Source organism: Lissotriton helveticus, chromosome 11, assembly GCF_964261635.1.
Source record: "Lissotriton helveticus chromosome 11, aLisHel1.1, whole genome shotgun sequence".
NCBI lineage: Eukaryota > Metazoa > Chordata > Amphibia > Caudata > Salamandridae > Lissotriton > Lissotriton helveticus.
The window spans coordinates 383,129,602-383,201,690 of NC_136072.1; positions in this window are offsets into that span (position 1 = coordinate 383,129,602).

Consider the following 72,089-nt stretch of genomic DNA (forward strand, 5'->3'; position numbering starts at 1 on the left):
GAGGTGGGAGCCTTCAGGGCTTTACTAAGCTCTAGGACGAGGGCCCATGCACCCCCTCCTATATTAAACATATGCCCCTAAGACCTGGCCCACCCGGGGGTTAATTTAAAGGAATAAAGGGAGGCTGCGCTTGCTGAAAAGAAAGGCAAGTATTTGCAAATATCGCAAATTCGTGGTAATTTTTGGGATTACGTTTGTCCCCAACTTGAGGGCCAGCCCCCTCCCATTTTGATGTTTTTCCTTTTTTTAATCAGGCTAGGCCCTGAGGGATGGGGTCCCCGGCGCCATAGTTGACCTCAGGAGGTGGGCCATGCGGCCCCTTCCCCAAAAAACAGGCTGACCAGATCCTGGGGGATGGGTTCCCCGGAGCCAGAAGTGGCCCGGAGTGGCACAAGGCCCTCTCCAGGAAAATAAATAAATAAAAACAAGGCCGGGCCCCGGGGGATGGGGTCCCCGGGACCAATAGTGGCCATGGGAAGGGGGGCCACACAGCCTCTTTCCTGTTTTTTCAAATAAAAAATGATCATGTCCTTGCTTATTTCTACACCTCTGTTGTTTCTTACAGCCATTTTCTTGGCTCTTTTTGTACATTCTGTACCCCTCTTTCCTCTTCCTGCACCTCTATGGGTTCTTTCTGAACTGCTATTGCTTCTTTCTGCACATCTGTTCCAAATTTTGCATACTTCTTGCCTTTTTCTGCATCGTCTTCCCTCTTTCTGCACCTCTCTTGCCTCGGTCTGCCGACCTGTTCCCTCTTTATGCACCCTTTTTGCCTGTTTCTGCAACTCTCTTGCCTCTTTCTGGGGTTCTCTTGTCTCCTTCTGCACCTCACTTGCCTCTTTTTGCACCTCTGTTGTTTCTTTTGCACTGCTCTTGCTTATTTCTGAACCTCTCTTGTAAATTGTTGTACCTCTCTTGCCTCTGTCTGCACCCCTGTTCCCTCTTTCTGTACTTTGTTGCCTGTTTCTGCAATTCTCTTGCATCTTTATGCAGTTCAATGACTCCTTCTGCACCACTGTTGCTTCTTTCTACACTTCTCTTGCCTCTTTCTGCACCCCTGTTGCTTCATTCTGCACCGCTTGTAAGACTTGAAAATCCCATCCCTGCAACGCACTTGTTTCATGCTATATTAGGTTAGCAGTGTGTGGCTAAATATATGCCATTTGTATTCACATTATGCAACCCACTGAGTTATACCTGTAAAGTGCAAAGCTTCAGTTAGCGAGTGTGACTCCATTTTGTATTTCGTAATCCCTATAAGACTGCCTAGGCTGTGCCTGAACTAGGCCTCATCTTTCAGTATTGCTTGCCTCAGCAGAACACTGTACTTCGTTATTATTTTCTCTCATGTTCAAGGCTGCTTCCTGACTCACCAATGAATAGGGCATTCTGCCCTCGCATAACTTATCGGAGTGTGTAGTTTCTGCTCCCACGTTAGGAGACGCTGAGACCCAGAGCCGTAGCCTTGAATTGCAGATATTATGTGCCCATCTGGCAGGTGGAAGCTCATCCTACTGTGCATCTTTGTTCATGTTCAGCCCAGGCCGGTAGTTCTCCATTATGGGTGTGGTTGGAGGCTTCTCGGGAGGAATGATTACTCACTGAAGACTGCTTGGGGGTCAGTCCCTCTACAGACATCTTAGGGTACAGGGCATATTAGACTCCTCTTCAGAGTATTACTAATCAATGATGTCTGTATTCTCTACTGCCTGACCGACTCTGCATTCTTGGGAAGGCATAGCAGATGGTTGTAAGTAACCTGAGTGGCCTCTAAGGGCCACTTCCTTCAGTTGGCACCCGAACAGGGACCCCGCAAGGTGATCCGACTCGCCTGTAATCAGGTTGCAGGGTTGGGGGTTGCGTCTGGTCAGTCGGGCGAATCGGGGTACCCCACATGACCAAGCTTGGTTTTTACAGCTGCCCAGCCTGGTTGATCAGGCGACTCCGCCTCTAGTGGTCACCAGCTAGGGTCCTGAGTAGGTGAAACTCAACTGTTACCTCCCTGTCTGAAATATAGCCATTACTTGCTCATAGGGGATTTCAACATTAATTTTGAGAAAACTAATAGCTCTGCTGCCCTCCATCTGGAGACTGATATGCAGATTCTCCAGCTAAAGCAGTGGGTCGAAGGGCCCACGCACATTGCAGGGCACACTTTGGATCTGCTTTTCACAAACTTTGACTCAGTCTGTATCCAGGACATTAAACCCCTGTCCTGGACAGACTACTCACGTATATCCTTTGCACTCACACTCCCAATGAATCCCACTAAGCCAGTGGTTCCCAAACTGTGCACCGCGGCACCTTGGTGCGCCGCCAGAACTCGCCTGGGGCGCCGCGCACTTCTTGAGAATGTAGGAAAGGTAGCAGGTTCTATCAGTGCGCCTCAGTTCTAAAACATAGTAGTTGCATGTTTGAAATGTGCCGTTGGGGGCCCCAGTAAAGGCATGTGCCGAGTGGGAATGTCTTCCGGGGGAGTTTTGAAAGCCGCACTTGTCAGTGCCTTGAATGGATCTGGACCAGTGTGTGAAGTGTTGCAGGGCCAGGCTCAAACAATCAGGACAGGAATGCCGAGCATTATTTCGGCCTCTTTTCTGCAGTGATTGTAGCAATTGCTTCTACCAGAAACATTGGGGAATCATTATAATGTGAAATTGGTTGATTAAATGTTTTGGTGCATTTCCAGAACAGCAAATGACTACTTCACCCCTTCACTCCCACAACGGGTCCTTCATGTGTATCTTAAAACATGCAGTGAATGAAGGTGACTCAAGTGTATAAATTATGAATGTCAGATGCGAATGAGAGATAGGCCTTGAAAGAGGGGCGCAGCTGCTTATTTTAATTAAACCTTCCTCTGAATACATATCACAATACTATCCTAATCCTGTATTGCGCTAATTTGTAAATCTCTGAGTGAGCTCCGTGCGGTTCACTCAGGTTTATGGCATGTAGTTCTAACCTTGAAACCGAGCATCGGACCTGCTAATTCCAATCCCTGAAAGAAGCACACAAATATTAATTCACTCCCTGCTCTGATAACAGCAGGAGGATAACGCCCATTTTCTATCGCCTTGTTACAATAATCAGTTCAACAATAATATAAACTAAAATGATGGTGGTGCTTAGCAAATGGGGAGGTACATCACGTGTGTGCTGTATATTCTTTTTTTATTTGCTCATGAAAACCATAATAATTCTAATAATTTGAGATATCTGGTTAACACTTCCAAGCCCCTGCAGCTACTTGTTTGTTGCAGAGTTTTATATAGCGCGAACTAGACCCAAACTGAATCAGGTGTCAGAGCGCTTTACATAGCACCAGTTACGTTACATGAGGACACACTTTCATTTTAGGCACGGGGAGATTAAGTGATTTCAGAAGCACGGGAGGTTTTTTGGCGTCGTTACCGAGACTCGAACCCAGATCCCCAGGTCCGAGGTCGAGCGCCTTAGCCGTTAGGCCAACCCCTCTCCCCCTACTTCTCTGTTGCACTCGGAAACTAAGAGCGCTCCTAGAAGCCTTCAGCTGGCATGACTGAGAAATGAGAGATATTTTTCTAACAAACTATTGGGATCATATCATGTTCAGCTGTGAGTGTTCGTGGAGGTTTGGAGGGTGTTTGAAATTACTGGAGAACTATGTTGCGTGATTGAAATCATTTCTACCAATACAAACAAAATACTACATTGTCAGTTGGCTTATCTTAAAAAATAAATTAAGACTGCTTATGCTCCCTCATTCTTTCAGATATTCACCACTCTGTAAAAATTTGGGAATGTGCTGGCACGCGTGTGTGCATAAACCCGACTCATCTATAATAAAATTGGATTACATGTGTGACTCATGAATCCGCATGAGTCCCTTCGAAGGTGAGCGCACAAGCGCTGATGGTTTGATTGTTCACACTGTGAATGTTCGTAAACAAGGCCTGCTCCTGTGTCAGCTGCAGGGCTCAACAGGCAGCAGCACTGCATGATGGTGCTTACTTCAGTTATTAGTCATAGATCATTAACACAGCTCTAGAATACATTTAAAAGTGATCTCAATTTATATATGGCGTTTGAAGTATATACAGATCATACCAGCTATACAAAATGTATTTTTGGACCAGCTGGGACATCAAAAAACTGGTGGTGCTAGTAGAAAACTGGTCAGGTGGCTACTCTTATTGGCTCATTTATTTATTTACTGTTTGGGTTTTTGTGTACCTGGCACTTTAGCACAGTCCGTCTGTGATGCGGAATGTCCCTGTGGTTTTTGAACATTCATTGGATTTCTTGGTAAGCCACCAGCCAAAAGAGAAGAAAATGGGAGTACTCCAGAGGTTGGGCTTACATCCTCCTCACCCGAAAAAAAAAAGTAACATGATTGGGAGCCGTGGACAACAGTCGATAGATAATGGGAGCCATGGGTCGAAAAAGTTGGGGAACCACTGCAATAAGCCTATGAGGTGCTCACAGGGGACAAGGCGAACTTGGAGGTTAGTCACCGAAGATTCCTTTCGGACCCACTTTAGCCCCAAGAACCCAGAGGCCTTAAGTATGCTTCAAGCCAATTGGGAAACAATGAATCTCGAAAAAGGAATCATTAACAACCTAGATTTACTTGCACCAAAGCTGCCTTTAAAGATGGCGAACAAATCCCAACAAGGAAAGTGGTACACGCACGAACTCAAGGCACTGAAAAGAAAGTGCCAAACCTCAGAGCATCACTGGAGGCCATCTAAACTACAATCAGATAGACAGGCATACAAAACTGAGCTGAGGAACTACAATAATGCCATTAAGAAAGCCCAAAAGTCCTATTTTGCCAGTAGAATTAATGAGAACTGTTACTCCAGTAATGAGCTGTATAAAATAGTAAGGGAGTTATGCAACCCAGTAAGCCTATCCCAAACCTTGCCACCCTCAGAGGAAGGCTGCGAAGAATTCAGCGAATTATTTTCAGATAAAATTAATCAAATATATTCCACATTTAATATCTGCACTTCGCTGCTAGCAACCAACCACGAAACCCTTCCCTCTGATGCATCTGCTCGCATGAGCAACTTCTCCCCATTTTCAGAGGCTGAAGTTGCAAAAACAATGGGGGAAATTAAGTCAGGGTCTCCCCTTGACCCCTGCCCTCACTTTGTTTTCACCCATATCATACCTATAATCTGTCCATATGTCACCGAGCTACTCAATAACTCGCTGGATACCGCTGTATTCCCAGATTCTTGGAAACAGGCCATAGTAATCCCCCTTCTAAAGAAAGCAGGGACAGACATGCATAATCCGGCAAATTACCGACCTATCTCCCAACAGCCGTACCTCTCCAAAGTTATGGAAAAACTGGGTAATAAACAGCTATCTAATTATCTCGAGTCAAACAATCTATTAGACCCTTCCCCAACCGGCTTTAGATCCACCAATAGCACTGAAGCTACTTTCCTATCCATGTCCGACAATATAAGATCCCTGGTTGATCAAGGTGTGGAAAAGTAAATTTTGCCATGTTCTGTGTCCCTACGTGTCATCCATCATATGTTATGTGTGCATGATTAAATATGCATATGTACTCCCCATGTCCGATTAATGACGCAATTACAGTTGTGTCCACCTCTAGTATGCCAGTTTCCAGTCCTCGTGAATAATACGAATATCAGGCCTATGTAAAGCTACGTTGCCACGTTTCTCAGTGTGCACGTTATTCCATTATAAAGTCCCCGTTTTTAGGCCTCAAAAGGGCCCGGACACCAGATTCAGCTCCTGTCTCCTAAAGCCTCACTGAGGAGCGATACAGCCCCCACCTGTATCCTCGACCCTTCACTTACTTCCTGCCTCGCAGTGCCCGGTTCAGCTGGCTCTGCCTCTGAGTCTGCCAAGAGTATGTTATGAGTCCAGTTATCAGTTCAGTCCTCCTTCTCTGCATTCCTAAGCTACTGAACTGCATCAATAGTTTCCGTCATTGTCTAGCCTTCACGTCTCCACGTTAGAGAAATACTGCATTTAATGGTCATTTAGTATTCTTCAACACGCACTACATGTAGAATAATGCATGGTCCAGTCTTAGAATCAAGTTAGCCTTTCCCCTCCTAACTTCTAGTTTATATCAACATGTTCTCTAAACATCAGATACTAGATACTGTTTAGGTACATGTCGCCCTGACTCTCCAGACTTCAGTCTCTGCTCCTAGCACAGAGTTCATAACCCCCAGCTTCTCCTAGTGATACGTCATTGCTAGTTTGCGCGCACCATCAGGTTAGAGGTCCCGGCTCCTCAGGTAGCCCCCTCCATGGTTTCCGCCCCATTCATGACATATCCTGTTACGTCTGCACCACATGTCTATGTATACGCCCAGTTACACCTACTTTCGCCCTTATCTTTCGCGACTGCTACGCGTCACACCTTCTGCTCCACCCACTGCTACGCCTACTGCAATGTAATGCTATGTGTTTGCGTTATGTATATATGCTCATGTATTGTTATTAAAAGTCAGCGCGCTCATCCTAGATCGAGCCCCAGCAGCTGCTGGGCCCTGTCATCCTATTCCAATGCAGGTTGTCCTGTTCCTGTCCTTATGCTGTATTAAACCTGCAAAACTCCTACTACCTCGAATCTTGACTCTTATTTATTGAGCTATCTGTTATGATATATGTCTAGTCAAAAGAGAGGTATTATTTATTTATTTACCACATAATGGCGCCCGAATAGGGACTTGCCCTTTCCCCACGCGTCGGTGAAGCCACGCCGACCCCCTGACCCTCTGCAGTCGTGACGGAACTCTTCTGTGCACCGGCAGATATTTCTGCTTCAAGTATCCCTCAGGCCCACGGAGGAGACGGAGGAGGCGGTCCTGCATCCAAACGAGACGGTGGAGGAACGCGGCGAGTCCCGACCAGAGCCCAAGCCAAGAGTCCAAGGTCCGAGGTATCCGGAGGTCCACCCGTAACTGAAGTCCGAAGTTCGTCGTCCGTCGTCGTAGCAGTCCAGTCCAGTCTGAGGCTTTCCGTTCTTGCTGCCCGGTGAGTACCGTTACTGGGGTGGTATCTAGACAGGGTCAATTTAAATTGACTCTGGTCTGTGGGTTGGTGGTACACAGTCCCACAAACGAAGTGCCCACTTCGGTGGATGCGGGTCCTGACGTGTCTCTTTATGAGACCGGTAAGTTTCGTACTGTTTCGGCAGTGCATCTAGTTTCTGTTCTAGTCAGTTTCTGTTCTCGAGAAAATTTATGTGTTCTGTTCTCAGTATTTCCAGGTAGTATTCTGTTCGAACTGTTATTTTTAAATGTTTTTCATGTATTTTAATGTCGTGGTATGAATGGGGAATAAGTATCGTGTTCATTGTGTATTGTATTGTGTCTAGATTACAGTTCAGTCATGCCCATATTTTCCAAGTTACGTCAGTTAAAAACTAGAAAGGGTCTGCTGGAAGCAGCAGTTCCCGTCCCGCCCAGGGACAGTCCAGGTCACTTTATGTATCAGAAACATGGCATAAGTGCCATATTGTATCTAGATTTATGGGTAGAGTATACCAAACAGTTAGAAGAAAAGTATAGATGGCCCGTATCGGGTACATGGGATGCCGAATGCATCATGCGAGTAGAAGAAGCATTATGGAAAAAGAAAGCCAGACAGTCACAGAAAGATGCCATCGAGTTATGGCGCAAAGAAGCTCATAAAAGAACTGAAAAAGAAATCAGAAAGTCAGAATTAAGTAGAGAATCCTTAGAGCGAGCCCAAGAAAAAGAATTAATCGAGATAGGTGAACAAGTCAAAACTGAACAGAGAGAGAGACAGAGGAATGCCCTTATTAAGGGTATGTATCCTCTTCTTGCCGAGGGCTTGCCAAAAGCGACCCCGGAGGCATCCAGTAATTTCCCGCCACCATTAGTTCCGACCAAGCTACGTCACAAACAGACCGCAGCTGATATTTTTATTTCGTCCTATTTGGACGACACAGTCCCAGAATATGCAAATCCTGTTCGCGCTCCGCCAGTCCCTGTAAATCAGGCACATCCTGCTCCTCCAGACACCGGGGCACCCCATGCAGTACCTGCTACGGTACCCCCGGTCCAGCCAGCATTTCAATTTCCCGCTCCGCCACGAAGAATATCAGTCGACGATTCTAGTCTAGGGGCCGCAGGAGGAGGTCCTCCTCAAACCCCGCCGCCACGCAAGCGTTTATCAGCACTCGAATTACATGCTCAAGCATCACAGCGTACTCCCAAGAGTAATAAGTCGGTTGCAGAAATCAGGCAAGCCCTTGGCGAATGTGCCTATGACCCAGTCCCAGGCGAGAATAATATGGTTTTATATTCAGTACGCGTAAGGAGGGTGACCGAGTATCTAGTCACCCTACCCAATATGAAAGAAGATCTAGACAGAATATATCGTTTCATCCGTACAGGGGATGATCCAGAAAGTATTAGTGATGCCATGTCTCAAAGGAAAGCTGAGATCCAGCGTATGATATTAAAGTTTTTAATTAACTGTCTAATAAGAGAACAAGATTACCCGTCTAAAGATCCGGCCGAAATGAAAACCCTGACAAAGTGGAGTGATAATATAGCCGAGGGTAAGCACAATACCATTAGTGCCATGGAGAGTATGTACAAGAAAATCCGTAGAGAAATAATAAAGATACACGAGCAACGTAAAGCAGCACAAGTAAGCGAGAAAGAAAGTAACTCTGATACTGAAGAGGTAGAGGACGAGAATCCTGCCAGAATAGCGTATGTAGGAAAATCTAGATTTCCAGATCGCCATTTACGCCTAGAACACAAGTCAATTTTCCATCATTCGGCACCAGAACAAGGTTCCCTAGAACAAGTGTTCCAAGCTACCGATCACATTCTGAAATCAAGAATCGGTTACAGTGAGTTAAGTACCATGCATGAACAGGAACTAGCCCGATCAGCAGTCCGATGGATTACTGATTCTACCACTTTTCCAGACGAAATAGTGGCACAAATGTTTCTGAAATTGCCCCCAGCCGAGCAGCGACTGGTGGGTATGTATATGACCCAGTACCTCATTACTCTGTATGAGGGTCAACACTCTGATTCAGGTCCGTTACACGATATCCTGAACGAGTTACTCCAGTATAGATGGAGAGGTCTAGGTACCGATTTAATTAGTGTCATTCTAGAACAGCGTCACAAATATAGAACGTTTCTGAACCCGCATTTTGTTCATGTCTCACCCCCAGAAAGTAAACCATTTTACATGGAAAGACAGAACCCGTTACGAGAAGTGCATCCAGTTAAGACAGAGGACGGTGAAATGCAACGAGTGTTTGTTTACACCCCGATTACAAAGATGGAACTCCTCGAGATGAAGAAATTAATTCCCTGTCATGACAAAGATCCGGCAGGGTTCCATAGAGAATTAAAAGACATGCTCCGTATGGGAGAATACACTTACCCAGATATCATTAAAATGTTAAAGGTCCTGTTGCCCGCAGGGGTGTATGAAAAGCTCAAGGAAAAAGAATGGGAGGTGGGAGCGAAAAAGATAGATTGGGCAGTTCTAGAAGCTGAAGATAAGTCACGTGTACCAGGTACTGGTCTTGGAGATAAATGTAAAGAATTACCAGAATTATTGATTCAAGTTTTACCCAGATTATTGACAACTAGAAAAGAAGACTGGGATGCAATCTCAGCCTGTAAACAGAAACAAGAGGAAGATATTAGTTATTTTTATTCTAGGTTTGAAAAATGTTTTAGCATCAATAGTGGTCTCAAGACAAGTAGTGAGTCATACCCTCACCTTTTTGTTACTAAATTAGTCGAGAATTCAAGCCCACAAATTAAAAATCGAGTTCTGAAAGTCGAAAGTACCTGGCAAGCTAATACCCCGTCCCAGATGCTCCAGATGCTCCAGTACCACCAGAATAGAATCAGGGAAGAGCAAGAACACGAGAGAAAACGTATGAAAGACACGAAAATGAAAGTACTAGTTGCACAATCTGTTCCTCAAGACAGTCAGAAGAGGGGTCCGAATCAAGCCAGTCATCCTGCAGCTCCCGTTAAAGGGAACTGCAATTATTGTAAACAGCCAGGTCATTTTATAAATGAGTGTGCAGTTCTGAAACACAACATAGCTACTGGTAAGACTAAAGAAAGACCACGTCCGCCTAGACAAGAGCAAGTTTCACAGACTCCTCAGCCACAGAATGCGCAACAGACAGTTACAGCACCGCAGCCTATTGCTGCAACACAGCATGTTACATCGCAGATGTACCAGTATGCACAGTCTGAGTATCCAGAGTACCAGCAGTATTCATGAAACAGCCTAGAGAGGGAGGTAGGCTTGCCTCTCATCGAGATACCTGTAGATCAAGAAGGTCCCTATGTTCACAGTCAAGTATTAGGGAAAGACAGAAAGTTTTTGATTGATACAGGGGCAAGTAGGACCACAATTAGTCATGCCGAAGTTCCAGGGGCTCCGCTCTCAGGCTCAAGAAATGTTTCCCTTGGATTTTCAGGAAAACCTATCGTAAATGAGATTTCAAAGCCAGTTACTCTAGAAGTAGGTCCATTGTCCCGTACTACTGATCTGTTACTTACTAAGTCATGTCCAGAAAACCTATTGGGCATTAAAACACTGAAAGAGTTAGGTGCAGTTATATGCTGTTCCCCAGAGGGAATACGATTGTTCCTACGTGACTTTAAGGGTCACTATGTATTACGAGATTTTGATTCAAGACTGTCTAATGTTCCGCAGCACTTATGGGCGCAAGGTCCAACTGATGTAGGTTACATGCAAATCACACCCTATCGTGTGACTCTCAAGCCAGGTGTAGTGTTACCACGAATCAGACAGTACAGATTGCCACCTGAGGCTGTAGCAGCCTTATCCAAAATTATTGACGAGCTCATGGCTCAAGGAGTGGTTGTAGAAACTGACTCCAACGTATGTAATTCTCCGATCATTCCAGTCATGAAACGTACTGATCCAAATGCACCCCCAGTATATCGATTAGTGATTGACCTACGAGAGCTTAATAAATGTATTATTCCTCAGTACCCAGTTGTCCCAGACATCTCTTCCCTATTAACGGCCATTGATTCCGAAGCCACGTTCTTCACTGTCATAGATCTCAAGAATGCATTTTTCAGTGTTCCAATTCATCCAGACAGCCAGTTTCTTTTCGGATTCTGTTTAAATGGAAGGAGCTATATGTTCACACGCGCTCCTCAAGGTTTCACGGAAAGTCCTAGTATTTACAGTCAAGCACTCAAGAAACAACTAGACAACATTCACATGCCAACTGACACTGCCCTGCTCCAGTATGTCGATGATTTACTGATCACAGCCCGTTCTGAACGTGGTTGCGAGCGAGCATCCCTGACAGTTTTGTATTTCCTAGCCGAGATGGGGCACAAGGTGTCCCCTTCTAAGCTTCAATTCTGTGTCCAGCAAGTGGTATACTTAGGACACTTACTGTCCAAGAGGGGTAGGCAGTTGACACCAGACCGTATCCAGTTAATAGCGAGTCTTCCTCAGCCCAAGACCCAGAAGGAGGTACGTGCTTTTATCGGCCTTACTTCTTACTGCAGACAATGGATTCCTCAGTATGCATTTCTAGCCAAACCACTGATACAGTTAACGACACAGGAGGCAGCCGCATCGACTGTTCTCCCTTGGACATCTGAACATACACTTAGTTTCAATGAGTTAAAGAAAGCTTTATGCCAAGCTCCAGTTCTAGCTACACCGAACTACAGTAAGCCTTTTACACTTTTCGTTACTGAACGTGAAGGTACAGCATTATCTGTTCTCACACAAGAGCAAGCAGGACAATACAAGCCCTGTGCTTATTTTTCGAGCACATTAGATCCTGTAGCCCAGGCGCTGCCTGCGTGCCTCAAGTCAGTTGCAGGCACAGCACTAGCTATCAGACAAAGTGATTCCATAGTCTTAGGACATTCCTTGACAGTACAAGTTCCACACTCCGTGGAAGTTCTTTTAAACCGAACACAGACTCAGCACTTGACAATTGCACGTTTAACAGGTTATGAATTGACACTGTTCCAGCCACACATAGAAATCAGACGCTGCAACATTTTAAATCCTGCTACACTGTTACCATCAGTTAATTCAAATCCTGACCCACATGACTGTGTGGAAGTAGTTAACATTACGACAAAGCCAAGACAAGATCTGACAGATACTCCGTTACCAGATCCCGACCTGACACTTTATGTGGATGGTTCATGTATGAGAACAAGTACAGGAGAACTAGTCGCCGCGTATGCAGTGACTACTGACACCGAAGTTATTGAGACACACCGTATTGACACTCTGTCCGCTCAAGCAGCAGAGCTAGTTGCTCTGACACAAGCCTGCATACACGCCAAGAACCTGAAAGTTAATGTTTACACAGATTCACGTTACGCATTTGGAGTTGTACACGACTTCGGAGTGCTCTGGCAGGAGAGAGGTTTCATGACCTCTCATGGAACCAAGATTCAGCATGGTCTCCTTATTCAAGCTCTGTTAGATGCCATACACTTACCAACATCCATTGCTATCATGAAATGCAAAGCACATACGAAAGTTACTGACACCATTTCTCAAGGTAATGATCTAGCAGATCGCACAGCCAAGCTTACAGCACAGACTCCAGGCATTCAAGTTAATCCGACACAGACACACACTCCAGATCCGACTACATGTATGACAGTTAAGGACCCTACACAAGATGTTATAGATATCCAGTTACATGCTACTCCCGAAGAAATTAAGAAATGGTCCGAACAAGGAGGGGTCCAGACAGACCAAGGATGGTTAACAAAGGGTAGAGCCACATGGTTTCTCCCCGACTCTATGGTTCAAGTCATTATCAATACCGCACATAGTCCAGCACATTTAGGAGAAAAAGCTATGTTAGACAGTATCCAGAACATTTGGTTTAACAAGCATTTACGAGCTGCAGCCAAGCAGAAAGTCCGTACCTGTATGATGTGTTGTCAGTTTAATCCAGGTAAAAGTGTCCCGGTGGAACAAGGTGGATTCCAGCCCCCTGACCACCCTTTTGAAGTCCTCCAGATGGATTACATTCAGATGGAGCGATGTCGAGGTTTCAAGTATGTCCTTGTAGTTGTATGCGCTTTGTCCAGGTGGACAGAGGCATATCCAGTCCCAGATTACACAGCCGCGACCACTGCCAAGCAGTTGGTTCGTGAGTTCTTCCCTCGTTATGGACTCCCTAGAGTCATATATTCTGACAACGGCCAGCCATTCTCATCTGAACTCATGAAGCATGTTTCCCTGTTATTAGGGTACCAGTGGAAGTTCCATTGTGTACGCCATCCTGAAGCAGCCGGTCTCGTTGAGAGACATAATCAGACTCTAAAAATCCGTATTGCAAAAGTGTGTAAAGAAAAAGGTGTGGACTGGCTAGTAGCTCTGCCAGTCGCTTTATTTTATATGCGCATGGTCGCACATTCCAGATCAGGTCTGTCCCCGTATGAGGTCGTTTTCGGCCGCCCCCCTAACATGTGGGGTACTCCTAGACCCCGAAGTATTACCGATGTTTCAAGTAATATGCTGACAGATTACCTAGCTTCCTTGATGTCTGCCCTCAACTCATGTCGTTCACAGGTTGCCGCCGCATTTCCAGACAATACCGAGGTGGCACCGCACGAAATCGTTCCAGGATCCATGGTGATGGTCCGCAACTTTGACAGATCAAGTCCGCTGGAGCCTCGTTGGAAAGAGCCCCGACAGGTCCTCCTCACCACCCGTACAGCCGTGAAGTTGGAAGGACGCAAGGGCTGGGTGCACCTTTCTCATGTTAAACTTTTTAATGGACCGAAACCCGTCTTAAAGAACATTTCCCAGGATTCAAAGGATTGCCAGAATATTGTTCTCAAGGACTGTCCCGCAAATGACATTGCTACAACCCCTCCCCTGTTAGAGAAAACTCCGCAGCAGGAGTATAAGTTAAAACTACGGTCTAGTAAATTAAGTCAGTCAGTTTGATTGTCTAAGTCCTCCCCTAGGTGAAACGGTTAGACTGTTTCTGACATGTATAAAATAGACCCCCATAGTGAGAGAGTTAGTCAAAACTCAATCCGATGTATCGTTTTTCTATGTTTCATATTATTTCTCAGCATTATGATTTCCTGCACGAATTATGCATTTTTCCTGTATTTCCCAGTTTCACATGTAAATAAGTCTGCTAATGCTACAGTAGAGCACACGTTTAGTGATCTGCCCCCTCATGAACTGTCCTACCGCCTCGCTATGCGTAATAATTCATTTATCCGTATGTTACATTACTCACACCAGACCAGCAATGCCACTAATTGTTGGGTGTGTGGTCGACTCCCCCCTTTCCAGACACCGAAGGGAGTTCTGCCACTTTTTCCTTATCCATTTTCACATAATGGTTCGTGTGGAGCATGGTCCACGTTAACGTCATCCTCAACAGATATGTCTTTTCTTAACAGTACATGTTTCCCAGACAAGCAAGGTCTCCCTCACCGAACAGGTTTAGATCTAGAAAATGAAGTATATAATTTAGGTAATTATTCGTCGAATTTTATGGTCCTGAATGTTCAGTCTGATACTACTCCAGACTTACCCGCTATTTCAGTACTACCAGTCAAAGGCGAATTATGTGTCCGAAATAATGGTTCCGTACATGTAGGACATAGTGATTGTACTACTATTGTCAAGTATAGTGACAGTGGGAAATCTATTTTCAAAGCTTCACGTCATTCTTATTTTATTTGTGGTCAAACCGCATATGTTCGTCTACCCCTCGATTGGGAGGGAACCTGTTACATTGCCTTCCTACTGCCACCAGTTTTCCTAGCCCCACCTGATTATCATAGAAACACACATCTAGTACACATTAGACATAGAAGGGAGTCCCCAATTGTCGATTATACTGAAACTACTCTAGAACAGTATACAGATTTCAACAGAGGTTTCTTTTTCTTTATAGGACCTATCCAGAATAGTAAGCTGATCCGTAGGTTAACCAGAACCCTCGAAGCTGTAGTAAATGAGACTGCCTCTGCTCTAGGTAACTTAACCGAAGAGCAATCTGCTATGAGATTTGTCGTTTTACAGAATCGTCTCGTCCTTGACGTCATACTGGCCGATAGGGGCGGGGCCTGTAGAGTCATCGGATCTAGTTGCTGCATTTTCATTCCAAATAACGCGCCGTCTGTTTATTCAGCTATAACCAGACTCCATAAAATTGCCCATCTGATACACCAAGATCCAGGCACCTGGACATGGTCCGGTTGGTTCTGGAATATAATTTCCGCATGGGGATGGAAAATATTGTCCTTCCTAGGTATTGCAGTAGCGATCATATTCAGCTGCTGTCTCTGTATACAATGTGGCCCTGCGATTTGCGGCATTTGTGCTACCTCTTGTATCCCTAGTCCCAAGCCCCGTTCTAAATCCCGTTCCAGGATAATTCGAGACGAGCAAATGATACTGTATGAAATGATAGATGGTATCATGAATATTGATGTTTCCTGATGGAAACGTAGTGACAAGGAGGGAATGTGGAAAAGTAAATTTTGCCATGTTCTGTGTCCCTACGTGTCATCCATCATATGTTATGTGTGCATGATTAAATATGCATATGTACTCCCCATGTCCGATTAATGACGCAATTACAGTTGTGTCCACCTCTAGTATGCCAGTTTCCAGTCCTCGTGAATAATACGAATATCAGGCCTATGTAAAGCTACGTTGCCACGTTTCTCAGTGTGCACGTTATTCCATTATAAAGTCCCCGTTTTTAGGCCTCAAAAGGGCCCGGACACCAGATTCAGCTCCTGTCTCCTAAAGCCTCACTGAGGAGCGATACAGCCCCCACCTGTATCCTCGACCCTTCACTTACTTCCTGCCTCGCAGTGCCCGGTTCAGCTGGCTCTGCCTCTGAGTCTGCCAAGAGTATGTTATGAGTCCAGTTATCAGTTCAGTCCTCCTTCTCTGCATTCCTAAGCTACTGAACTGCATCAATAGTTTCCGTCATTGTCTAGCCTTCACGTCTCCACGTTAGAGAAATACTGCATTTAATGGTCATTTAGTATTCTTCAACACGCACTACATGTAGAATAATGCATGGTCCAGTCTTAGAATCAAGTTAGCCTTTCCCCTCCTAACTTCTAGTTTATATCAACATGTTCTCTAAACATCAGATACTAGATACTGTTTAGGTACATGTCGCCCTGACTCTCCAGACTTCAGTCTCTGCTCCTAGCACAGAGTTCATAACCCCCAGCTTCTCCTAGTGATACGTCATTGCTAGTTTGCGCGCACCATCAGGTTAGAGGTCCCGGCTCCTCAGGTAGCCCCCTCCATGGTTTCCGCCCCATTCATGACATATCCTGTTACGTCTGCACCACATGTCTATGTATACGCCCAGTTACACCTACTTTCGCCCTTATCTTTCGCGACTGCTACGCGTCACACCTTCTGCTCCACTCACTGCTACGCCTACTGCAATGTAATGCTATGTGTTTGCGTTATGTATATATGCTCATGTATTGTTATTAAAAGTCAGCGCGCTCATCCTAGATCGAGCCCCAGCAGCTGCTGGGCCCTGTCATCCTATTCCAATGCAGGTTGTCCTGTTCCTGTCCTTATGCTGTATTAAACCTGCAAAACTCCTACTACCTCGAATCTTGACTCTTATTTATTGAGCTATCTGTTATGATATATGTCTAGTCAAAAGAGAGGTATTATTTATTTATTTACCACAAAGGGAAAGCCGTCACCCCAATTTTATTAGACCTATCAGCGGCGTTCGACACTGTTTCGCACAATTGCCTACTGGAGATTCTTCATGAAAAAGGAGTCTATGCTAAAGCCCTTAAATGGCTGAGCTCCTTCCTGACTAATAGAACACAGAGTTCAAATGGGGAGTTTCTCATCTAAACCTAAACTTATCAGATGTGGTGTTCCTCAGGGGGCATCCCTAAGCCCCACTCTTCAATGTCTACGTGTCATCCCTGGCAAAAATCAGTGAGAAGTGGTGCTTGGGTATCTGCTCCTATGCTGATGACACTCAGCTGCTGATATCCATCGAAGAAGAGCATGATAACACAAGACTAAAACTAAATAATTGTCTATCGGAGATGGCAACCTGGATGGCAGAATATTGCAAATCAAATGCTGGGAAATACAAAATCCTACTTTTCGGATGAGCCAAACTTGTCTGGAACGCCACTTGGTGGCCCCAGTCACTGGGCAATGCCCCAGCCCCAAAGCAATGCTCAAACAATCTGGGGATTCTCATGGATAACACTATATCCATGCAGGACCACGTGTGGGTCCTGTGTGGAAGATGGTTCGCGATGCTGAAACTTCTAAGAAGGCTATTTCCCTGGATCCCGCAAGCTTGTAGGAGAACTGTCACACAGGCATTACTTACCAGCAGACTGGATTATGGCAATGCATTATTTATGGGCATGTCAGACTACCTCTTCACTCAATTGCAGGTAGTGCAGAATGCCGCAGCCAAACTGGTATGCAACAAAGACAGACTCAGTTCTTAGTCTGTGTGCCTCCAATCACTCCATTGGCTGCCAATGCGCCAAAGAGCGAAATTTAAGCTGCTTAGTTACACACACAAGGCCCTGCACAAACAGGGGTCTATTATTCTACAGAGGAAAGTTGAATTCTATGTACCCTCGAAGTGCCTCAGATCACGTTCCCTAGCTCTAGCGAGGACAAAATGCATTAAGAAAACAAGAACAGGGAGTCGCAGCTTCTCATACCTGGCAGCTAAACACTGGAATAACCTTCCACAAGAACTCTGCCTCACAGCGAACTATCTCATTTACAGAAAAAAACTTAAAACATATCTATTTTCAGGAAAATAATAACGGCCACCAACATGAACCACCCATAAACCACTCATCCATTCGCTAGAAGTCCTAGCATAGCGCCGTGATATCCTTTGGATGAATGTCGCGCTTTATAAATACAAATACAAATTCCTTTGCCAGGCAAAATGATGAGTGTGGTCCCTTCTTCAAAATGTCTGAAATGAGCTTAATTTTGTCTCTTGTTGTCGTTGTGCTCTGCAGATGCCCATTGGAAGGAGGTTAGCTAGCACCACCTGACGACACTTTACATTTTGAAGAATGGGATACATTTATTATAATAAATAAATAGAAACCTGGTTAGATCAGAAATACTAGCAAGAATGTACATTTGATTTGACATAGGAAGAGTACAACATGAGAAAAATGTAAGGAACGGATGCGCCTTTAAATTGAAAACAGTGTTGAGACGAGTCAAGGTAATGTATATTGATGCTGAACAGACACGCATTCTAAAGGTGCATTAGGAGAGGTGAAATACACGCTCGTAATTCAGTAGTGCTGAATGTGTTCGGTTTTTCCTTAAAAAGGGTGGGCAGGAGTTCTGGAAAGGGAAAAAGGGAGCAGTGTGTTGGTACTTAGAGCTTTCCAACTTCAGACATGAACTGCATTCTGAAAATTGTCATGTGGAAATTCGGTGCAATGCTCAGAAGTTCATTTTTGATTGATTTAAGTGGGTGTGTTTCATTTGGATTTGCTCACAAGAGAACGTGTGTTTAATTTGAAAAAAAAGTGTTTCAAGCACTCCAGGCAGTGTGTCTTGATGCTGAATAAAAGGATTTTCAGATTTGAAAAACATAGCTTGTGAATTCAGTGTGTGGCAGGCTTGCTATGACCTTTGATGAGATAAGGAAGGAATTCCCTAGGAGGGGCTCACACTGGGGAGAGAGTTCTGTGAAGAAAGAAAGGAAGGTGGGGACCATGCCTAGCTCCTGACACAGACAAGCAGAGATGCGCATCATGCTTCTTCTTAGGGCAGAGTGCCAGCAAAATATGTTTATAGGGTACAGATTAAAAGAACAACACAGGAGCTAAAAAATGGTTCATGAGTTTTGTGAAAGTGCGTATCTAGAGTTTCCACAATATTGTGGGATAGAATGTCATGGAGCATGTGGCATGAGATTCTTTGTTACTCAGTTGGTTATTGAATTGATGTTCTCTGATCAGATTAAGGTGCGCGTAGAGTAAATACTGGTTAGTTTTCAAGGAAAGTTGATTGATGGTATTTTGAAGGATGAAGGGTACTATAGTGCTGGACAAGGAATGAAGTAGAAAGAGTTTAAGAAAAGAAAAAAATATGATGGTACTGAGAGGGTTCGCCCAGGAAAATTGTTTGCAGGAAATGAAAAGTGAGTTAAAATGCAGATGTACAGTCTAGAGAGGCCCAGCAGGAGACCGCTGTAACATTGTTTTCAGAAAAGTCAATTTGCAAATGCTGTCCTTTTCTTTCTACTTTTCTATTCCTGCTGTGATGTTCAGGCTGTTCTGGCTGTTGTTGTCAGAGGAAAGATTAGAGAGTGAAGGTGTTATTTAGCTTTTAAAGGACACGATTTGTGTCTTAACCGCATGCGTGCGGGCGGAATTCCGCTCGTACGCGGAGATTTTTAAAAGCGCATGTTACGTGACTAGCTGGGCTCGTCATCAGCGTAGCAGTAGGCTACCTCATGACGAGCCCAGCTCGTCATCAGCGTGGAAGGGGTTAAAAGAGGAATTTGATTGTTTATCTGCAGATTTGTTTTTTTATTGTGTTTTTGCAGTAGCGACTTGGTTGTAGATATTGGGAAGTAATTGGTCTTTATTGTTTCTTTCTGTCAAGTATTTAACATAGTACAGTGCAATGCGCGTAATGGTGGGTGTTTCAGACACATTAGTTAACGTTTGTGCTCTCTTTCTCAGATTATTGGTCCCTTTTTTATTGTGAATTTTCCATTTCAGTTAATGCCTAGTTGTGATGAGCATGTGATGGGTTTGGCATCCAATTATCACTGCTCTCAGGCAGGTGAATGTCTGATGATGGGCCTTGATGTTCCACCCACTTTGGGGGCAACAGGTGATGAAGAACTGGGATTCTTACAGATTTCACAAGCCTTGTTGTGTATGATTCCGGATTTGGTTGAGAAAGGTGTTGATGAGGAGAAAGCTGGTACATTGTAATAGTCCCAATATTTTGATTGTGTTTACAATTTGTGAATAACCTATGTGCAGGTCAAAGGAAAAATAAAAACGTGGCCCTCCCGTTGTCTGCTGCTCTGGCTATTATTATCCTTCTTCTGCTACTCAATATTTTTCGGTCGCTAATCTAAAGCGCTTTCTTGGGCAGTATTGCTTATAGCATGTGTATGATAGGTTCTTATCTGGAATAACATTGGCTGATAAGATATACAGGCTCTGCTGCACCTCTTAAGACCATGTAGAAAGTCCGGGCAACTATAAAACGTTTAAAATTACAAGGTAGTTACTTGCTGATCAATTTAGACACAGCAAAGTTATAGGGGCAGTACAGTTGCATGGTGTTAGACACATGGCATCGTGGCTTGGTTTCCCTTGACTTTTTGCTTCTACCTCCATTTTTTGATGCTGTGCTGGTTTTCGTTTTTGCTAGCTTAGATGCTTTGGGTATTTTGTACTGCTGATCAGTGTCGCAGTGCGAGTGCTTTCTGTGTAAATTTAAATTGTGCTTGGTTCTCCCTGATTGGCAATTTGGTTTTACTAGTAGATCCCTAGTGTAGTTCACTGATTGTGCCAGGGCTGGTAAATAAATAGCTACTAGTAGGCTTGCAGCCCTGATTGTGCCATCCACATGAAAGGCCCTGAGAAGACGTCTCTGGCCTGCCACCGCAGTGCCTGCGTGCAGTTCGTCCATAGGGTACCCCTATGGTGGGCCCGGGACTCCCCCTGGGTGGGACACGGTGTATGTGAGGAGTGGGTTATGTGCTGATGTGTGCTGGTGTATGTGGCGTGTCCTGGTGGTGAAAAGATATAATTTCCCTTTTTCACTATTGGAGGGCTGTCCTGCTGATAGGACAGAATAGGGATTTTTTTAAACACTTAACAAGTAAATCCTTCATAGGGATAAGATAGAGAATAGGAATGAGCTCAGAATTGGATAAACATCTTTGAGTAAGTATGGTTTTTAAAGTCTGTGTTTGAACACAGCACTTTTAGGAAGCAGAAATTTTCTTGTACAACTTTTCTGTATGTTTCTGTCTTCTTGTGGATTGATTGTCTTGTTTCAGTGTGACAGAGGAAGAGGATTTGCATTTGGTGTAGTGTCATTTTGTGGTATCTTCACTGTGTTATTGTGAGTGTTGGTACAAATGCTTTGTACATTGCCTTTCGGATGAGCATGTCTGCTCATGCCAAGCTACTAAGGGGAGTGAGTAGGGGTTATCTAAAGTGTGTATTCCCCTTACGCTGACTGGAGGGAAGGGTCCCTATTTGGACAAAGGTACCTACCTCCGCAAACATAGAGACACTTCTCAGGTCAAATACTGTCGAAGTGGATAGGAGATTAGCTCCTTGGGTAACTAACACATTAAAAGAGGTGCATCAGGTGCAAGAGCCTTAATTCTGAATGCCAAACACTTGAAACTGCTTTTGTTCTCTTCTTTGGCTTCTGTGCTTGGTACATATATTGTTGTATGCTGTTTTGTGTTGTAAGTATGCAAGACGGCTTGTTGTGCACTTTCTGTCTTTTGCGCCCGCTCGAGCTGTCTAGGAATGGTCATTACAGTGGCCCTTTCCATAAGACAATTTGAAAAAAACAGAACCACAGCACCTCACCAGTGCACGTCTAATTATCTATAAAACAACACTGTTCGCAAAAATTGTCATGATTAGAAAAATATGTGTCACCTTGAAGTCAGCCATGTTACTGCCCCTCCCTTCTGTAAATTGATGGAATGGGAATTGAAATGGAGATGAAAGGACGGGTAGACTATACTGATGTTCCCTTATCTGACCCTTAAGGGGAACTATATGTCGGTGGCTTTCATTTGAATGCCCAGGTGGCACCACCATTATTATTTATATTACCGCAGCACTTTTTACAGTTGTAGAGACATCACAAGTCCTTTATTAGTTAGCCTGAGAAACTGGGTTGTTGTAACAGATGATGTGGGAAGGAACAATGTGCTAGCAGAAAATGATTAAAATGAAAGAATGTTTGTAGCAGACCCTGTTGGGTGGGTACTGGAAGTCATGATTTCTAAATCGAAAGTAAGGCACATTGTCAGGCTGAGACATTGCTCAGTTTGTGTACTGTATGATGCACATGATGCGCAATACTAGGAAGGGTGCCTGTATGCCCCGGGTAATTGTGCACCATACATTTTAGTGGTTAACAGTTTGAAGAGCATATAGCTCTACAGGAGCTTGTTTGGAAAAACAAGTTTTGCTGGAGAATTCATGCACTTGCTACATTATGCTTAAGCTGTCAGTTATATATATATTCACTGAAAAAACCATAGGTTATAGACCATATATAGTTAGGAATTAGCATTTAAAAAACCTTATTTTACTCACACAAAACCATTGAAATTCCATATATAGTTAGTTGCACTAACTATATATCGCGCACCTGCAATCCACTGCTGATGATGTCACATATTACATCATTCATGACATGGTCAGTGACATCACTGATGACATCACTGATGACATCTCAAATGACATCACTGATGACATCACTGATGACATCTCATTTGACATCAATGACCACATCACTGATGATATCATTCATGTGACAATACAATGCATCTCCTCACATTTTAATATAACCTCTGTTTCACCCAGTGTTAAATACAGAATATAATTTTTGAAACCATTGACACACCAATACTAGTTACTACATACGCACTCACTGATTCCTACGTCTACACACACCTTCACTCATTCACCCATACTATCATTCATACATACAATCACTCATCTTTACAACACTATCATATGCACTCATACACCTATACAGACACTCACAGTCTGCCACTCATCCATGGAGTTACTCACACACCTAGTCAGTCCTGTAAAGAATCAATGACACTTCCATTTTCTTGTCTATACAGTTAAACATAGAGCACCTTACATTTTCAAACATATACTAACACATACTTACCTTGTTATACAATCATTGATACAAGTACACATTGATCTGCACAGAGTCACACACCTCCCAGCCAGCCACACACACACTCAGTCTCCCATACAAATACTTGGACAATCAATCAGTAACCCATATAGTTAATTATATAGCTACTGATCAAAACATGCAGCAGTTTACAGAACAACAGACATAATGATGCACAAATTAAGACACTTTAGTCACTAACCCATGCACTCAGTGAGACACATTTAATCACTCACTCATGCATTCAGTCATGCACCTACTAAATCCTTTGTCCAGACACTTATACTTCCACTCATTCTTCAATATGTAAGACACATTTTAACTTTACAGAAACATACAGTCACTGGATGTTGTCATCAGTGATGTCATCAGTGATGTCATTTGAGATGTCATCAGTGATGTCATCAGTGATGTCACTGACCATGTCATGAATGATGTAATATGTGACATCATCAGCAGTGGATTGCAGGTGCGCGATATATAGTTAGTGCAACTAACTATATATGGAATTTCAATGGTTTTGTGTGAGTAAAATAAGGTTTTTTAAATGCTAATTCCTAACTATATATGGTCTATAACCTATGGTTTTTTCAGTGAATTTTCAAGGTTTTGTAAATGCTAATTCCTAACTATATATGGTCTATAACCTATGGTTTTTTCAGTGAATTTCAATGGTTTTTTAATAGCAAATATCATAAGCTGTCGAATGTCAAGTACGTGGTAAGTGAAAACATTTTCGTGTTTATGCACACTGATCTGCTTTGAATGGTGCCCCCCCCCCTCATTTCTATTAGGAGTACTCTCTCTTTGCAGATAGTGAAAGGTAGTTAACGCAGGTCTTTGCCCCCATTGTAATCCGTCGTGCCTGCTTCTCTCTCCATTTGATTCATTGTTATCCAAGTATTTACTGTTTTAGAATTAGTTCTCTTTGGTTCATTCTCTATTTACAAACAAACACAGAGTCGCAATACTCTGTTTAGTCTTTGCAGATAACGAAAAATCGTGTAAAAAAAAAGAAAAGGAATCGAGCAAAATCAGTAGGCCACTAATAGGATCTCTTTTTGACCTCGCTAAAATAGAAACATTAGGAACAACCCCTCATGACAAATACAAAACTAGTGAGATGAACTGAACTCCACACAATGATGGCTGCAAAACAGCTCGGCTCCGCCACCCACCCCGCCCAAAATAACGATAAAGAACGGCTGCCATGATTGGTTGCGGAATGACCACGACGGAGCTACGAAATGGTGCTGCTCTCATGCTAACCCCAGCTTCAGTCTGAAACATCCAGAAACACTGTAGACTACCAATTCGATCAGTTCCGGTAGCGCCCCAATGTAACCCGGTAGAGAAGAACTAGCCCTCCCCTCTTTGACTGATGGTTCTTGTTGCCTGTCCCTTCTGTTGTCATTTAACAGAACTATTTAGCCTGCTGAAAGGGGTTGTGTTCCGACCGCTGGTTGGTGGAGACATTTTGACTATATTCTGTACCTGCGTTGTCGCGTAATGCGTCATATGACGCGCCGCGTTAGCGCATCCGGAAGTCATCCGGGGCGCGCAGCGCGTAACGTAAGCATAACAAGTCATGTGACTTGTTAATAAAACTTTTCATTGGTTCATTTTACTTTTCTTATTGTAATGATGAAAGGCTTGGTCATATGACCTAAAAATTACGCTTTTCATTACTTCCGAACATTATTTTTTCTTAAATATATGTTATAATGTTCCAGGCTAATGTACTTTCCCGGAAATTTTACAACTGTCCTGCAAGTAAAATATATTCTTTTTTCGAGAAAAAGAGCGTTTCTTCGTCCCATGACGGAGCCGTTGAGCAAAAGAGGGTCGACCTGCTGTCTTAGTCGCCGATACGCCTGAATATGAGATTCTTATCGATCACTTTATGTTGCAGGAATAGAAAACACAACAGCCCTTGACCATTTATCTTTACTGCGTTCCTTTGTATTATACCTTTTACCCTTCATGTAATTGGTCTGCTTTATTTCACTTGCCTTTTAATGATTCTAAAACAGTGACTATTATTAAAAACTTTACCAATGTATATACTACTACCATGTTTTCTTTTAAAAACCTTTATTGTGAAAATTTCATTATACAAATACGAGCCTATAACCACGTGGGCCGGCCACGGAGCAAACTGTAATCGTATATGATGAATAGACATTTACACTGTAGAGGAACGTAACGGGCGGGCCATTAGGTTGCAAGAACTAAGGTGTCTAACAGTTACGGAATCGGTGGACGTACATTTTATAATTAAAATACGACAGGGCCAGTTACAATAAAATTATCTAGATATACATTTGCGGGCAAGTACCATGGGTGACGTTAATTCGAACTTTCAACAGTACAGTAATCAATAACACATCAGAACTTAATATCAATAGGGATGTCGAAATATTCAATCAATTCTCGTCCCCGCCCGCCATGTGCTTCAAAACTGCATACGTATCTCGTGATTTCAAGGTTCTGCAACCAGTACACAACAAGGAGTTACGAGTCCCATTTATTCTGGCGCCATTTTGGGCGAGGACGGGCAGGTCCAGGATATAGTCAAAATGTCTCTACCAACCATCGACTATGATGATGTTCATATGCTGTATTTATTAGAGTAACACTCATCTGTCCACATGAAATTAATTTGCCACAATCTAAACATGTCATTTTAATCTTTCCAAAGTTCTTCTAAATATTTGGGACCGTTTCCCTTGCCTCTGAAGCTCTCAGTGCCACTTCTTTGATGAATGTACTAGCAGGTCACGGGTTCTCCTCCAAATCTCTCTTTTATGCAGCACTATAATTAATTGGTGCCACCTCTCCATATGACGATGCATGGTATAGTTACCACAACTATATTTTTTTTCGGTTCCTCTGGAGAGTTCATCGTGGCAGATGAAGCGTGTAACGTACCGGGCATTTACCTTTTTTTGCATGTACAGGAAAGGAAAAAAAAATCGAGCGTCCGAGTTCTAAGGTGTCCCAGGGCCATTTTAGTGGACCAGGCCCAAATCCAAAGAACAGGCCGCCATTTTGAGAGTCCTGTTGCAGCCGCCTGTCGCTGTAGCATCAAGAGCAGCCGAAACTCAGCTGAATGGCAACTGAAACGGTAAAGGGGCGCCCCACTACAGCAGACGAGCCAGGCCCAAATCCAAAGAACAGCTATCTCACAGGCTAATGGGGCGACCCACGCCGAGTTTCAGCATTGTAGGATGACCACACAAGTACAGCAACTTGCTAGACATCACCTCGGTGCCATCCGGATCTCGGCGCCCCACTGCAGATGAAGTGCCTCTCAACTATGAAACCACCACGGTGACATCCGGATCTTGGCGCGTTGTGCTGCCTTCGGCCTATTCGCACATCGGTCCGCTACTGACGCCATCTCACAGGCTAATGGGGCGACCCACGCCGAGTTTCAGCATTGTAGGATGACCACACCAGTACAGCAACTTGCTAGACATCACCTCGGTGCCATCCGGATCTCGGCGCCCCACTGCAGATGAAGTGCCTCTCAACTATGAAACCACCACGGTGACATCCGGATCTTGGCGCGTTGTGCTGCCTTCGGCCTATTCGCACATCGGTCCGCTACTGACGCCATCTCACAGGCTAATGGGGCGACCCACGCCGAGTTTCAGCATTGTAGGATGACCACACCAGTACAGCAACTTGCTAGACATCACCTCGGTGCCATCCGGATCTCGGCGCCCCACTGCAGATGAAGTGCCTCTCAACTATGAAACCACCACGGTGACATCCGGATCTTGGCGCGTTGTGCTGCCTTCGGCCTATTCGCACATCGGTCCGCTACTGACGCCATCTCACAGGCTAATGGGGTGACCCACGCCGAGTTTCAGCATTGTAGGATGACCACACCAACTTGCTAGACATCACCTCAGTGCCATCCGAATCTTGGCATCTCAACGCCTAGTGGTATCTTCCATACAAAAAATATTGTTACGCTGCCTTTGGCCCCATTCGCACATCAGTCCGCAACTTAGACATCACCTCGGTGCCATCCGGATCTTGGCATCTCAGCGCCTTGTGGTGTCAGTCAGAAAATATTGTTGTGCTGCCTTCGGCCTATTCGCACATCTGTCCGCTACTGACGCCATCTCACAGGCCAACGGGGCGCCCCACGCCGACTTTCAGCATTGTAGGATGGCCACACCAGTGCGGCAACTTGCTACACACCACCTCGGTGCCATCCGGATCTTGGCATCTCAGCGCCTTGTGGTGTCTTCTACACCGGAAATATAGTAGAAAATATTGTTGCGCTGCCTTTGGCCCCATTCACACATAAGTCCGCTACTGACACCATCTCACAGGCCAACGGGGCGCCCCACGCCGACTTTCAACATTGTAGGATGGCCACAGAAGTGCGACAACTTACTAGACACCACCTCGGTGCCATCCGGATCTTGGCGCGTTGTGCTGCCTTCGGCCTATTCGCACATCGGTCCGCTACTGACGCAAACTCACAGGCCAACGGGGCGCCCCACGCCGACTTTCAGCATTGTAGGATGGCCACACCAGTGCGGCAACTTCCTACACACCACCTCGGTGCCATCCGGATCTTGGCGCGTAGTGAAGCTGCAGCAGCTGCAAATAAGCTTCAGACAGTGTTACAACCGCTGCTCAGAACTCTCAACTATGACACCACCTCGGTGCCATCCGGATCTTGGCGCGTTGTATTGCCTTCGGCCTATTCGCACATCGGTCCGCTACTGACGCCGCCTCACGTGCCAACGTATTTTCTCCGCATTTTATACCCTATGCCGCATAACAGGTCATGTGACTTGTTTATAAAACTTTTCATTGGTTCATTTTACTTTTGGTTTCCTAATGATGGAAGGCTTGATCATATGACCTAAAAACAACACTTTTCATTGGATGAAAACTTTTTTTTTCCCCCAAACGATGAAAGCCCCACCTTGTTTCTGGATGTTTCAGACTGAAGCTGGCGTCAGCATGAAAGCACCACCATCTCGTAGCTCAGTCGTGGTCATTCCGCGAGCAATCATGGCAGCCGCTCCCCACCAGAAGCCTGCAGGAGTCGGAGCCCCCAAAACTTTTGATGAATTCTCAAGGCGGAGGGGACGCTTTCGAGAATGGGGTCCAAGACCTAGCAGACAAGCGTCCGATTTCCAAGGTGTCCCAGGGCCATTTCAGTGGACCAGGCCCAAAAAGGAAACAGCCTGCCGCCATTTTGAGAGTCCTGTGACAGCCGCCTATCGCTGCACCGCAAGAGTGGGCGCAACTCAGCTGAATGGCGGATTTTGACACAGTGGACCAAAAGCGGACGGAATGGCAACTGAAACGGTAAAGGGGCGCCCCACTAAAACAGATGAGACTCCACCTGGAGAGGCCCGTTCACGCCGCCTCCCCCGGGGCGCTCCACGCCGTTATTCGGAGCAGCATTGTAGGATACCAAAACCAGTGCGGCAACTTACTGGACATCACCTTGGTGCCATCGTTCTGCTGCCTTGGAACTATTCGCACAACAGTTTGCTACTGATGACCCACCCCCCGCGACGCCCCACGCCGTTATTTGCTGGGTGGCAACTTACTAGACATCACTTTCGTGTCATCTAGATTTCGGCGCGTTCTGCTGCCTTGGAACTATTCGCACAACAGTTTGCTACTGATCACCCACCCCCCGCGACGCCCCACGCCGGAAATCTGGACGTTGTGCTGCGTTGGGACTATTCGCACAGCCGACCGCTACTTCGTTGTTTTTCTCTAAAAATGTTTATATGTTATTACTATTTTTGTTTTCTTGTATATATTTATAAATTATTAAAGTTTTATAATCTTACTACTTTGTCGGAGTGCTATATATTTTTAATGTGACACATAATTGTAAAAACTTTGATGTACAAAGAGTCATCCCTGGAATCTTCCGCTTCACGCTCGGTCCCCTCCCCAATCACAATACAGGATGGTTTTCAGATAATAGCAACGCTTCTGCTGTGACGGATCTCATCGAGTGTGGGCCTTGATCTACTATAACTCCTTTGAAGACGGGTGATTCTTTACAGCTGTGGCCATAAACTACATCTGCAGGGCTAGCTGATAGCCTAGGACCGGCCTGGACAATCGGACACAGAGGAAAAGGAGTGTCAGAGGGTGCGGTAGTGAATAGGGCGAAAGGGAGGTGTCGGGCGGGCACAGGGTGTGATTCTCAGGGAAGAACAGCGCAGATGGGGGGAGGTTTATTACCCATGCATAAAACAGAGAGCGGGGGTGACCACTGCCTGGGGGAGATGCTTGCGAGGGTGGGGAGCAATGCTAAGGATCGACAGCGTGCACAGAGTGGATCTGGTCAAGGCATCTAAAATGGCTGCCGTGCACGACAAAAGTGTGGCATTTGAAAAAAGACAAGATGGCGCACACAATGTTTTTCAACAATTCCTGATTTCCTTCGAATCGAACGTTAACAGACGTTGGGGCATATTACCAAAGTTAAGCGATATTTATCCCTAACGATGCATTGCAAAGATTTTTTTACCGTCAGAAATTATCGCAGATAAACCTTGCTATTATCAAGGTTTATCGCAAATACGATAAAAAACGAGCGCAATGCATTAATATCGCTGAAAACTCCGCGATATTCATGCATTACCGAGCTAATGCTCTTAGCCATGTTATCCACCTCCCATTGGATAACATGGCTAAGAACTGCTCAGGGCAGCTGTTACTTTTTGGAGATATTCGCGCTTATCTCGAATATTTCCAAAAGTTGATAATAAGAGATAGCGATGTTAGCGACTGTTTCCAGTCGCTAACATCTTGGCATGCCCACTTTGCATGTCATTAGTGATAAATATCACTCACATGCAAAGTGGGACCCAAGATGGTCGCTATCTCCTACTAGCCGTCGCTAACTGGTGTTAGCAACAGCTAGGTAATACACATATAATTTTATCTCCGCGAAGCGGAGCGCTGTTACAGATATATATCTTGTTTTTGAACGTTAATTTCTCAAAATGCACTGAAGCACATATATTGAGACATAGCAAAGGCACATCGGGCTACCAGTCCCTAATATTTTACCAAGTTTCGTGCAAATCCATTCAGCCGTTCGATTATTATTATAATTTTTTTTTTTTGCCCCGCGGGGCCCTTTTAAAACCTCCACATCAAACCTAGGGGGTCAGCGAGGATCTACTATGCCCCCTTATGGTCATCAGCCGTTCGATTATTATTATTATTTTTTTTTTTTGCCCCGCGGGGCCCTTTTAAAACCTCCACATCAAACCTAGGGGGTCAGCGAGGATCTACTATGCCCCCTTATGGTCATTTGCCCCTTCGCTTTGGCCTCCTCTTGTCTCTCGATCCTACCGAGAGACAAGATGGCGGCCGCTACGTACTGTTTGGAATGTTTACAGACACCGGAGAGCCAATCAGCTTCGCTTCGCAAAGCTCCGTAACGCGAAAAGTACGCGAAGCGGTGCGCTGTTACAGATATATATCTTTTTTTGAACGTTAATTTCTCAAAATCCACTGAAGCACATATATTGAGACCTAGCAAAGGCACATCGGGCTACCAGTCCCTACAATTTTGCCAAGTTTCGTGCAAATCCATTCAGCCGTTCGATTATTATTATTATTAATTTTTTTTGCCCCGCGGGGCCCTTTTAAAACCTCCACATCAAACCTAGGGGGTCAGCGAGGATCTACTATGCCCCCTTATAGTTATTTCCCCCTTTGTTTTGACCTCCTCTTGTCTCTCGATCCTACCGAGAGACAAGATGGCGGCCGCTACGGACTGTTTGGAATGTTGACAGACGCCGGAGAACCAATCAGCTTCGCTTCACAAAGCTCCGTTGCGCGAAAAGTCCGCGAACCAGAGCGCTAACCGGTCCGCTGTTACAGATATATATCTTTTTTTAAACGTTAATTTCTCAAAATACACTGGAGCACATATATTGAGACCTACAAAAGGCACATCGGGCTACCAGTCCCTACAATTTTGCCAAGTTTCGTGCAAATCCATTCAGCCGTTCGGGCTAAAAGTGAGGCCAACCGCCCTATGGAAAACTCAATGTTAAAAACACGTTTTGGGACCCCCCTTTTTTCTCGGCCCCCACTGGACGAACCCCCCCCAAATTTTCAAGGGCTGCTCAGAAACAAAATGTGCCATTTTCCTGAAAATTTCAGCCGATTCCGTCCACAAACGCCAAAGTTATTAGACATAGAATTTTCAAAAAACCCATAGAGAAAAAATCCTAACTATATATACCTACTGGCGACCGCCAGTAGGTAATATATATATATATATATATATATATATATATATATATATATATATATATATATATATATATATATATATATATATATATATATATATTCACAGAAAAAACCATAGGTTATAGACCATATATAGTTAGGAATTAGCATTTACAAAACCTTGAAAATTCACTGAAAAAACCATAGGTTATAGACCATATATAGTTAGGAATTAGCATTTAGAAAACCTTATTTTACTCACACAAAACCATTGAAATTCCATATATAGTTAGTTGCACTAACTATATATCGCGCACCCGCAATCCACTGCTGATGATGTCACATATTACATCATTCATGACATGGTCAGTGACATCACTGATGACATCACTGATGACATCTCAAATGACATCACTGATGACATCACTGATGACATCTCATTTGACATCATTCTTGTGCTAATACGATAAACCTCTTCAGACTCTAATATAACCTTAGATACACTCAGTGTATACAGACACTCACACACTGTCACTCATCCATGGAGTTACTCACACACCTAGTCAGTCATGCAAAGAAACAATCTCACCTCCATTTCCTCAACTATACAGTTATACACACCTTACTTATTCAAACATATACTAACACATATTTACTCTCTTATACAATCCCTGATACAAGTTCACAATGATCCATACAGCCACTCACACATTCAGTGGCTCTCATGCACAGTTATTTATATATGCCAACTCTCACATGTACTGTGTTTTACATATGTACTTACTATGACATGTAGCATTGAGATATCCATTCACTCATCAATACACTCATGCACACAGTCAACCGCCCATGTAGCTTTTTCCACATGCACTCTTGAACTCATACACCTAGTGAATCAACTGCTCACACATCTATGCACAGAGTCACACACCTCCCAGCCACCCCCACACAAACTCAATCTCCCATAGAAATACTTGGGCAACCAATTAATAACACATATAGCCTCTCGTATAGCTAATGATCAACACATGCAGCAGTTTACATCACAACAGACATAATGATGCACAAATTAAGACAGTTTAGTCACTAACCCATGCATTCAGTGAGACACATTTAATCACTCACTCATACAGTCAGTCACGCACCTACTAAATCCTTCATCCAGACACTTATACATCCACTCATTCTTCAATATCTAAGACATATTTTAACTTTACAGAAACATACAGTCACTGGATGTTGTCATCAGTGATGTCATTTGAGATGTCATCAGTGATGTCATCAGTGATGTCACTGACCATGTCATGAATGATGTAATATGTGACATCATCAGCAGTGGATTGCGGGTGCGCGATATATAGTTAGTGCAACTAACTATATATGGAATTTCAATGGTTTTGTGTGAGTAAAATAAGGTTTTCTAAATGCTAATTCCTAACTATATATGGTCTATAACCTATGGTTTTTTCAGTGAATTTTCAAGGTTTTGTAAATGCTAATTCCTAACTATATATGGTCTATAACCTATGGTTTTTTCTGTGAATTTCATTGGTTTTTTAACAGCTAATATCTGTAGCTGTAAAATGTATTCTTCTTTAAATCCAAAAATATATTTTATATGTTTATGAATAATTTTTTTTTAAAATATTTTTTTTTCTTCGTTCCCGCTTCGCGAATCGGGAAGCTTCCCGTTAGCTGACCTTGATGCCGCGAAATAGACCGCGAGCCGGTAAACGTTTCTTTACCGCAAGTGGCGCGTTAGAAAACAACATCGTGACGCCTCCCGTCCGCATGACGTTTCACGTTGTCGCGTGATACGTCATATGACGTGCTACGTTAGCGAACTGGTACGCGAAGCGAGTGCCAAAGCGCAGGTTTCTGGAAGCAAACCGGGAGGCCCTGCAAAGCGCTTAACGTAAACACAGCAAGTCATGTGACTTGGTAATAACACTTTTCATTGGTTCATTTCACTTTTGGTTTCCTAATGATGTAAGACTAGGTCATATAATCTAAAATGAACACTTTTGATTGGTTGAGAACTCTTGTGTTTCCCAAATGATGAAAATCCCTCCTTCTTTCCTCACTCTGACTTTCATCATTGTGAGAGAAAGACCCTTTGTGATCACTGAGCAATGGCTTCTTTAGTAGCTTCAGCTGGTGCTTCCCCACCACCTCCACCACATCCAAGGAAGAGTGGACCACCTGCTCAAGTTGTAATTCAACAAGAAGAAGAAGAAGAGGAACAGGAGGACGAGCACGAAGAGAGGCAGTTTTTGCCTGAGCAGCCCAAGACGTCTCACCGGAAAGAAAACTTCATTTGGCAATTTTTTAAAATTCCCAAAGGTCAGAAAAAAGTAAATGCAAGATACGTAACTTGCCTTATATGTCAAGATAGACTGTCCAGAGGGACCGACAAAAAATACAGTTTCGGAAACTACACAATGCATCGCCATATGACTAGGTGGCATCCTAACAACTACAGTGCTGCACAGTTTCGGAACGACCTAGATAATCTCCCTATTATGGCCAGAAGATCTGTTGTACCGGAAGTAACGGGACCAGAGGGCAGGGATATGGTGCCAAATATACAAATGAGATTTGGTGAAGTAAAACACACCTGCGTATTTTGCGATGGATTCATTTCCTACGGAGAAAGAAGCATCACTCTGATCAACAGAGCTATTGACTATCATATGCAAGTTTGTCCGAAACGCCCAAAATAATAAATACTTCTTTTTTTTGTTTTGTTGCTCCTGTTGAGCCCTTTACAATGAATCGTTTTCATTGCCCCCTCCAAGAAAAACCCAAAAAAATATAAAACTGTTCCGAAAAATTCAAAAACAGTAAAAAAATGTTCAGAAAAATAAAAAAAAAAGTTCTTTTCAGAACTACCTCCCCGTTATTAAAAAATTGGTACAATATTTGGAACTGTGCCAACCTCTATTTCTCTTAGTTCGCTTCCTAGTTCGCTCGCTGGTACGCGAACTGGAAGCGAACCAAAAACAGTAAGTATAAGGGAAGGAAACACACACTTATGTTAAAAGAAAGACAGCTATAGGGGAGTAAACTAGAGATACTATTACCCATAATCCACTGCTGATGATGTCACATATTACATCATTCATGACATGCTCAGTGACATCATCAGCAGAGGATTGCGGGTTTTTTGGCAACATGCCTTATCCACGGTTTAATAACGCTGCCTTTTGCTTTATATAAGTTTTCAAATTGTATGAAATATATACCAATAGGTCTTTATGAACCTTTAGGTAGTGCTTTTGTCCATGAGGTCTGGTCGCTTCCATACACATACAGATGTTTCAAAGATGATCAAGAAGTTTATCTGAATGGAGAGGAATGCACTGAGACGCCAGATCATTCACTTATGTGTAGGCACATACAGTTACACGATTCATGCAACAAACACCGACCAAATATGGCTTGCGTGTTGCAAGGCACGCCAGTTCCTGCTATCATCCCCACGTTCAAGTTGTTGGAAAATGGTAGTTATTTGATGCTCAATAATGAAGATTGTTCTGAGTTAATTAAAAGTATTCCTTTTATCGTAACAGTAAGTGAACGGGTTATTTGCTGCAGAAATGTTCTATTTCCTCCCACACATGAACATAGGGAGTTTTCAATCTGGCCACAAATACCAACCTTGGGACACGTTTCAACGGCATGGCAAGAATAAGAGCTCTTTTGTCTCAGAGAGAGGTGGCCTTGAGTTCGGCCCGTGAAACTTTCGTACTTCACATAGCGAACACCCGTACACAGGTTTGCCTTTCAATTTCAGCAACATGTTTCCGACTATCTTTAACGCATCCTCCACAAAATCCCTGGCACACTTTTTTAAAGTTGTTACCAGTGGTCTCGTGACTTCATTTGAGAAAATCTTTGGAGTCATCCCTGCTCCCTTTCATTGTATTTTCTGCACTCTGGTTCGTGGATTGGCATTTTTACTTGCATTACCAGCGGACGCTCTTGTGCTTTTTTACATTTTTAAATATGGATGTCCCTCCTATGCAACCTCCGACCCTGCAGCTGCTGACACTGTTCCGCAATCGCATGCTAGAATATTATGGCACAATGCCGTTGGCGATATTAAGCACGGCATATGGATTATCTTTTCGGTTCTCCTACTTCACCTGTGTCCAGCCTGTATTTCACTGCCTGACCTGTGATTTCGATTGGGCCATTGATTTGTGTCTCTGCGGACCGGTTTCTCCTGACGTCGACTTTAATCAGCTGATGACTCCTATCATTACTCACGAGTTGATTTGTCCTGGCGAAAGGATTATGGCTGTGGCATTGATGCATGGACTACTTGGTCCCTGGAATTTACTGGCGGCAGCACAGTCTTTCTTGGAACACAGCTTTCTTGAAAACCCACTGAGCTGTCCTCTGATGGTGATAGAGGATCCGGTGCTGGGACGGCACGTATGTTCTTTTCCGCTTTTAAATTGGATGGCTGAACTGTTTTCGGATGAAGACGGTGACTTCCTATTGGAGGCTGTTGCAGCTTATTTTGCATACACAGTTATGTCATAGACCTTTTTCATGTTTGATATGCTGAGTACTAGCATTTCATTGACAATTCATTGACTTATTTGTCAAGTTTTTATTATTTACCTTGCCTATTGGCTTAAGACTCGATAAAGTACTTGGCTGTTTTATTTTTCTTTAGCATTGAATTTTCCTAGTTTTTAATGCTTTACCTTGCGGACCGTCCACATATAAACTTGCAATCTGCTCTCATGAGATGGCACTTCTATTATCTTATTCAGTTCGTTTCCGGATCATGAGGAGGTGTCATCTAGGTCCTGGATATCTTTACACCGTGTTAAGTTAGCATGGGCTCATTACCGGTTTAAACGCCATTTTTCCTTTTTTGCAACTTCTGCACACGACACTTAGTTGTTGCTTTAGCTTTCCACCTAGTAGTTCATCGTGGTTTACATGAGAATAATATGTTATTGGTCTACTATCTGCTTTACTTGTTAAACTATATCTGTACAGCGAGTGCTAAAGTTTCAAGAACAACACGATACAGAATTGTTATGAGGTCTGATCTCCACGACTTCATACTCATAACATAAGTGCAACTTCTGCCAATTCTGGGCATGAGGCGGGTTTTATATTGCTTTGCCGAACACACATACACAACAGTTGATGCGGTTCACATGAAGAGAGAGCTGGTGTATGCTGATGTGATTCCTTCAAATCTAAGACACTAAAGTATGGGCACGCCCTAAACCAACACAAAGAGACCTTCTTAGCAAATAATATAATATGTGTATTAGGGAGGGTGAGATATAAGCAGCCGCGGGCCGTGGAGGGAGTTACGATGGGGCAGGGAGGCGGGGAGGGGGAGAAGCAGGGTGGAGCCCTCTCTACCTTGCCCCTCCCCCTCCCCGCCTCCCTGCCCCACCGTAACTCCCTCCACGGCCCGCGGCTGCTTATAAGTGTTGCTAACTCTTATTCATTTACAGCATGTTAACATACTGTCACCATTCGCTTTTTATGTACTAGTAACTATGCTGGTAATTTTGCTACTGATAATATGTGTACTTGTATTCTCCACCCTGCTTCTCCCCCTCCCCGCCTCCCTGCCTCACCGTAACTCCCTCCACGGCCCGCGGCTGCTTATAAGTGTTGCTAACTCTTATTCATTTACAGCATGTTAACATACTATCACCATTCACTTTTTATGTACTAGTAACTATGCTGGTAATTTTGCTACTGATAATATGTGTACTTTTATTATCTAAGGTACTACGCCTGAGAAGACGGCATTAGTAAATAAACATTTCAAAGACACATCTGTTCTTCTTAACTCCATGTTCTGGTTTCTAAGAAATCTATAACGACCGACTGTTCATGAGTTCCACGTATCCTGAGGTACTATAAGTTCATATTCTGGATTGTCTAAACATTGAGAGTTTGTTATATCCAATGTGACACTGTACCTAGCTTGCTAAATAGTTTTTGATTACTAACGTGAGTTTTGGGACACCCTAATTCGCCGAGGTTCCAATCCTCTGTCCACAGTTCTGTGTGAGAACAGAAACCCTGCGACAGGGGCACCCCCGACCCTTGCTGGAGCTTCATCACACTTGCGATACAACTCCAGCAATGCGCCACCTTTACGGCACAGATACATCACGCATCTGTGCTGTTTTTGCCCCATGATGCGCCGCATTGTAAATGCAGCACACCATAGGTGACGGAACAGCGGCACAGAATGACTAACACATCCCTGGTGATGCGCCAGTCATCATAAATCTATCCCTATGCTTCTTATCTTGTTAGAGATGAACCGCCATATGTATCATCAAAGTTATTTGCATTTCCTAAATAGCGAACTTTAAGGAATAAATAGCGATTCTTTACCATTCCTAGTTTGCGATGAGCTATTTGCTAATTAGCCGAATGTAGCCTAATGAAGCCCAATGTAGCCCAATGTAGCCCAAAGATGGCCGCCAGACACACAAAAAAACAAATGTAGCCCAAATATCAGCCAGATGTAGCCCAACTATAGCCCAGTGACAGAATGACCAATCAGCTTCGCAAACCTCCGTTACGCGAAGCGGAGCGCTGTTACAGATATATATCTTTTTTTGAACGTTAATTTCTCAAAATCCACTGGAGCACATATATTGAGACCTAGCAAAGGCACATCGGGCTACCAGTCCCTAATATTTTGCCAAGTTTCGTGCAAATCCATTCAGCCGTTCAATTATTATTTTTATTTTTTTTTTTTGCCCCGCGGGGCCCTTTTAAAACCTCCACATCAAACCTAGGGGGTCAGCGAGGATCTACTATGCCCCCTTATAGTTATTTCCCCCTTTGTTTTGACCTCCTCTTGTCTCTCGATCCTACCGAGAGACAAGATGGCGGCCGCTACGGACTGTTTGGAATGTTGACAGACGCCGGAGAACCAATCAGCTTCGCTTCACAAAGCTCCGTTGCGCGAAAAGTCCGCGAACCAGAGCGCTGCCTGGTCCGCGCTTACAGATATATATCTTTTTTTAAACGTTAATTTCTCAAAATCCACTGGAGCACATATATTGAGACCTACAAAAGGCACATCGGGCTACCAGTCCCTACAATTTTGCCAAGTTTCGTGCAAATCCATTCAGCCGTTCGGGCTAAAAGTGAGGCCAACCGCCCTATGGAAAACTCAATGTTAAAAACACGTTTTGGGACCCCCCTTTTTTCTCGGCCCCCCCTGGACGAACCCCCCCCAAATTTTCAAGGGCTGCTCAGAAACAAAATGTGCCATTTTCCTGAAAATTTCAGCCAATTCCGTCCACAAACGCCAAAGTTATTAGACATAGAATTTTCAAAAAACCCATAGAGAAAAAATCCTAACTATATATACCTACTGGCGACCGCCAGTAGGTAATATATATATATATATATATATATATATATATATATATATATATATATATATATATATATATATATATATATATATATATATATATATATATATATATATATAATCAGGATCTCTGTTAAATTAGCAATTTTAAATTTTCCTACCACAACTATAACCTGAGAGCATGGTCACAAATGCAATACTTATGTTAGCTCCCTTTCGAAAAATAATTCTAGAGGTGTCTGCCCACCTGCACAGCAGTGAAGGTTCATAAAGTAGAAGTTGTGTTGTGATCTCTATGACTTATTGAACACAAGTTTGCTAAGACAAGAAACACAAACAAGCCATTGCTTTGAAATTCCCTTTTTGAGGTTCTTCTGATGAATAATATAGGAATGGACAGATGCAATGATTCAAAGTATGTCTGGATTGTTCTTGCAGAACTTAGTACATGGATTAAGGCTTACCCCGCTACTTGGTTTTGGGAGGGAAAACAATAATTGTATAATGTATAATCCTTTTCAGTTAATTAAAATTTTGCATTCTACCCACTAATAGGTCCGGGACACCCTGCAGTCATCAGAGGGGCCCCGGACGTGATGCACAGCCCGGCTGCCTGTTATGGAACATCCATGAATATGATTGCTGCGGTGCTGCAGAGCAAAGAAATGCTGGATGAGGCAGTACCGCTGAAAACCAAAACAGATAGAGAGGCTATCCAGGAGTCCCGGCCTGTTGGTCTACCTGTGCTTGAGTCCTAGCCCATTGAGCCCAGCCTGTGGGCTCAACTGTGTTTGAGTCTCTGCCCCCTGGTCCTCTTGAGTCTGACCCAAATTTTCCTTGACCCCCCTTGTGCCGGGTGTATTGAAGAACCATGTGTGCCCCGAGGGAAGGACAGTGCACCAGAGGAAAAGTTGAATGAGTAGGGATGGACTACATGAATGAAGAATAGGTTGCAGGTACCCTGTCTAAGGTGCCAGCGATAGAGTAGGGAAGAAGAGATTGGTGCACTGGCCTGAACACTGGACAGGATTAGTCGTGGGTGTCCTCCAAGGAGGGAGGGTGGCCTATGCTGAGCGAAGAGGATTTTTCCAGAAAGAGCTAGATTAGTAGCTCCAGCGCCGGTGCTCAACAGCGCCTACGCCAGATGAGCAATAGGAGCCTGCCAGTGATGGCTTTCTGAAAGACACTGGAAAGAAGAGTTTTGCCCATCCCCCTGTTCCCTGGTCATCAATTCTATTCCATTGCATTTCTCTCCCAATTACCATGTATCCTTTGGTCATTCCATTATTGAAGAAGAACATCTCTTTGCAGCCTCGCTGACTTATAGCTTGCTTGATAACACGTTTGCCTTGGATCTTACTTTATAATGTTTACTTTCACAATTATGTTTTTTCTATGAGGAAATGGTCTGACAGATGTTGCCTCTCTTCCTTTTTCCCCAATGTTTGTTGCCTTGTCTACACATCATACATTCCATCAGCTGCAACATGAAAGTAGGTATGTGCCCTTAGTCAGAAGCAGTTGCTAACGCACAACATATGCCCATGTATACTGTTGTGCCTGCTGTGTAAGTACACCAACTCCCAAGAAAAGGATATCCATGCGATACAAATGCTAAGATCATGCTTCATAAAGAGATCGATGGGTTGATTTTTAGGTCAACATATCTCTTATAGTTTCCCTGCTTAATAGCGAGCATTTGAATACTTCTGAGTATTAAGATATTGATCATGTGAATAGAGATTTCCCCTCCCCACTTAGAATTGTAAAGACCCTACCGGATAGCCAATAAAGCATTTAGCCACCCATGCTAAAAGGAGGGTCTGTTAGGTTTGAAAATCCCATCCCTGCAACGCAATCATTTTATGCTATATTAGGTTACCAGTGCGTGGCTAAATATATGCCATTTGTAATCACGTTATGCAACCCACTGAGTTATCCTTGTAAAGTGCAAAGCTTCAGTTAGTGAGTGAGACTTCATTTTGTATTTCATAATCCCTATTAGACTGCTTAGGTTGTGCCCGAACTAGGCCTCATTATTCAGTATTGCTTGCTTTAGCAGAACACTGTACTTCGTTATTATTTTTTCTCTTGTTCAAGGTTGCTTCCTGACTCACTAATGAATAGGCCATTCTGCCCTCGCATACCTATCTGAGTGTGTAGTTTTAGCTGCCACATTAGGAAAAACTGAGACCCAGCGCCTTAGCCTTAAATCGCAGATAACATGTACCCATCTGGCAGGTGGTAGCTCCTACTACTGTGCATCTTTGTTCATGTTCGGCCCTGGCTGATAGTTTTCCATTGTGGGCATGGTTGGAGGCTTCTCGGGAGGAATGATTACTCACTGTAGACTGTTGGGGTGTCAGTCCCTCTGCAGCCATCTTAGGGTGAAGGTCAGATGGGACTCCTCTGCAGAGTATTGCTAATAAATGATGTTTGTAATCTCTACTGTCTGACCGACTCTTCATTCTTGGGAAGGCATAGCAGATGGTTGTAAGTAACCCAAGTGGCCCCTAAGGGCCTCTTCCTTCACCCTGTTTTCTCTTTCTGGACTCGTCTTCCCTCTTTCTGGACCTCTCTTGCCTCTTTCTGCATCTCACTTGCCTTTTTGAGCAATTCTCTTGCCTCTTTTTGCACTTCTCTTGCATATTTCTGTACCTCTCTTGCCTCTTTCTGCACCTCATTTGCTTCTTCCTGCACCCCTCTTCCCTTTTTGTGCAACTCCCTTGCCTCTTTCTATATCTTTCTTCCCTCTTTCTGGACAACATTTGACTCTTTCTGTACCTCTGTTGCTTCTTTCTGTACTTCTCCTGCCTCTTTCTGCACCCTTCATGCCTCTCTTAGCACCTCTGTTGCTTCTTTATGCACTTCTCTTCCTTCTTTCTGTACCCCTCATGCCTCTTTCTGCACCCTTCTTCCCTTTTCCTGCATGTCTCTTGGTTCTTTCTGCACTGCTCTTGCCTCTTTCTGCTCCCCTCTTGCCTCCTTCTGTACCTCTGTTGTTTCTTACTGCACTGCTCTTGCTTCTTTCTGCACCTCTCTTCTCTTGTCTCTTTCTGCACATCGCTTGCTCCTTCTGCACCTCTGTTGCTTCTGTTTTACACTTTTCTTCCTCTTTCTGCACCCCTCTTGCCTCTGTGTGTACCTCTGTTGCTTCTTTCTGCACTTTTCTTGCTTCTTTCTGCACTTCTGTTGCATCTTTCTGCATCCCTATCACCTTTTTCTGTACCCTTCTTCCCTATTTCTACACCTCTCTTCCCTCGTTCGGTACCTCTGTTGCTTCTTTCTGCACCCCTGCTCCCACTTTCTGCATTTCTCTTGCCTGTTTCGGCAACTCTCTTGCCTCTTTCTACAGTTCTCTTGTCTCTTTCTGTACCTATGTTGCTTCTTTCTGCACTTCTCTTGCTTCTTTCTGCACCCTCTTGCCTCTCTCTGCACATCTCTTGGTAGTTTCTGTACTGCACATGTTTTTTTCTGCACCTGTCGTGCAGAAATTTCTGCACACCTCCTGCCTCTTTCTGCACCCCTCTTACCTCCTTCAGCACCCCTCTTGCCTCTGTCTGCACACCTCTTGCCACTTTCTGCACCTCCGCTCCTTCTTTCTTCACTTCTCTTGCTATATTCTGCAGCCCTCTTGCCTCTTCATACACCTCTGTTGCTTCTTTTTGCAATTCTCTTGCCTCTGTGTGCACCTCTCTTACCCCTTTCTGTTCCTCTCTTGCCTCTTTCTGTACCCCTCTTACCTCTTTCTGCACCTCTGTTAGTTCTTTATGCACAGCTCTTGCTTGTATCTGCTACTCTCTTGCACATTTATGCTCCCCTCTTGCCTCTTGATGAACCTCTGTTGGTTCTTTTTGTACTTCTCTTGCCTCTGTGTGCATCACTGTTTCCTCTTAGTGTACCTCGTTTGCCTGTTTATGCAACTCTTTTGTCTCTTTCTACACTTTTGTTGCCTCTTTCTGCACTTCTGCTGCCTCTTTCTGAACTTCTCTTCCCTCTTGCTGCACATCTGTTGCTTCTTTCTGTACTTCTCTTGCTTCTTTCTGCACCTCTCTTACTTCTTTCGGCACCTCTCTTGCCTCTTCCTGCACACACAGGGCTACTTTAAACTAACCTCAGGCTCAGCAGTGCACACATGCAAGTGTAGAAAAGGGCTGCTGGCCTCTAAACTGTCATGCCCTATTATATGCTGGGCACCTAGAAGTAGTTTTAATCCCCGTGCCATGTACTAGAGCCTTACAGAGGAGGTCATGCCAATCACAGGGGTACCCGAACCCATAGTGTACCCTAGTGTATGTAGGTGTCTTACTGCATAGCACTGGCTCCGGGTCTGGTTAGGCAGAGCTCAGAGTCAGTGAGAGTCAGTTACCACCAGTACCAGTCAGCAAACGTAGGGGGTGCCCAGGGCACGGGATGACTTTGCAACAAGGCCTCTTTCTGCACTTCTCTTGCTTCTTTCTGCACCTTTCTTCCTCTTTCTGGACTTCTGTTGCCTCTTTCTGCATTTCTCTTGCTTCTTTCTGTGCTTTCTTCCTCTTTTAGCACATGCCCCACTTCTGTAGGCATAGTTAGAAATTAGCATTGAAAAAACCTTGGATTTTCAGTGAAAAAACACAGGTTTCAGGGACGTTCTAGTTAGAAATTTTCATTTAAAAAACCTTAGAAATTCACTGAACAAACTATAGGTTTCAGGGAAGTTATAATTAGAAATTAGCATTTGAAAAACCTTTGAAATTCACTGAAAAAAACAATGGTTTCATGGACATTATAGTTAGAAATTAGCATTTGAAAAACCTTTGAAATTCACTGAAAAAAACATAGGTTTCAGGGACGTAATAGTTAGAAATTATCATTTAAAAAACCTTGGAAATTCACTAAAAAAACACAGGTTTCAAGGACGGTATAGTTATTTGGACATTTTACTCCTACAAAACTGGGGAAATTTGGCTGTTATAGTTAGTTGAGCCAACTATAACTCACGCCCCGCATTGCACTGCTGATAACGTCACATATTCCATATTTCGTGACATGGTCAGTGACATCACTGATGACATCACTGATGACATCATCCACATGATCATCTGTTGTACCTCCTCACACCCAAATATAACCTTTGATACACCCACTCTAAAAGACAGACTACTATTTTTGAAACCATATACATACCAGTACCAGTTACTAGGTACCCACTAATTGATTCCTAGGTCTACACACACACATCCACTCATTCACCCATACATTCACTCATACATGCAGTCACTCATCAATGCGGGAAGGGTATGCCCAGACGTGGGTCCCGTGCTCACTAAGCCACTGGAGTCAAGCTATCCTGGCTGAAGACTTCTGATAGCCAGAAACCGGTCCTAGGATGCTTGATCCTGGTCCAGGGAAGACATGGCTTGGCAGTTCGGGCTGGACTGTTCCCATGAGGCACAGGGTCAAGACTGATTTGCATATGGCCATGTCTGACCTGGGGAGGCTTGGTGAGCAAAATAACGATGGATTAAACCCAGATCTGTGACTGGGGTGGATGTTTTGCCATTTTGCAACATTCCGTCCATCATCTTGTGTGTTTTACTCATCAATGCAGCACTATAATTTGCACTCATATACCTATACAGACACTCAAACACCACCACGTATTCATAGTTACTCACACACCTAGTCAGTCATGCAAAGAATCAATCACACTCCCATTAACTCACCTATACAGTTATACACACATCACATCATTTATTCATACAAATACTAACACATACTTACTCTCTTATACAATCACTGTTACAAGCACACACTCATCCTAACAGCCACTCTCACAATCACTCACTCTCACATATAGTCATTAATATACTCCAACACTCATGTACTGCCTTTCACATATGTAGTTACTCACATATGTACCACTGAGACATCCATTAATTCACCAACACACCCATACACACACCCACCCACCCATACAGCCCTTTACAGACGTACTCTTGAACCCATACACCCAGTGAATCACCCACTCACACATCTATGCATGGAGTCACCCCCCACCCACCCACACAGACACTCATGAACCCATACAAATACTCAGAGAACCAATCAATAACCCATATAGACATTCATGTAGCTACTCACCAACCAATGCAGCCGCTTACACACAAACTAACAGCCTGATACAGACATTCACACAGTTTAGTCACTAACCCATGCATTTAGTAAAACATGTTTAATCACTCACATATACAGCCAGTCACACACCTACTAAATCATCCATTCAGACACCTATACACTCACTCATTCTTCAATAAACCTTGGCATATATATATATATATATATATATATATATATATATGTATATATATATATATATAAAACATATTTAAACTTTACAGAAACACATAGTCAATGGATGATGTAATCAGTGATATCATTTGAGATAAGGGGGACTGCTGTTTCTGTTGTGACCACGACAACTGGGGTACCCTCCTGATAATACAAGAGACCCGTGCCTTCACAAAGGGGATCGGTGATTACGGGGGCATACCTTCGCCTGCAATATCGTGCAGGGGTCTGCTATAGCTGCCTAAGCAAAGTAATTGTGGAAAGCGGACATCCTACGGGGGCATGCTTTTCCAAGCGAAGTAAATATTAATGCAGGATAGCTTACGGGGCATGTTCTCTCTGCTGATATTACTGGGACCTACGATCTGTTTCTTTCTATGAGGAATTCGGGACAGTGACTGCATTGCGAGCTTGGCCTCACCGAAAGGACCCATGAAAGTTGTTACATCTCTGGCCCTCAGTATAGGGAGCATGCCCTGGCTAATGTGATTTGTGGAATTATTGTATTTGTTCTAAAGCAACATAAACGATATATATATATATATATATATATATATATATATATATATATACACGCTTCGCATCTGTGAAACCGAACTGTGTTACCGACAAGGGGGCAGGCATCGGGACTCGGCGTCCCAGAAGGTAGCGGACCCACCACGAAGAGCGGCAGCCCCTCCCACTCCACAACGGGAGTATTTAGCTAAGCCCGGGCAAAGAGCGGGCCGTCTGTGGCCGTCTGTGGCCGAAGGAGGCCAGGCAGGGCCACCTCTCTTGGCTGGGCAAGGCTGTGGCCGATGTGGCCGAATTGGACATTGCGACCTGTGGTCATTTCTTAGCAAATAGTCAGTCAAGGGGCCGTGTGCTATAACACCTAACCTAAGTGAAGAGGTGTGGATAGCGCACTTTAAGCCCCTCTTCGCTCATACCAATACTTCGATCTTAGCGGATTTAGCTATACCTGCTCCACATCTACAGGTCACTACAGACCCCGACTACTATCCAGTTACTCTGCGGAGAACTCAGGGAGCCCTTAGCTATACCTGCTCCACATCTACAGGACACTACAGACCCGGACTACTATCCAGTTACCCTGCGGGAAACTCAGGGAGCCCTCAAAAGCCTTGCTACAGAGAAGGCCCCGGGTTTGGACCATATACCGGGAGATTTGTTCTTGAGCGAGCAAAAGGTTTGGGTCCCTTACATGTGCCTATATTTTAATACCATCCTCCTTGGTATGGAAATCCCCCCAACTTGGTTGGGGGCTGAGATTATTCCCATCCACAAAAAGGCTTCCCCGCCGGACCCGGTCAACTACCGCCCCATTAGTCTTATTGACGTCTTGCAGAAATTAATGGCCCACATTTTACTATCAAGGTTGTAGTGTTGGATGGAGGATCATCACATCCTGACCTCCCTTCAAGCGGGCTTTTGTGCTAAAGTTTCCACCATTGACCAACTGTTCAGACTACAATGGTATACAGGAAGACGGTGACTATGGGGGCCGGTAGTTTGTATTTGATCTTTGTAGACCTTCGATCGGCATTTGACCTGGTCCAGAGGGAGAAGCTATGGGCGATCTTGTTGGAGATGGGTGCTCCAGCTTATCTGTGCCAACTATTTAAACGCTTACATAAGGGCACTTTTGCAACAGTGAGGTATGGGAGAAATGGGGAGCTTTCGGCCGCTTTCCCGGTGGAAAAGGGAGTGAGGCAGGTGTGCGTGTTAGCCCCCATGCTCTTCTCTATGTTCCTTAATGGTTTGATCAAACATCTCTGGGGCGCGAGGGATCAAGACTCTCCCAGCTTGGCAGCCCGTAAGATACCAGCCCTGATGTTCGCTGATGATACCCTTTTGTTATCAAAATCTTCAACAGGCATACAGCGAACATTGGAGGCTTTTTGCTCCTTTTGCAGACTAAGAAACCTGGAGATCAACCTCTCCAAAACCAAATTCATGTTTTTTAATTCCAAATCACCCAATTGCCCCCTCCCTCATCTGGATGGCACGGGGCTTGAAAGAGTCTCCACTTTCAAATATTTAGGGATAACACTGAATGATAAGATGGAAAGGGGGACCCACATAGCTAAGGCAAATATGAAGTTGGCCAAAGCCGTGGGAGGCATTTTAAAGGTACACAACGAGTGCTCATCTAAAATCTTGGGATCACCAGTAGAAATTTATAAAGCACAGGCGAGAGGTGGGGCACTCTATGGTGTAGAGCTATGGGGCCACGCCAACGCCTCCTCGCTCTCTATCACTGAGAATAGCTTTACCAGGAGCCTACTGAGACTCCCACAGAGCACACCCCTGATCCCGTTACGCCTTGACTTGGGTCTGGTCCCCATACATGAAGTTATCCCTAATCGTCCCTTATTGTATTGGAAGAGACTCTGGTTCACACCTGAGCTTTCAAGCTATTGGGAGGATCTTAGTCACCTATTGACGTTAAGGGGTGTGGGAAAAGTTCCTTGGCTAAAGCATGTTAAACAGCTATGCCAGGTCTTGGGGGAGGGAGACTTGTGGCTCTCCCCGGTACCCTCTTCTGCCTCGACTCCTAGGAGGATGCTGGTCAAAGTACTCAACCAATTTCGAATGGATCAGATGGCATCAAAACCATCTTTGGGTAGGTTGACCAGTAATTTTCTCGAAGTCAAGGATAGGTATCAATTTGAGAAATTCTTGGACGATATTCAGCCCCCACTGGCCAAGAAATTGTATGTCCAATTTAGACACGGATCTCTCCCAGTGAGGGCAGCAACAAACAAGTGGTCAATGGCTCATCATGAACCTAGCCTATGCCCCGGGTGTGAACAAGCTGAAGAGACGAATCTGCACGTTCTGCTCTTCTGCCCTTCGTACTCCAAGGCTAGAGCCAAATGGATCCTACAGTTATGCAAGTCCAGGGGTTTCAGGGATTACAGGGATGTGTTTAGATTGTTTAAATATGACTTTTCCCCTTTGACTGTGTTTGTGACCTCCAGATACCTGTTTTCTATGTGGTGTACTAGAGGAGCTAAAATCAAAAAGTAGGATGCTATAACTGTTCTAGCACCTCCCTGTAATTTACTAGGGAATTTCAATATTATTGTGAGTGGCCTGCTTTTATCTGTTTTTATCTTGTTTTAAACGCTATTTATATATTGTTTTAGGCGTATTGTTTTAATTATGTACACTCTGTACTGCTGTTCACTGTTGGTTAAAGGGTTGTCCTATGTTATTATGTATCTTTCGCTTTTATGGTTTTTAACCGATAATAACGCTTTTTGACTGACTGACTGGTGGTCTTATTACGTGACACTTGAGTAGTGCTTATATCAGTCCTTAACCCCCTTCACTATTGTTTACGGAAGACAGTGGTGTCGGACAAACCTACCTATAGTTACATAGGTCTTTTCAAGCTTGAATCTTTTCAAACGGTTTCCTTTTGAATTACTACCCAGTTGTGCTACGTAGTTTTTGTTGTACCTCTTTCTTACTGTGTCACTATGGCTGACGTGGACATACCGCAGCATAGTCGAATTGCGGTTCGCAATCATTTGCAGGCTTATGACGTCTAGTTGGAGGGCATGGCAGTTATTATGGTTGTGAGTGCGGAAGTGGCTTACCCATACAAAATGTTCTATTCGTGGGTGACCTTCCCGGCTGTGAATGCAAATACTAATGTGTTCTACACTTATACTCCTACTGCCGTGCCTCAGGAATATGTTCCATATAGGACACAGGAGGTTCCGCTTAATGCTTGGCAGCATCGAGTTTGGTTTAATGGCACCCTACCCCACACTTTGTTAGGCTCAAGGTTAGGTCCTTTGTCCATTCCAGGCGTGACCTGGCCTGTTTTGGCTGGACTTACTCCGCATCCTAGACATGGAGCCGTTCCCTTTGCAGATTTACGGCTGTTACATACAGTTGCAATTGGTGTTTTTCGATCGTTAGTGCAATACATTACCCACAACCTCCCTGGCGGGGCCCCAGGTGCTGTGGCGCTTCCAGACGGGCCAAGCGGTATGAAGCTTAGTTCTGTTATGGTTAATGCAGTAATGGGCAAGCGCCCCCAGGATAAGGATGATATGCCTTTCTGGCTTGCCGAGAAATTTGACCAGCTGGAAGCAGTGTTTCCTAACACGACTCCTGTTCAGAAATACAGGATTCTGACAATTAGTTTGCCTAAAGACATGATACCAGAGGCAGGTGACTGTGAGTCTTGGGGTAAGATTTTTGCGGCGGTGTACACGAGGTGCTTCGGCATTATTACGGCGGCTTATAAAACCGTGGGCCGTAATAGTTTTGGGTTTCAAGCCTTTCTCTACAAAAGAGAAAAAGCAACCCCAAGGGCAGAAGTCGGAAACTGACGACCAGCCCAAGGCTAAGAAGCAAAATTGGACGAAAAAACAAAAACAGGGTAAACAACAGCAACAGAAACAGGGGTCACGTCCTGCATCTCCAGTGCCTGCACCTACAGAACGTGTTGCGCGATTGCGCAATGATAAAATCTCCTGATCGTTTTCAGGTTTCTGAACAACGCTCTCCTCGTTCTTTTCAGGACTCATCGGCCTCATCGACCGGTGGTGGAGGAGGCGGCAGAGGTCGGGGTGGCCAGCAGGGACGTGACCAGCCCCGCCCGAAAGACGGTAAAGGCAAGCAGGATGATTCAACACCGAAAATACCCCAGTTTCAGAAAAAGAAAGTTGCCGCTTTAACAGCGAGATATGACACAGATAGTGAGACCGCAGCTTCGGAATCTGGCATGGGCTCTGACCTTGCTGGACAGCACGGCGGAGATTACCATAGTGCGAGAGGCCCTCTGTCCACTACTGAAGGTGACAGCGACTGACCAGTATGTTGTTGTGGAGACAGCTGATACCAGAGTAGCTCCCCCTGATAGACTTTATAACATAGTCCTTTTAATTGAAAGTGACATACAACGTACAATAAAAGGGGTATTTTGGAAAAATCTTACGACTACCTATGATATTTTGTTAGCGGAGGCTGATTGGTCCCCACCTTTGGTTCTCGCAGCTCTGAGAGGGGAGGAGGTGATCCTCCCTAGTTTCGCACACACTGTCTCGAAGGAGCATGCGCTGAATTTTGCATAAGAGTGGGCTAAAGCCCTTGCGCCGGCTCTCTACCGTACACACTGTGGTTGGGATAAATTTTCCCCACACCACGAGATTCCCTTACGGTCTATGCCACAGCCTCAACCTCAATATCCCATCCGACGAATAACCCTCTTTTTACTGTGACCAAGCCAGACGGCTCGTTCTGTTTGGTATTGGATTACCGGCATTTGAACTCGCATTGTCGTACCTGTGCAGTACAGAATACCCACGGCTCTGCTTTAGTGGATGGTCTTGTGCGTAAACGGTTTAAATCCACACTTGACATTTCCAATGTTTTTTTTGCCCACAATTTAGATGTTCTTAGTTCCCAATGGACCAGTTTTACAAGTGGTGGCAAACAATGCCAATACAAACGTTTACCAGTGGGCTTTAAAAATAGTTCAGCCGCGTTTGCTGCCCACATTGTCTCTCTCTTAAAGAGAGTGGACACAGATGCGTGTTCGTATGTGGATGACATATATCTCACAAACGACGAGCTTTGGGCGCATCTGTGTCGCGTTGACCGCATAATTTGTAACTTTGCGGACTTTGGTTACAAATTCAACTTTGCAAAGTCTCACATTGCAGAGGGGGAACAGCTGTTACAACACAACTTTTAGAATGAAGTACCTTTACGACGCAACCATTACAACGCAACTTTTACAACGACTTGCGCTGGGGGGCGCTCTAGGATAGGGAATAGTTTTAATTTACTATCCAACACCTTCCCTACTTGCGTCGTAAAGGCATGCGTTGTAAAAGCATGCGTTGTAACAACGTACATCCATTGCACAGTACACAGTGTTGTTCCTGGGCTATGAACTCAACAATGAAGGTCGAGGATTGGCTCCTCACTTCTTGGAGAAATGCACACAACTGCGTGCTCCTACAACTCTGAAAAAATTACAGTCCTTGCTGGGATTTTTGAATTGTGGGCGTACATATATTCCTGAATATGCCCAGTGTATCAAGCCTTTGTATGCTTTGATACAACCTACTTTTACTTTTACCAAATCTTGCTGGCTGCCGGAACATTCAGCTCTTTTGTAATCTTTGCAGGCTGATCTTCTAGAATCTAAATTCTTACTGACTCGTGATAACCACACCAACCTGGTGATAAGAATCATCCCTGGGGCGGTGGGCTTCACTTACCTTACTTTTAACAAAGGAGACACAGTAATATGCCCCTTTATCACCTGTCCTTTGACCTGCCTAATATGGCTCCCACACCAGTCCGTCATTTAGTTTTAGTTTCCCATCACCTTGGCTCATCCAATCACAACGTATAGGCGTTATATACCTCATCATGTTCTTCTCCGTATCTTTGAATCTGGATGCCGAAAACCGGCGTTCGCCCCACGAAGCCGCGTTTGCGCAACTAAGTAAGTCTTCCACATTTTTCGACGGTATACCCCGCTGGTTAAATTTTGTTAGTCCATTACTAACGTAGTGTTTTCATTTTTTAGCCTTCTGGTTTAATCCGACGTGCCACATATTCATTTTGTAAGTACGTGATTTATGCCACAACCTTATCACCTCACTTTTGCCACATAGAGCCCCAACCACAGCCTGGTCACGAGTGTCGGTAACGTCACGTTTCCTTCACTCGCCTTTATCCTTTTTCCTTAACCAGCCACTAATGCACCTTATCTACACAGTCGAACCTTGAACAGCACAGCTTTTTGTAAACTATGAGCACGGGCACCCTGCACACTTTTTTAACCTTACCAACATGTTTGTTCACATAAGCTTGACTGCTTGTTATATCTTCTTCCTTTTAGAACTCCTTGATAAAGGGCAGGTATGCCCGAAATGCATTGGAGTCTCAATTGAATGGCATAATAAAACTCAATATGTTATAAGCCTGAAACCATTTGCAACTGATATGCCACAAATATCATGAATATAGAAACTTGATGAATAAAGGAACCCATTAACATTTTGGAGTCTTTAATGACCCAAAGGAGTGCCTCAAATACAGGGATGTGCCCACATTGATGTGTGCACTACTTATTATCATAATGTAAGCGTCACCGGACGGAGCCGCCACCTGGGAGAGCACCCAATCGTTCGAAGTTGAGCCACTACAACTTGTCTTTGAAATTCAATACAACCACCAGCTGTGCACCCTCCACCCATCACTTATTGTCATTACTTTCTTTCCGCCCATGAGAGGGTAGCACGCCCCTATCAGCACCACCATGCAATTTGATGAAGTTAGCAAATCAACCAAAGCGAGAGCTAACATCCTCGCCTACAGCGATGAAGAACGCCAACGCATCTATTCGCTTATCGAAGTAGATATCAGTCAAACTTCCACAGGACGTACCAAAGAGCAATGTATTAAGCAACTTTTATACTTGTCAAAACGCCATGTTAACCAAAAGCTCCATGCGAGCACACTACTTAAATACCATAGAGCCTTAAGAATTCCACGCGGACTACGGATAGCCCTAAAGCCCTCCCTTTGCAAAAACTCAAAAGCTTTCAAAGAGAAATGGAATGGTATTCTTAATAAATGCAGCCTAGACCTAATTCTACTAATAGTCGAAGAACTATCCTGCATCCTCAAAGATTTGGATAAAGACATCAAAGAAATCGAAGGAGAATTAACTAACTTGTTAACGTCTGATGAGTTGTCTAAAACACTGGAAGAAATTAACTTACAACTAGACAAACACTGCAAAGAAATCAACGAAAGAAAGGTGAGAAAGTTCAGGAGGGACACCCTGGACTATAAGCTGGACGAAGTCTACACTTGGGCTGATGTATATGCCCAAAGACGCAGAAATAAACCGTATAGTGCCCAAACAGATACTTCATCATCCGGGAGTGACTCGTCTAACCGCCCACCTAGAAAAACCACTATGCAGAGCACAACTGTCTCTAGACCTAACCAACAGTCAAGTAATGAAGCCTCCACTTCAAAAGAAGGACAACGATCCAGTCCTGTCGATTTTTTAGAATTGGGCCAGGACGAAATAGAAGACCCAGGAGGAGCAAAAAGAAAGGAAAGGGAAAAGAGCCCTCCGAATACGCGAAGCACGGTCACGAAGAAAGAACCCAAACCCAAAAAAAACACCTAGTCATAAACATCTCAGATACCAACCTTTCATCATGGGAAACATCATTTACAACGCAACTTTTACAACGCACTACCATTACAACGCAACTTTTACAACGCAAATGCTTTTACAACGCATGTATTTACAACGCATGCCATTACAACGCAGATGTTATTACAACGCATGCCATTACATCGTAAGTACGTTTTAAGGTAAGTTTTTTTTTTTTTTTAAATGAGTACATTTTATAATATTTATTTTTAATTAATACTCAAGTATTAAATAATAATGAGTAATGAGTATATTTTAAAATATTTAAAATAATAATATTTTATAACAAATAATACTCAATTATTACATTGAAAAAGAGTAATGAGTAAATATATATAAATGTATCTTAGTAATATTTTATGAACATTAATACTCAAGTATTACATTTAAAAAAATGAAATTTGATAATATAATAAAATTGTAATTAGTATTATTTATTTTAAAATATTACTGATTTAAAAAAAAAATAGAATTAGAATATTAAAATATATTTATTATAAACTAATAAAGAAGTAAGAATTACATTTTGAGTAATGATTAAATTTAAAAATATTACTTTACATTTAATATTAAATTTATTTTTGTAAGATTAATGGTTTAAAAAAAAAAATGTTTAAGAAAATAATACTTTAGTAAAAATTAAATTAAGGGTAATGAGTAAAAGTAAAAATATATATTAGTTGAATGTAAATAAATAAATATATTTTTTAATTTATATTTTATTTAGTAATATTATTATTTAGAAAATAATATCTTAAAAATATATATATATTATTAAATATGTTAATGTTATAATATAATGTATAATAATATTTTAATACTGATTAGTGAAATATTTGTTTATAAAATCAAACTTTGAAAAATATGTTTAAATCTAAAACATTTCTATATTGTTGAGTATTTTTTAAATGTTACTATAATATGTTTTTATATTAATGAAAGAATTTTCCCCACGCTTTCACATTGTATTCAATTGAGAGTTTTGTCCTTTATTTATTTTCATAGTTCAACTTAAGAGTCCCGCGGAACTACTTTGCAAGCTCTGAAAAAGGTACTTGTGACAAGTTTTGGATGGAAATGGCATTAGTATAGATGTAAGTAGCATTTATCATTATTTACTATGTAATTTCTTTTTTTTTTTAAAACAAATTATAAAAATTACATTAATCAAAACATTGACTCGATATTTTTTGTATAATGTTCTTTATTGGAAAAATCATGTAAAAATAGAATACATTTTAGTCATTATCAATTTTTTAAATAATTTTTATCTTGTAAAATAACATTATACAATAAATTTGATTTAATAACACATAAATAAATCAAAATAGTCCTTTTTTCATCTTTGTAGCTCTAGATGACGTCGACGCGTAAACGTGTATTCAAGCGGCCATTTTGAAGATCGTCGAAGCAGGAAGCAGCAGGAAGCTGATCTGCGCTCAGGTAGGAAACTCTTTAAACTTTATTAGAAACAAAATAATGTTAATTAAGATATATATATTGTAAAGAAAGGATAAGGAGAGGTTGCAAATGTAAATGTATTGTATACGATGTTATTTCAGCATGTCGCCTATCATGTAACTATAGTATGCTTCAACGGAAGGCTTTTAAAGGCTCAATTACTTTCAATGGTACTCCCCTAGAGCAGGTAGAGGCTTTTACATATTTAGGAATATCCCTTCAGGGTAATATGAGATGGAATAGTCATATTGATATGGCAATCTTAAAATTCCACCAACTAGCAGGTGTGGTAGCGCTTAAACATAGAGCATCATTGACAAAGCCAATCACCCCTGCTTTAGAAATCTACAACATGAAGGTGATAAGTGCTACACTGTATGGATCGGAGTTATGGGGATTTTCTAATCTGAAGGATTTGTCATTGGCAGAGAAGATGTTCTTGCGGCGCCTAGTTGGGGCACCACAAAGTACTCCTACTGTTCCATTACTGTTCGATCTTGGCAGGAAAAGTATATAGGACATAGCTCGTCTACGCCCTCTGTTATATTGGAGGCGGATAATGACTACCCCTGAACTAGCTCACTACGCTGCTGCACTAACTGACATTATTATTGCTGACCGCTTCCATACTATCTTGTGGCTTAAAGAAATTAGGGGCCTACTAACGAAGCTGGGTCTCGACCATTTATGGGCTAACACCAATACATCATGTTTTCCATCAAAGTTAATTTTGAAGAAAACGTATTGGGACATGGTTCAACAATCTGGCTTTTGTACTGGATCTAATTCCAAATTAACCCGACGTTTTCTTGACATTAAAACAGTACCATCATGTGAACCCTATTGGGATACCATTGAAAAGCCGTTTGACAGGAAACTGTATTTCCAATTTAGAATTGGAACTCTTCCTCTAAACGCATTTACCCAAAACTGGTCGACAAACCGAGAAGAGAAATGTCATTATTGCAAAGATCTAACAGAGAATGTTTCCCATTTACTGTTTGTTTGCCCTCTTTATGATTGCCCACGCCGCAAATGGATAAAACCAGTGTGTCTAAATTTAGGAACACGCAGACACACAGAGGCGCTTAGAATACTGGAAACAGATTGTTCACCTTATTTTGCGATCGCTGTTGCAAAATTTTTAGGATGGGCTTGGGCTATTCGCACCCGTAGTTTACAATCACTCGATGCAGCCAAATGAATTATTGTAACCATGGTTTTTTATACATGTCCTGTTTTTATAATCATTCTAGATGAATTATTTTAGATCATGTATATTAAGTGACAGCACAAAGTGTTTAATGTTTGGTTTAAATTGTAGGTTTAGTATTTATTGTGTAGAGGTAGGATGTAACTGCTTTTATGACTTGCTGTCGAATAAAGCTTTTTGAATTTGTATGCCTATGTCGGGTTGCTGTAAATAGTAGTAAATGTTAAAAATAGATGTTTTTATGGTTTAACTAAATAATAGAAAATGTTACATTACAAAGGTAGACTTTTTATTGTTTATTAAAAGTTAAAATGTGAAATGCATTGAAAATATAAATCTGAAAGTGCAGGACATACATGTAATGTGAAAAAGGAAAGATCGCGTTTCACACTTAGCTGGTTTCGTTGATTTTTGATTAATTTTGTGTGGTTGTTTATAGAAATTTTATATATTGGAATTGTGAATCGTATTGCTTTTTAGAATCTAGAAGATATTGCTGTAAGGACAGATCAGAAATAGTGCTAAGTTATTTCGCAAACTGATAGGAGGTCATAGTAAAAATGAATATTTCTAGAAAATATTATTATTAATAAAATAGAGTAACAATGCTTTAGGATATTGCGCATGTTGTTTTACTTTTTGGGCGCATCCGGAAAAAAAAAAATACAAGAATTATTTAAACAGATTATGGATTTTTTTGACTCTAGATTGCTATCACGAAGCAAATGGTCACATGGAACATGCAATATGTATGTCGTGAAATTTTAATTGTTTCCAGGATGCAGTGGTGAAAGTTATGGATTTCTTGGTCAATGGTTTACTATTAGGATGTAGTTGAACTTTAGAAATCTTTGCAATTGATCATGGAAAGAACATGCAATTCGTGGTCTATGGATGACTTTCAGCATCTTTTTGACCTTTGTGAAACCTTTGCTGAATAGTTTTTGAAAGAAGATGCTTTAGATTGTTATTAGGATGCATATGGACTTTACAAACCTTTCAAGAATGCTTTTGGGATTAAAAAAAAATTTGTGGAGTATAGATGATTTTGTGAATGAATTTTGAATTTGCAAACCAGACCACATTGATTTCAATAGAACGTGGATTTCGTTTACTTTGAAATAATTTCAGAAAGGAGTTATAAAAAATGTGTATTTCTTGCACTTTGGATTTTTTAAAAGATGCATCTGGATCTTCGATAATTTTCAAGATTGACTTCGTTAATTTAGGGTTTTTTAGGATTTTGGATTTTTTAATTTTTGGTTTGGTTATTTGGGTTTGGCCTTCTAATGGATTACTATTGGAGAAACAAGAGGAAGTAAAAAAAAAAACAACTAAAGTTAAGCTGACCAGACTTTAAAAATTTTAAAAATAATTTGGAAAAATAATAAAAGCCAATTGAATTGAATCTTTAACTTAATTTAGGTAAAAGCAGGACAGTAAGGTGTAGATTAAAGTTAGAAATGTAGTATGTTAGTAACATTATCAAGGTAGTCTAAAGCCACACACTAAGAAAACTGTTGTAGAATAGCCAATAGTCTCTCAGACATTTCCTTTGATTTTTTGGAAATGCGTGGGTTTAGACTACCAGTTAATGTTTGAGAGATTCCCAATTCTTGAAAACTTTGCTCCTTCTTCAAAGTTTCCAAAAATAAGTAGAAATTAGGGTGTGGTTTGCCAATTGTATGGTTGAAGGAGTTATGCCATCCCTATATGGCATTGTTTGTTTTGCCTTCTCCTTCTATGCAGCTCGTGTAGCAGTTCCACCACTCCACATGGAAACGTGGCTTCCTCCTGCGACCCGATCTGCTTAGATGTCCAATCCATGTGTCCTCAAAATAGTTTAGTAAGGGTGCCAATTTATCTTCATTTTCATTAAAATAATCAGATTCTGTAATAGCTGTGTAGTACTCGTCTACACTTTCAGGAGGGACAAAACAAAGAGCGGTAAGTTTTTTTAATTCGAACTGTAGCTTGCTATCAGTTGAGTACTCTGCAACCAGGGATGTTTTTTGTAGTTTACGCCAGAATGCCTGGGAAAAATGGAAAAAACATCCCTGAATTTGGGTATCCGTGTACCTTTTAGTGATCACATTGATCATAGCCAATTCAAAATCAATAATTATCTTCCTAGGACTTTTATTGGATATTTTGCTTATAATCACTGATAAAAACTCAGTGTAGGTTGCAGATTGCTTATCTGGTAGCAAACTATATACTAATGGAATTACATTATGGTTAATCTTTGCATGAATAGTGTAAATTTGGGTGAAAGGATGGGGTGTACTTTTAAACGTCCCATCCATCATCCAAATTTCACTATTTTCTAACTTAACAAGGTTGCGGGGTGTACTAAAGATAAGAATACGTTTATGAGGGTTTGGTTGTCGTGCAGGAGGAAAGGTTCATTAGAAAAAGAAATAGTGAGTTCATTAGGAATTATAATGACAGAAAAGAGTATTACTTGCCTGCTTTTGTCTTTGTATAATTCTTCTCAAATTTGGAATAATAGGCATACTACTAGCAACATGACTAGGAACATGCTGTGCAACCTCTCGTAATATTGATCCAGTAGTGTCATTGGAGGTGCATGCAATTTCTTTCATTTTGTTTAAAGTTTCCCTTACTTCAATCTCCATTGCAGAGGCAGAGTGGTTATGTTCTGTTGTTTTAATAATGATATCATCATGCGTAACCGCTCTGCCGCTGCAATGGGATGAGTAGTATTGCACACACCTCCAATGTCTACGTGGTTCACTTATCCTTTCTTTACAATATATATATCCTGAATGTTTTAATAAACGGTTTCCTTTTCTTGATTTAATGTATGTTGCTGTTTCCTGAGTTGACATTTTCTGTGAAAAAAAGAGATTTTTTTTAGTATGTGTATTTAAAAAAAATAATAAGTTACTACACTATTCCACACTTTCCCTACTGCTGCACCTTCATGGAGATAAATTAGTAAATCCTGCCCCATAACTATTCCACACTTTCCATACTGCAGCACCTTCCTTGTGTTAGAATAGTAAATCCAGCCCCTACACTATCCCACACTTTCTCTACTGCAGCACCTTCCTGGAGTTAGAAGAGTAAATCCAGCCCCTACACTATCCCACACTTTCCCTACTGCAGCACCTTCCTGGAGTTAGAATAGTAAATCCAGTCCCTACACTATCCCACACTTTCCCTACTGCAGCACCCTCCTGGAGTTAGAATAGTAAATCCAGCCCCTACACTATCCCACACTTTCCCTACTGCAGCACCTTCCTGGAGTTAGAATAGTAAATCCAGCCCCTACACTATCCCACACTTTCCCTACTGCAGCACCTTCCTGGAGTTAGAATAGTAAATCCAGCCCCTACACTATCCCACACTTTCCCTACTTCAGCACCTTCCCGGAGTTAGAATAGTAAATCCAGCCCCTACACTATCCCTCACTTTCCCTACTTCTGCACCTTCCTGGAGTTAGAATAGTAAATCCTGCCCCTACACTATCCCACACTTTCCCTACTGCTGCACCTTCCTGGAGTTAGAATAGTAAATACTGCCCCTACACTATCCCACACTTTCCCTACTGCAGCACCTTCCTGGAGTTAGAATAGTAAATCCAGCCCCTAGACTATCCCACACTTTCCCTACTACAGCACCTTCCTGGAGTTAGAATAGTAAATCCTGCCCCTACACTATCCCATACTTTCCCTACTGCAGCACCTTCCTGGAGTTAGAATAGTAAATCCTGCCCCTACACTATCCCACACTTTCCCTACTGCAGCACCTTCCTGGAGTTAGAATAGTAAATCCAGCCCCTACACTATCCCACACTTTCCCTACTGCAGCACCTTCCTGGAGTTAGAATAGTAAATCCTGCCCCTACACTATCCCACACTTTCCCTACTGCAGCACCTTCCTGGAGTTAGAATAGTAAATCCAGCCCCTACACTATCCCACACTTTCCCTACTGCAGCACCTTCCTGGAGTTAGAATAGTAAATCCTGCCCCTACACTATCCAACACTTTCCCTACTGCAGCTTTTTTTTGAAGTAATAATACTGAAGTACTGTCATTTTTTTCTGTTTCATTGCTTGGAATTTTCATTCGAATTACCTTCAGAGTCTGGTGTTTTTTCCTTGTTTGGTTCTCAGATTCCCTTGGTTTTGTATTTGTTTTGTTCTTTGAAGAGTTCTTTGAGATTCTGCAAACAGAGAAAAGTATGATTATGTATTTTTTTGTTTAAATGTATATTAAAAAAAAGAAAATTTCTGCATTTTTGTGCAAGAGCTTTAATTTTCTTAAATCCTGCCCCAACACTATCCCTCACTTTCCCTACTGCTGCACCTTCCTGGAGTTAGAATGGTAAATCCTGCCCCTACACTATCCCACACTTTCCCTACTGCAGCACCTTCCTGGAGTTAGAATAGTAAATCCTGCCCCTACACTATACCACACTTTCCCTACTGCAGCACCTTCCTGGCATTAGAATAGTAAATCTAGCCCCTACACTATCCCACACTTTCCCTACTGCAGCACCTTCCTGGAGATAGATTAGTAAATCCTGCCCCTACACTATCCCACACTTTCCCTACTGCAGCACCTTCCTGGAGTTAGAATAGTAAATCCTGCCCCTACACTATCCCACACTTTCCCTACTGCAGCACCTTCCTGGAGTTAGAATAGTAAATCCTGCCCCTACACTTTCCCACACTTTCCCTACTGCAGCTTTTTTTTGGAGTAATAATACTGAAGTACTGTCATTTGTTTCTGTTTCATTGCTTGGAATTTTCATTCGAATTACCTTCAGAGTCTGGTGTTTTTTCTTTGTTTGGTTCTCAGATACCCTTGGTTTTGTATTTGTTTTGTTCTTTGAAGAGTTCTTTGAGATTCTGCAAACAGAGAAAAGTATGATTATGTATTTTTTGGTTTACATGTATTTTAAAAAAAGGAAAATGTCTGCATTTTTGTGCAAGAGCTTTATTTTTCTTAAATCCTGCCCCTACACTATCCCTCACTTTCCCTACTGCTGCACCTTCCTGGAGTTAGAATAGTAAATCTTGCCCCTACACTATCCCACACTTTCCCTACTGCAGCACCTTCCTGGAGTTAGAATAGAAAATCCTGCCCCTACACTATTCTACACTTTCCTTACTGCAGCATCTTTCTGGAGTTAGAATAGTAAATCCTGCCCCTACACTATCCTACACTTTCCTTACTGCAGCACCTTCCTGGAGTTAGAATAGTAAATCCAGCCCCTACACTATCCCACACTTTCTCTACTGCAGCACCTTCCTGGAGTTAGAATAGTAAATCCAGCCCCTACACTATCCCACACTTTCCCTACTGCAGCACCTTCCTGGAGTTAGAATAGTAAATCCTGCCCCTACACTATCCAACACTTTCCCTACTGCAGCTTTTTTTTAGAGTAATAATACTGAAGTACTGTCATTTTTTTCTGTTTCATTGCTTGGAATTTTCATTCGAATTACCTTCAGAGTCTGGTGTTTTTTCCTTGTTTGGTTCTCAGATTCCCTTGGTTTTGTATTTGTTTTGTTCTTTGAAGAGTTCTTTGAGATTCTGCAAACAGAGAAAAGTATGATTATGTATTTTTTTGTTTAAATGTACTTTAAAAAAAGGAAAATGTCTGCATTTTTGTGCAAGAGCTTTATTTTTTCTTAAATCCTGCCCCTACACTATCCCTCACTTTCCCTACTGCTGCACCTTCCTGGAGTTAGAATAGTAAATCCTGCCCCTACACTATCCCACACTTTCCCTACTGCAGCACCTTCCTGGAGTTAGAATAGTAAATCCAGCCCCTACACTATCCCACACTTCCCCTACTGCAGCACCTTCCTGGAGTTAGAATAGTAAATCCAGCCCCTACACTATCCCACACTTTCCCTACTGCAGCACCTTCCTGGAGTTAGATTAGTAAATCCTGCCCCTACACTATCCCACACTTTCCCTACTGCAGCACCTTCCTGGAGTTAGAATAGTAAATCCTGCCCCTACACTATCCCACACTTTCCCTACTGCAGCACCTACCTGGCGTTATAATTGTAAATCCAGCCCCTACACTATCCAACACTTTCCCTACTGCAGCTTTCTTTTGGAGTAATAATACTGAAGTACTGTCAATTTTTTCTGTTTCATTGCTTGGAATTTTCATTCGAATTACCTTCAGAGTCTGGTGTTTTTCCTTGTTTGGTTCTCAGATTCCCTTGGTTTTGTATTTGTTTTGTTCTTTGAAGAGTTCTTTGAGATTCTGCAAACAGAGAAAAGTATGATTATGTTTTTTTTTGTTTAAATGTATTTTAAAAAAAGGAAAATGTCTGCATTTTTGTGCAAGAGCTTTATTTTTCTTAAATCCTGCCCCTACACTATCCCTCACTTTCCCTACTGCAGCACCGTCCTGTAATTAGAATAATAAATCTTGCCCCTACACTATCCCACACTTTCCCTACTGCAGCACCTTCCTGGAGTTAGAATAGTAAATCCAGCCCCTACACTATCCCACACTTTCCCTACTGCAGCACCTTCCTGGAGTTAGATTAGTAAATCCTGCCCCTACACTATCCTACACTTTCCCTACTGCAGCACCTTCCTGGAGTTAGAATAGTAAATCCTGCCCCTACACTATCCCACACTTTCTCTACTGCAGCACCTTCCTGGAGTTAGAACAGTAAATCCAGCCCCTACACTATCCCACACTTTCCCTACTGCAGCACCTTCCTGGAGTTAGACTAGTAAGTCCTGCCCCTACACTATCCCACACTTTCCCTACTACAGCTTTTTTTTGGAGTAATAATACTGAAGTACTGTCATTTTTTCTGTTTCATTGCTTGCAATTTTCTTTTGAATTACCTTCAGAGTCTGATGTTTTTTCCTTGTTTGGTTCTCAGATTCCCATGGATTTGTATTTGTTTTGTTCTTTGAAGAGTTCTTTGAGATTCTGCAAACAGAGAAAAGTATGGTTATGTTTTTTTTGGTTCAATGTATTTAAAAAAAAAAGGAAAATGTCTGCATTTTTGTGCAAAAGCTTTATTTTTCATAACTGTAACCATACATTATCTCACTGTTTCCCTACTGCAGCACCTTCCTGGAGTTAGAATAGTAAATCCTGCCCCTACACTATCCCACACTTTCTCTACTGCAACACCTTCCTGGAGTTAGAATAGTAAATCCAGGCCTTACACTATCCCACACTTTTCCTACAGCTGCACCTTTCTGGAGTTAGAATAGAAAATCCTGCCCCTACACTATTCTACACTTTCCTTACTACAGCATCTTTCTGGAGTAATAATAGTAAATCCTGCCCCTACACTATCCTACAATTTCCTTACTGCAGCATCTTTCTGGAGTAATAATACTGAAGTACTGTCAAATTTTTTGTTTCATTTCTTTGAATTTATTTTTGATTTACCTTCTGAGTCTGGTCTTTTTTTCCATGTTCGGTTTTCAGATTTTCTGGGTTTTTACTTTGTTTAGGTTTTTTAAAGAGTTGTTTGAGATTCTGCAAACATAGAAAAGTATGTTTATGTCATTTGTTGTTAGAATGTTTTTTAAATAAAGAAAAATGTCTGCATTTCTGGGCAAAAGCTTATTTTTTCATTACTGTACACATAAACTTTCTCACACTTTCCCTACTGATGCACCTTTCTGGAGTTAGAATAGTAAATCCTGTCCCTACACTATCCTACACTTTCCCTACTGCTGCACATTCCTGGAGTTAGAATAGTAAATCCTGTCCCTACACTATCCTTCCTGGAGTAATAATACTGAAGTACTGTCATTTTCAAATAATTTACCTCTTTTAAAAGTCGTGCTTTTTTACACAGAAAAAAGTCCTGGTTATTTTCTTATTTGATTTTTTTCTGTGAGTCAGCCAGTCAGAATGGAATGTCGATGGTCCAAGATATGTCTTTCAAAGATTCATCCAGGATAATCTAAAGTCCCTGGGACACAGCTCCTATACTTATACTAAGGATGGGGGCTGGATTACCTGACTAGGTCCCTCCTATGGGTGGACCTGAGAAGGGGGGGGTTACACCCCTTTCCCTTTGTCCAGTTTTGTGCCAGAGCTGGGGCTGGAGTGCCCCAGCAACTGATTTTAACCTGGCTATACATGGAGCACCTTATGTGCCCCAGGCAGTGTCTAGATGCATTCACTGAATGCAGCCCTCCCAGCCCCAATACACAAAAGCCCTGTCTGGGGAGGTGCTGGCACCTCCCTGGACAGGAAACCTATTGCCCAGGCCGCCCTTGCTGGAGTTTCCCCCAGCAACTGGAGGTCAGACTCGTGTCTGGGGCAGCAGCATCCATTTTGTGATGCTGAGGGTCTGTTTAACTTTAACCGGGTAAAGCAGTAAGCTACATGTCTTTTCTCTCTAGAAGAGTGGAATGCTACCCCCACCGCCAGTATTGGCGGGGTGTAGTATTCTACAATGTTTGACACCTTACACAACATGTTTTGATAAAGCCAAACCAAAGTTAGCATTAACCGCGAGGATTATAATGCACTTAAGAGTATATGGTATGGCTATATCATAGAACAGCTATACGGAGATGGTTCCGAAAGCTGCAGAGGGGCTCAGCTCATGCGAGGGCACCCTCTCACATAAAACCAAGCACTCTGCCTCCAGGATTGTCGAGGCCTACCATAGGAGGTGTATATGTGTCTATATCTAAAAGGCAGATATAGGTATACTATATGTAAGTAAGGGGTGATTAACCCCTCGGGCGCAACTGCAATTCTGCGCCTTTGTGGCACATTCTGATCGCGGGTGCGGTCATGACGGCCGGGAGCCATCCTCAGCACACGAGCACTGTGTGCCATGACGGCTCCCGGCCGTCATCAGCATAGAAGGGGTTAAACCACCTTACCCAGGCTGTGTGAAAAGACCTGTGGTGTCAGTTTGGAAGGCAATCCAAGGGTGGCACAATACATGCTGCAGCCCCTGGTAGTCCTAGGGTACACCTATGCCCTGGGTACCTATGGTACACTATACAGGGGCTCACAAGAGTGACCCAGTAACCAATCTGGTATGTACCTAAAGTACATGGTATCAATTTAGAGAGAGAACAGCTGGGCTGTGGGTCTGATTAGCAGGCCCACAGCCACAGTAAAGTCGAAAAACCAGAGAATCACATCAAAAAGTGGGGGTGACCATAGGAAGCAGACCCTACTCTCCTACAGTCTTCCTCAGGACTAAAGTAACTAACCTCAATTTCTTCACAAACGTTCACTAAATCTGATACAGATCCACGCAAAAGAGCCCTGTTCAACTTTTTTAACATTAGTGCTGGACTTTTTGCATAATACAATGTTCTGACTAATTTCCACACTTGAGTATGATGTACTGCTAACATCCTGAAATGGTGAAAAACACTTTGACATACTCTTTTAGAAAGACAAACCAGAGAATGACCTTGTAAACTAGTATTTTCTCTCACTCTGCAAGGGTCTAGACCTTGCAACATCTTAATCTTTTGTTTAACACTTTTCTTAGTATATTTACATAAGAAATTGCGTAAAAAATCAATAGATTCCTGCCGTACACTACAAATACTACTGCAATTCCAAGTGTACACTGGAGCTTTAGGACAGTCCCCTAACACTTTCTCAGCTAACACCTCTTCTACATTTCTGGGAACAATACTCTGAAAATAACTTTCTTTATTAAAAAAAAGGCTCAGAACTTGAACAATGTTTCCATTCACCCAAAAAAACATCAGAAACATTTGTTCTATTAATGAGTCTTCTCCACTTACTTTTCACCTTCATCAAATTAATTGGTTTATCTAGTGATCGAATTCCCCTCATTGTTAAAATAAATAATTTATTTTTTAATTGAAAAGCCTTCTCAACAATATTTTGAATATATTTCTTTTTCTTATGAAATTCTGATTTTCTTTTACAATTCTTCATTCCCTTTATCAAATTTAAAACAACTCTATTATAAAACATTCTTTTTCTAATTTCCTGAAAACTGATTATTCCTCCTTTTACTATACAGTGTTTGTTTAGAAGATGATTTCCCATAATTTTTGTTTTTTGTCTTGTTTTTCTTTTTTGTTGCAGATACTGTGTTTTTACTTTTCATATTGTCCACACTATTTCTACTGTTTGATAACTTCTTCAAAAAATCCTTCGTTGTCTTACCGGGAGTTTTTTTCTTTTTGTTCACACATTGTTGTTCAGGTAAATGTTGTGGATGACTTTTTTAAAAAAAATAATCATTTTTATATTGTTTTCTCTTTTGACTTTTTGATGGCATAATGAATTTCTTTTAGTGTTGATAAAAAGAATCTGTTTAAAAATATATATATAATATTATGAAAATAAATCTATAAAAATATCACAATCTATTACTAAACAAATATATTCACTAAGTATACAAAACAAGTATGTAATTAATAACAAAAATGTATACATAATTCAAAAGAGTTTGAAAAACTACATCTGCAAGAAAAGTATCTGAATGAATTTATCAGAAGTTGTATTTTGGAGCACTGAATGCATTACTACATGATACTGAATACATCCCAAGAGCAGTATAAGGGGAGACACAAACTATTTTCTGCAACGTCATGGATACTAACTGGGGAATTGAAGTTGTGAAAGACAAGTGTACATTTATTAATTCAGTTAGGCACTCTCCTTGTAAAACTGTAATCATTCAGTCAGTACCCAAATACTCATGCAGCAAAGTAGGCCTTAGGGTATGGACTGCTTCAAACCCCTACTCAGTATACATGCAGTCTTGTATCTACCTCCACACTTGTTTTTCACACCTTTAATTTCCCAGTTTCTATCCTTAAACTTTCAACAACCACTCTATCACTGCTATTCCATTGTTGCAGTGACCCATTCAACATAATGTACTAATTCATTCATTGTGCTAAAACTAAAAGACTTACGAATGCCCTGAGACCTACTTTGCTGCATGAGTATTTGGGTACTGACTGAATAATTACAGTTTAGTAAGGCGAGTGCCAGACTGAATTTATAAGTGCTTGAGTGTTAGTGCAGGTAAAGGATTATCACAGACTGCTAAATGTGTCACTGAAGTAGAGCAAGAACAGTCACAGAGCCTTTCGTAGAAGAATAAGGATACAGAAAGGAAAATTGAAGATATAAAACACAAGTGTGCAGGTGGGTAAAAGAATGCATATATACTAGATAGGGTTTTCAAGCAGTTCATGTCCTAGGCCTACTATGCTACATCAGTACTTGGGTACTACCTAAATACGGTTCTGTAAGGAGAGTGTCTAACTGAATTTAGAAGTGCTTCAGTGTTAGTGCAGTGAATGGGTTACCACACACTGCTAAATGGGTCACTACAGTACTGCAAGAACAGTCACAGAGTTTTTGGTAGAAGGAGAAGCATACAGAGTGAAGAATTGAAAATGTGAAACACAAGTATGCAGGTGGATAGAAGAATGCATATATACTGGATAGGGGTTTGAAGCAGTACATGTGCTAAGGCCTACTTCACTGCTTCAGTACTTGAGCATTGACTAAATGATTACAGGTCTGTAGGGAGAGAGCCTGACTGAATATATAAGTGCGTGAGTGTTAGTGCAGTGAAAGGATTATCACAGACTACTAAATGGGTTACTACAGTAGTGCAACAACAGTCACAGAGTGTTTGGTGGAAGAATAAGGATACAGAATGGAGAATTGAAGATGTGAAACACAAGTATGCAGGTGGATAGAAGAATGCATATATACTGAATAAGGGTTTGAAGCAGTTCATGCCCTAAGGCCTACTTCACTGCATTAGTACTTGGGTACTGACTAAATAATGACAATTCTGTAAGGAGAGTGCCTGACTGAATTTATAAGTGCTTGAGTGTTAGTGTAGTGAAAGGATTAGCACAGACTGCTAAATGGGTCACTACAGAACTGCAAGAACACTCACACAGTATTTTCTGGAAGTATATGGATACAGATTGAAGATTTGAAGATGTGAAACACAAGTTTGCAGGTGGATAGGACAATGCATATATACTGGATAAGGGTTTGAAGCAGTTCATGTCCTAAGGCCTACTACACTGCAGCATTACTTGGGTACTGACTAAATAATTATAGTTCTGTAAGGAGAGTGTCTAACTGAATTCATAAGTGCTTCAGTGTTAGTGCAGTGAAAGGGTTATCACAGACTGCTAAATGGGTCACTACAGAACTGCAGGAACACTCACACAGTGTTTGCTGGAAGTATAAAGATACAGAGTGAAGAGTTGAAGATGTGAAACACAAGTGTGCAGGTGGATAGAAGAATGCATATATACTGGATAGGGGTTTGAAGCAGTACATATTTTAAGGCCTGAGTGTTAGTGCAGTGAAATGATTATCACAGACTGCTAAATGGGTCACTACAGTACTACAATAACAGTCACAGAGTGTTTGGTGGAAGTATAAGGATACAGAGTGAAGAATTGAAGATGTGAAACACAAGTGTGCAGGTGGATAGAAGAATACATATATACTGGATAGGGCTTTGAAGCAGTACAGGTACTAAGGCCTACTTCACTGCATCAGTACTTGAGCACTGACTAAATCATTACAGTTCTGTAAGGAGAGACCCTGACTGAAGAGAGAGAGAGAAGAATATGAGGAGAGGGGGGAGTATGAGGAGAATATAACGAGAGAGAGATGTGTATGAGGAGAGAGGTGAAGTATAAGGAGAGAGAAGTATGTATGAATAAAGAGGGGGAATTATGAGAAGAGAAGGGGGACAATGTGGAGAGAGAGGGGAGTATAAGGAGAGACGGGGTGTTTGATAAGAAAGGGAATAGTATGAGAAGAGAGGGAAGAGTATGAGGAGAGAGGGGGTATTATGAGAAGAGAGAGGGGAAGTATGAGGAGAGAGTGGGTATATGAGGAGATAGTTTGGGAGTATGAGGAGAGAGAGGGGGAAAATGAGTAGAGAGGGGGGAGTATGAGGAGAGAGGGGGAACTATGAGGAGATAGGGAGATGAGGAGAGAGGGGGGAGTAAGAGAACAGGGGGTGATATGAGGTGAAGGGGAGGTATAAAGAGAGAGGGAGAAGTAAGAGGAGAGAGGGGGGAGTAAGAGGAGTATGAGGAGAGGGGGACTATGGGGACAGAGGGGGCAAAATGGTGAGATAGGGGGAATACGAGGAGGGAGGGTGGAGTATAGGAGAGAAGGGGGAGTATATGGAAAGAATAGTGAGTGTGAAGACAGAGGGGGAGCATAAGGAGAGAGGGGTGTGTACAAGGAGAGCGGAGGGAGTATGAGGAGAGAGGGAGGAGAATGTGGAGAAAAGGGGAGTATAAGGAGAGAAGGGATGTATGAGGAGAGAGGGGGTAGTATAAAGAGACAGGAAGGAGTATGAGAAGATGGGGGAGTATGAGGAGTGAGAGGGAATATGAGGAGAGACGGGAAGTATGAAGAGAGGGGGGTATGAGGAGAAAAGGGGGATTATAAGGAGAGAGGAAGGAGTATGATGAGATGGGGGAGTATGAGGAGTGATGGGGGTATGAGGAGAGAGGGAGGAGTATGAGGAGAGGAGGGAATATAAGAACAAGGGGGAGTATGAGGAGAGGGGGGAGTATGAGGGGAGAGGGGAAGTATGAGGGGAAGGTGCAGTATGAGGAAAGAGGGGAAAGTATGAGGAGAGAGGGGACTATGAGGAGAGAGAGGGAGTGTAAGGAGAGAGGGGTGTGTATGAGGAGAGAGGGGGGTGTAAGAAGACAGGGGGGATGTGGAGAGAGGGGGGAGTATAAGGAGAGAGGGAGTGTATGAGGAGAGAGGGGGAATATAAGGAGAGAGGAGTGTGTATGAGGAGAGAGTGGAGAGTATGAGGAGAGAGGAAGGAGAATGTGGAGAAAAGGGAAGTATAAGGAGAGAGGGGTTGTATGAGGAGAGAGGGGGTAGTATGAGGAGACAGGAAGGAGTATCAGGAGATAGGGGAGTATGAGGAGTGAGGCGGGATGAGGAGAGAGAGGGGAGTATGAGGAGAGGGCGGAGTATGAGGAGAGGGGGGAGTATGAGGAGACAGGAAGGAGTATCAGGAGATAGGGGAGTATGAGGAGTGAGGCGGGATGAGGAGAGAGAGGGGAGTATGAGGAGAGGGCGGAGTATGAGGAGAGGGGGGAGTATGAGGAGACAGGAAGGAGTATCAGGAGATAGGGGAGTATGAGGAGTGAGGCGGGATGAGGAGAGAGAGGGGAGTATGAGGAGAGGGCGGAGTATGAGGAGAGGGGGGAGTATGAGGAGAGAGGGGAGAGTATGAGGAGAGAGGGGAGAGTATGAGGAGAGAGAGGGAACTATGAGGAGAGATATGGGACTATGAGGAGAAAAGGGGGAGTATAAGGAGAGAAATGGGGAGTGTGAGGAGAGAGGGAGAGTATAAGGAGAGATGAGGAGATAGGGGGAAGTATGAGGAGAGAGGGGGAGAATGTGAAAAAGCAGCACATATAATTCCTAAATTCACACTGACGCACAGTGTGATTCTAGACAACAAATATAAGACCTTACATTTTACCAAAACACATTTACTAGCCTGCAAACAGATAAGTGACTGCACACATTCCATGTATATAACCACTACATTTCAATGGACAACCCTGACTCATTTTGCAAAAACATAAGCAATTTGCTGCATTATTTTTGCCAACATTACATCAAAAAAGTGACACAATAGAACAACAAAAAGGCGCAAGGGGCTTGTAAATCTGCCGCAGAGTGTATGCAGCAGTATTTGTATGCTGGAATTGTACATTTAAAACAGAAGTCTGATTCTAGACAAGCAACACTATTAATTACTCCTGAAGGGCTAATATCACTGCACACATTACAGAACTATAATTACTGCATTTTACTGTACAACCATGAGTCATTTTGCAAATACAAAACCAATAACCGGTTTATAATTCAAAACTAGAAAAAACGATAGCTTTATAACCATTTATGTATCTGTAAACACAAAACATACAAAAATGCTTCTAAATTCCTAAATGCACACAGACACACAGTGTGATTCTAGACAAAAAACACGATTAATTACCCTTCAAGGGCTAATATGACTGCACACACTACAGAAATATAATTACTGCATTTTTCTGTATAACCATGAGTCATTTTGCAAATACAAAAACAATAGCTAGTTTCTATTTCTCTCAAAACTTTGAAAAAGGATAGATATTTAAGAACTTGTATCTCCGCAAACACAAAACATACAAAAATGCTTCACTCAGAATAATACCTAAATGCACACAAACGCACAGTGTAATTCTAGACAAAAAATATGACGCCTTGCATTTTACAAAAAAACACATTTACTAATCTAGAAACGATAAAGGGACTGCACACATTCCATGTATATAACTGCTACATTTCAGTGCACAACCCTGACTCATTTTGCAAATACATAAAAAATTTGCTGCATCGTTTGTGCGAACATTGCATAACAAAAGTGACGCAATGGCAGCACAAAGACGCACAAGAGGCTTGTAAATATGCCCCAGAGAGTTTACAGTAGTGTATGCATACTGACTGGAAAATTGTAGATTTAAAACACAAGCCTAATTCTAAACAAGCAACACTATTAACTACCCTACAACTGAAAAAAGTGACTGCACACATTCTACATTTTATAGTACTGCACTTTATTACACAAAGCTGACTCACTAAACACATTAACTTACCAAATGCTTTTATCACAATAGTTATCCAAATGCAGACAAACTCAGAATGTGATTCTACACACTTTAGAAGGATAAACACATTACTCTTACTAATAACAAAATGCACCACATACATTCCCTTACAAGTTATCAACTCACCTTTCATTGATTTGTAGATTAAGAAAATGCCAGTCACACAGCAGATATTCTTATACAGAATCTCTCTACTTCAGTGTTCTTAGCAAAACCAGACAATGGCACACTTTCCCTCTCAATTTACACATATATACATGTTAATAGCAAATCAAATTGCTTCACACAATAATTCAAAACCAAACACACATTCCTAATGGTCCAAGATTTGAACCCTTTCCAACTGACATAACTTTGATCCCTACCCCCAACAAATCATGCAAAAGTCAACTGACCACAGAGGTCAAAAGTTCAGCACACTGTAAAACACTCCTCCTCAACAAGTTTAGACTCTGCAAAAGATAAAGCAATAAAGAGAAAAGGCATTGTTAGAACCAACCAACATCTAAACACATAAGCTTGATAGATATCTGTAAAAATATTTTTTTTATTCTTTTTTACTTGCT